The 72,089-nt window shown below is 38.6% G+C and overlaps 1 protein-coding gene and 1 non-coding gene across 2 annotated transcripts; both read right to left on the bottom strand.

Annotated features, from left to right (window-relative positions):
- Positions 1 to 11,954: 11,954 nt before the first annotated feature.
- Positions 11,955 to 61,775, bottom strand: LOC131239792 (AT-hook motif nuclear-localized protein 14-like). Its single transcript, XM_058237658.1, has 6 exons — positions 61,193 to 61,775; positions 47,796 to 47,848; positions 19,463 to 19,594; positions 17,344 to 17,505; positions 17,014 to 17,260; positions 11,955 to 12,437 (listed from the first exon to the last, which is right to left on the bottom strand). Exons 1-6 carry the CDS (start codon positions 61,635 to 61,637, stop codon positions 12,370 to 12,372), a joined length of 1,107 nt encoding a protein of 368 aa, XP_058093641.1. The 5' UTR covers positions 61,638 to 61,775; the 3' UTR covers positions 11,955 to 12,369.
- LOC131241826 (small nucleolar RNA R71) lies at positions 33,953 to 34,059 on the bottom strand. The gene has a single exon (XR_009169394.1). It is a non-coding gene; the product is annotated as a small nucleolar RNA R71 (small nucleolar RNA).
- Positions 61,776 to 72,089: the final 10,314 nt, after the last annotated feature.

Genomic DNA, 72,089 nt, shown 5'->3' with positions numbered 1-72,089 from the left:
CATGAATGTAATACGTTACGAGTAGCGGCCCTCTTGGTCGACATGTAATTCTGTGGGTTCGTTGCCATGGTGCACAATCGATGTAAGTAAATTGTCATGCGTATTACATCACTTCTCGGGATTAGTCATCACAAATAGTCGCTCCATGAATACATCGTGTTACGTAAATCCCCCAATCGTGTTATTATGTCGCCTTGAGATGCTCGCATAAATCCACATTAACATGGGACACGCCGGCGAATATCCAAAGTGTGAGAATGTGGGTCGAGCTGGATATTATGAACTATTTTCCACATTGTGACAGCAATCACTATGTATGATGAGCCGTACACACTTTGTTAGGCATACATTCATGTAGATTGCTTGCGCATACTGATACATCTCATAGTAGTGGAGTACGTGACGTATCAGAACCCTTACATTACTTTTATAAATCTCTTGAATTATTGTTAATCCTAAAGGATAACTATCACTGTGAGTAAGACATTGACCCTCTCCAACCATACAAATGATGTAGGTGATGTATAGATTGAAGACCTAGAAGACCATCTCCCTATGGAAGACAATATTAAAAGAATACGAAGATAGTTTTCTGATTTAGTTTTATACTTTCGCTTCAAACTCAATAAATGTAATAATCTTTCATTGAGAAGGCATTTGATTATTTATTGAATTTTGTTACTCTGATGAAATAATCAATACGGTTGATTTTACTCTCGTGAATGATAACCATCGTGAATGTATCTGGATGTGATCTAAAAAAAAATAGGATGCAAATTTTAAAGTATCTAGTTTATACATTATTAACACCCGATTTTCTCGGACACGAGTATAAACTCTGGCTGTGAAAATTCGAGATGTTACAACCCTCCACAAATGACTCATCTAAACATTCAACATCATGTCGGTGTTGCGCTACAAAGGTTCTTCGTGAGAGTTAGGGATTGCCTTATGCAAGGCACAATACCTCAACACAAACCTCCAAGTCATCCAACGGTAATTCCCAAATGGCCAATTCCAAATCCCAACAATAGCCTCGAGAGCCCTGCCCATTGGCTGCCCAAATCCTTAAGGTTGGTGTGGACTATACTGTACATAGTGGACAAATGAGAAGAGTCACTTCGTCAAATGGGCATACTCCTAGGAATCGCGAGCCTAGTCACGACCTGCCAATTTCTCAACAACTATGTTAAGGTTGCAACGAAAACCTTGAACTTGAGCAAACGCGATGTCTGCAAATGGTTGCACAGAGGACTCTATGCCACGAACGAAGGAAACAAACCATCTGTCCTAGGGTTCCGTAACTTTCTGATTAGTTAACCAGGATATAGGGACGTCTCTTATAGAGATAGAGGGTTATGACCAGAAGCCAACAAGATCAACAGAAAGTAGTCCACAAGACAAATCGACCAATAAGAAAAAATTTCCTCCCACAACAAACAATGATTCAACAAGACATGCACAAATCAACAAGCCCGCTAGTCATCAAACAAGTAAATCTCAGTGTATCCCATCGTAGATACATCATCATCAAATCTGAAGTCGAGAGCAAAACAGATGGCTTAGAAGTGTAAGCCTTTGGCCATATGCTTGACATAACTCACAGAACCAAGAAGAATGGCTATAAGTAAGCAGTCGAACTCTAGGGAATATAACCTTTGCAATGAGAATGATAACCATTCATGGCCAACTATCATGGATCAGGCCACTATTATCAAGGCATACAAGCATAAAAGGAGGATAACAAAAATAAAGTACGAGATTCATGGAAACCATCATATTTAAAGATATAAAATGACTGATATATGAAGTATTTCGACTCAATAATAGAAAAACCAAAGTCTTAGTCAGGATTTCACTCGGCAATACCTATAATGGTCTACAGGTGTATCAGCCTATTTTTAAACAATAGATAAATTTTTTGGCCAAAGGCTAGAATAAGTTTTAGGCATGCATCCATGCCCGTTAGTGTTAGTGCTCATTTTTGCACCCTGTTTGCCAATCATGTGAGTCGTTGTGTCATGTAGTCGGTTGAGCCTTTGGAAAGCGAAGATCGAAGAAAAAAGCGAAGATGGAGCATCAAGAAAGCATAACAAGTAAATGAGATGCCTTGGTGACTCGAACCCTTGACCCAAAACAACTCATAGACCTCTAAATGATCTGGACCTATTAGTAAAACCCTTTTTGATCATCCCTTAAGCCATATGAGTCTATACCTTGTCATCTTTGGTTTGATTTTAGAGGTTTTTATTGCCAAAATAACTACCAGAATTCAGCAACCTTTGGTCCCATTGAAGATGGCTTTGGTCTGACCGAAACTGGCTAAAACAGGAAAATACAATGGCCTCATGTTCGGTTGGACTCGATCCGACTGAAGTCAACCTTGGTCTGACCAAAAGTGGCCAGAACTGTCCAGCAGATTTTCGGTCATAATTCAGTCTGATCGAATTGTAATTCAATGCGACCGAAGATATTTCAGTGCGACCAAAGATTTCTCAATGCGATTGAAATGAAGCCGTTTCTGCCCCTTTTTTTACCGTTGGATCTCAAACCATTTATAAAGGGCACTCGGTTCTTGGTCCTAGTGTTAGGTTTTTAGTGCAATAAATAGTAGGTTAATTCAATATCCATATCCTTCATCCCTAGCCTCTATTCTTTTGAGTTCTAAACAATCTCCTTTGAGATTAAACTCTAATGAGGATTCCAACCTTAACATTGAGATGTGCTTGAACTCTTTCATTTCCTAGAGATTGAACTTAAGCAATCTTGGTATATCATTGTCGAAGTCTTCTAGGAGACCCATCTAGTTGAATCCCCTAGGATAAACAACTTCCCATTAGTTGTAGGAGATTCAACCCACTCCTATCACCCTGGTTGCCTCGGAGGAGCATCATATGCAAGGTGGTTGATCATGGAGCTGAAGCCTTGGCAAAGTAGTGGCAACATGATCGGGGAGCTGATTGATGCACAAGAGAGCGAAGATCAAGCAACCCAAGATGAAGCTACAAAAGGGACTCAATCCGATAAGTAAGTGTCATGTGTAAGAGTCCAAGTTTGTATTCATTCCTTGCGTAGGTTGGAGTGCAAGAGTTTATGTCCAAACTCACCTAGGTTCTTTCGTAGGACCTTGACTCTTCAATAGAGCCTAAATTCCATGGTTCTTGTGTGGGACCAAGGTTGTTAGTTAGCCTAAGGAGAAACCAACCAAAGCCCTTTTGTATGCCTCTGGCGCGAGAATACGTGTCAGGTTCGGGAGTAGGACCCTTACTCTTGTGTAGGGCATAAATTGTCGGGTTCGAGAGTAAGACCCTTACTTTTGTGTAGGGCATAAATCTTAGGTTCAGGAGAAGGACCTAGGCCTTTATGTAGGACCTTGGTCTCAACCAATTCACTACAGGTGGAAGACTAGTAATGGCGCAGACATCTAAAATTGTGGGGCTTATGGGCCAATAGCGAAAGTGAAAGACATTGGAAGACTGACTCTAAAAACAAATGGTTGAAGCCAACATAGTAGGGTATATGATAAAATGAAAGCGGAAAAGATGGATACAGTAAAAAAAATCCCTATGTCTCTCCAGCAACCCCTAAATTCGGCCTTTGCTTGGTTCATTCAATGACCCACTCGGGGGATGGATGTGACCAGAGTTTATATTTCAAAGATGAGGGATTCCATAAAGACTGGTTAAGGTGGTTAGCATCAAGAATGAGTCTCTCTTCTGGGTATATAGGAAAGCATGGAGAAAAGGGAGAAGGGTCACTAGCAAAAGATGAATAGAATGTCGAACTAAGAATGTACCCCTGGTTAAAAGAATTGGAAGATGAAAAGGATGAAGAAGGGGATTCTGGGGGAGAAAGAACGTCAAGGAGAATGTAATCTCCGAAACATATGACAATAGGGCCCACCATCTTAGGACCAAATATCTTCATCACATCAGACTTGGAACCATTAGTGTTGGAAGACGAGGAAGCCATGAGAGCAGAAGAAGAAGAATAAGAAATGGAGAAATAAACGATATAAGGAGAAGACGGGGGCTTGAGAGGGATATGCAAAAAGGAGTAGTAGACGAGATGAACATATTTGAAACCGTTTTTAGAAATATGAGCATCAAATGTCACAACCACATCAAAAGCTTGATATAACGATAGATGATTTTTTATGCTAGAGGCTGCACAAGACAATCGAGAGAGAACCCCATGCTACTACATGTCATTCGTCGAGTAACTACTAGAACCGAAATATCACAACATCCCTTCATATTCTACAAATGTTAAGCGACATGGGGGCATTGTTTACACCTGGCATGTCACAGTCCACATTGCCTAGTGAGAAGCTACCACGTATTGGCACTCATATACAATAATGGAGGAAATTGTACTCGCACCAGAGAGAAGCCGCAAAGACTCATAGCCGTACACACATCTGCCACAAAAAAGGCAAATATCATTCGAAGGGCACATGACTGATACACACACAAGACGTATAGCCTTAACATATGCAAGAAGTTTCCAAATACTTACCAATGCAAATTTCTTCGTGATCCAATTTACGCACAACACGACCATACCAAATAAAAAACAAATCCATAAAAAGGAAAATTTTCTTACGACGATCAATATTTTGTCGGAGGTAACTAAGGATTAAAGCAACTAATGAAAAGTTCATCCGAAAATAGAAGCAAATTATATAAGATGGCATCATACAACAAAGAATCCAAATTCTACTAGGACACGACCGATGCAAAATTAGAGATTCACATGGAAACATACACACATCCACCACCTCTTAAAAGCCTATAAAAGCAGCATTCGACGAAAAGCTCTAGGCCATCACCACATACAATAAATATCTCTATCGCACAATGCTACTTATCCTCAATTTAGCTTCTTAGCTTAGATATTCCACTTTTGTCCAACAACGCTACAGCAAGTTTGGAATCTTAAGTTTAGATTCGCTATTTTCGAGCGTCATTGTTGTAATATGCACTAGGAGTGGGATAAATATCCATGACCACCATTGTCGGATCCCCGATCACTAATTCCTTACTTGGTAGATCACCAGTCATATCCTGCTGACGTCACGGCACGGCCATTTGGTATTTTTCATGGCCATTTTGCTAGCACAACCAGTTGTAGGTATTTATTTCTTTTTGTTGATTGCATTGTTCCTATTTTCAAAATCAATAATATCGGTGATCTAGTCTTAATTTTAATCTTGCCCATTTGTTATTGATTTTCTGAGAAACCTAAAAAGTTATCACTGCTGAAAGGAAAGTTCTTAACTCAAAGCAAAAACATCCCATTCCGAAGAACTAACCATCTCATTCTAAAATTGCCAATCAATGTAACAATTGATGGTTGAATAGTCAATCTAACCTTTATTGGTCGTATTAAAAAACAGCTAGTTTGACGCTTGGGATCATAAGCATTCAATCGATTCGAATCGAATATAACTATTGCATGCCCAACACTATATTAGCACTATACTATTCGCATACGTTTGATCGAGTTCAAGCCATTTGCGTGTTGAAATTTGTGGTTTTTGGAAAAATAAATCAAAATTTCAAAATTTCGGGAATTTGCCGCCAAAACTATTTTTGGGAATTTCAAATGGAAAGTGCGGTGTGTGCTTTTGTCCCACATTGGAAATGATAGGAGAAGTTTTGAGGTTTATATGTAGATGTGTGTGTACTATTCTTACTCAGAGCTTTGGAGATTGAGACGCTCGGGTTGCGTGTTCGCATGCAAGCGCGAGTGCTCGGTTTCGGGCATGGGAATAGGCGAGGGCGAGGGCGAGGGTGTGGGTAGTGTGGTTGTAGTGGCGCTAGTTGACGCACTTTGCATATACTCAAAAGTGTATTATGATTATATTGTAATCATATGCTTATATGTAGATGATATGTTAATAATCAGTAACAAAATGGAATGTGTAACTGTAATAAAGAAGTTTCTCTTTTCAGTTTTTAAAATGAAGGATCTTGGACAAGTGGATACTATATTAGGTATCAAAGTTAAAAAACATAGTGAGAGTTATGCATTGTACCAGTATCATTATATTGAGAAAATACTAAACAAGTTTAACCACTTGAAAATCAAAGAGGCAAAAATCTCATTTGATCCAAGTATCAAATTGAAAGAAAACGGTGGAACAGCGGTTGCACAACTGGAGTATGCTAGTGTTATAGGTAGTCTTATGTATGCGATGCAATACACAAGACCAGATATAGCATACACTATGAGTAAATTAAATAAGTTTACTAGTAATTCAAGTGTTAAACATTGGAAAGCTATAAGTAGAGTTCTAAGTTATCTAAAAGAAACTAAAGATCTAGGGCTATTTTACTCAGAATTTTCAGCAGTATTGGAAGGATATACTGATGCAAGTTGGATATCGAGTGCAGGGGACAACAAGTCCACTATAGGGTGGATATTCACCTTAGGAGGTATAGCTGTATATTGGGGATCCAAGAAATAAACTCGCATAACGCACTCAATAATGGAATCTGAATCCATAGCTTTGGCTACAACAACAAAGAGGCTGAATGGTTAAGGGATCTTCTATTAGAAATTTCATTCTATGCGAAGCCTATGACGGCTGTTTCATTTCATTGTGATAGTGAAGCCACTCTAGTGAGACCCTACATTGGTACCTATAATGGGAAGTCCAGACACATAAGTTTGAGACATGATTATATAAGACAATTGATTCAGGATTGAATCATTGCGATCTTATTTGTGAAGTCAAGTAATAACTTAGTTGATCTCTTTACTAAACCTCTGACGAGATAGGTAGTAAGGACAACATATAGAGGGATGGAGTTAAAACTTTTTAATTAAAGTTCCACCAGTGATAGAAATCCAACCCAAACTTAGAAAATATCTAAATATTGGGTTCAATGGATAACAACAAATCACTGATAAGTGGAAAGTTTCAGCATAAATCTAAATAACCTCATTTAGGATTAAAAGTGTTGGCCGTTATAAAAGAGGGTTGAGTTTTAGAACTCGTAATGAAATCCAGTCAAATAGGACAAGTGTTTTAAGTAACAGAAACACTGGAAGGATTTCACCTATGTGAACGCAGAAGTGGTGTCGCCTCTCATGAAAGTTAGAGTTATTTCGGGACCGTTCATGAAACAGGATAAACATATGACCATTAAAAGTGTTAAGCGAATAATATGAAGGAACAAATAACGCAGGAGCTATTATGTGTGTAGTGTTTTCGATTATGTCATTAAGGAATAACTGGTTCAATGATGCGGCAACTAAAAATTTTGAAATAACTTAAAAATACTTGCATTAAAGAAAGATTCAAATCGCAAGATATCTTTCTTTATGCATAATAACTATTCTTCTATCTCTAGCAGATATTTTTCGATTGTTTTAAAAACCAGTGGGGGATTATTGAAATTTGTGATTTTTGAAAAAATAATTCAAATTTTCGGGAATTTGCTGCCAAAACGATTTTCAGAAATTTCAAATGGAAAAGTGTAGTGTGTGCTTTTATCCCACATCGAAAATGATAGAAGTTTTGGGGTTTATATGTGGACGTGTGTATAGTATTCTTACTTGGAGCTTTAGAAATTGAGACGTTCGGGTAACATGTTCTAGTGCGTAGCACTGGAACATACAAACGGTCACGGGCGTAGCAGCGTGGCTGTAGTGGCGCTAGTTGACGCATTTTGCACTAACGGTTAGATCTTTAATCTGAAATGGTCAGCCGTTTCTGAAAACGACTAGCTACCTTGAAAGCCACAACGACCTGAAAACGGACGGGCCATGATGAGCCAACGATCAGATCTTCCAATCCGACAACCAGAAACGATTGGAATTAATGATCAATGGTCAGAAACATTTTTCAAACGTTCCGAACCATTGATGGCCACCTCCCAATGGTCCACTCCCTGAGGCCTATATAAATTGGACCATTCCGGTCCAAATTCAATCATCTCGAACACAAATCTCTTCCTTCCATTAAATTCTCCAGATAGCATCTCATTTAAAATACTGTTACAACACATCCACCATTTGATTTTGCCAGACGATCTGTTGCGTTGAATTGTTCCTAAGTGGACCCATCCTGATTGTTGCACACCGGATCTAGACAGGCTTGTCTTATCTTGGAAGCAATTCACCTGTAACCTATCAACAATTGATAAGGGGGCGAATCATCCTTTAAGGATAGCGTATCATTATAAGTGATTCAACCTAGTGAAACGAAACAATTGAAATATTTTATTTCATTTTTTTTATTTTTTCAGTATATCGAACACATTTTTTCTAACATTGTGTGGCCAGGCGTCTGAATTGAACAGCAACGGCCATAAAAGCTTTGGATCATGCTAATATTTGCAACTTAGTTTAACCTTACGAACAGTTCGGATAGCATATAAACATCATGCTGGATCCAGTTCACCAGCGGCTTTCCATTGTTGCTGTTTCCTTTCATGCGGCCCACCTGCCTTTTGAATCTGCCTACATTTTGGGCTCCTGATCTATTGTCAGCTTGCAAAACTTGTGTGCAGAGTGGATTTCTCATTGACGTCGCAATGGCCCCAGGCCCCCACCTACCTTCCCCACACTGTCCCGTCCCCCTTGCACTCATTTGTAGGGTGGTCCGTGGACTACTGTATACATTTCTGGTTCCTTACCCAACAAAACTAAAACAACTATACCGTCAGAGAGCCAACATACAAAGCCAACGTACCGGTTCTGATTTTTCTTTTTCTTTTTTTGCATATTTTCGTTAGAGCAGTCCACTTCCATAGATTTGATGGTTATGATTATCTAATGAAAGTGTTTCGTAAGAATAGCTAGCCATCTAAGATGGTGTCCAACTCATAGATTTTTAAAAGTAATGGCTCTGACTTCTTTTCATCTGCTCAATTTAGTCCATTTATTTCTTACATCCTATTGGTTGGATGGTTAGGATTTCTCTCTTATACTAGATTCTTGTGTCTGGCTTAAATTATCACTTCGATGGTAGACAAAACAGGGGCCTATGGAATCTCTAACATATGATCTCATGCCGATCAGTACATCCATTCGATTGTACAGCTCGATACATTCGCGAATGATTCGTTAGGCAAAAACCGATTTGAAAACTTTTCATGAGTCGATGGGTTAAGGGCGATTATTTCTTGTGACCAGGCCAGCAAGGAGATTCTGTAGAGGGAGCTGCCGTCGGATGTTCGTGAGAAATCTACCCTGTTCATCTATTTTGCCTGCTCATGTCATGACATGAACCTAAAAATTTGAGAAAGATTCAAAACTAAAGTGGCCCACAAAAAAGGAAATGCGTATTGAACACCTACTATTGAAACATTCAGAGGATGGCACAAGTTTTGGATCAGGCTAATATTTATGTTTTTTAGTTCGTACATGTGGGAATGACCTTATGAACGGTTTGGATGGCATATTAAATATGACAATGGCCGTGCAAGTCAGGCTAGCACAGTCCTTATTTCTTTGGTCACCAAATTTCAAGTCAGTTGACATGATTGTTAGTCAGAGAAGTCAAACCTGAGTGTTGGAGGGTTCTAAATGCAAATAAATTTTTGTTAAACCCTTAGTGGTACATTGATGCAACTCTAATGTTGACAGCAAGATGGCATGTCTAATGGCTATGAGAACCATCTCGTGATAGACTTCCCGCTCCCTAGCATGTAAAACAGCAGCTGCATATTCTACCATAGTGTGCCAGTATTTGACATCAATCATCCCCGTCTCACAAACTGGTGGTTACACTTTTCTGTTTCACACATTTAGGGAGTGTCTAGATGGTAAGTTACTTGAGATAAGCTACTTATGACATAAGCAGCTTATCACACGGTTTCTACTTATTAAGTAGATAAGTATGTTTGGTAAACAACATACTTATCTTATCAGCCAAAAGGTAGAAAAGCTTGTTTGGCCCTTCAAATCTGTTTGATTGTCCTCACATCCACCGTCCATCATTTGGGGCCAACCTTTGATGTGGACATTCATCATTACGGCCAACCTTTTATGTGCACTGTTCATTATGTAAGACCCATCTTTGATGTTGGTCATTCATCATGAGGGGCACACCATCAATGTTATTGTCCATCATGTAAGGCCCACCTTCAATATCCACCACCCATCATGTGGAGCCCACCTTTGATGCGGACCGTCCATCATGCTAGGCCAACCTCTAATGTGGGTCATCCAACATGTAGAGCCTACCTTGGATATGGGCCACTCATCATTAGTACCGACCTTTGATGTGGATCCTCTAGGCTCACCATTATTAATTGCCCATCATGTGCAGCCCAACTTTGATGTGGATTATCCATCATGTGTGCCCCACCTTCAATGAGGATTGCCTATCATGTGGGGCTTGCCTTGGATGTGGATCATTCATCATTAGGAGCCAGCCTTTGATGTGGGCCACCCCAGTATGGAGCCATCCATCATGTGGGGCCTGACTTCAATGTCCACTACCCCATCATGTGGACCCCACCTTTGAAGTGGGTCATCCAGCATATCAACCCCCATTGGATGTTGGCATTTTATCATTATGGGCGGACCTTTGATGTGGACCATCCATATGTGGGCCCACATTAATATGGGATCATCCATCATGTGGAGGCCACCTTTTATGTAGACCATCCACAGTGTGAGCCCCACCTCTAATGTAGACAGTCCACCATGTAGAGCCTCCTTAAACATGGACCGTGTGAGGGAGAAGTAAAAAAATTCACAAGTTGAAAAGCCTTTCAAAAATCAACTTATTAAGATAAGTAGCTTTTCGCTAATAAATTAGCTTCATAATGATGCTTACCAAACTAATTTAAGTGAAAAAAGTAACTTTGTTACTCAACATAAGTTAAAAAGTAACTTATTTGGTAGTATCCAAACAGGCCCTTAGTTTCGTAAGTGTAATACTAACAATTGATAGCAATTCTCAACTCAGTTCTTTTTACCCTTGGTTTGGCATCAGGATATGTAGAGAGAAATCAGCAACAAGTGGTACATCGCCCACAAATCAAGCTAGCAGTCTGGCAATAGATGGTTCACGAGACAAGGCAAAAATCTATAATAATAATAACAACAACAACAGCCAACAACGAGGTCTCCTAGAATACATCCCAATCCCGGCATACTGCAATAATATATGTAAGCAATCAAGCCTTCAAATCTTCCAATAACTGTGACCTCTTTATACCATGTCTCATTTTGTATAGTGGATTGGCAACAAATAAAAGCTCTCAGTTGTATTATTTCAAAACTTTGATAACCTGCCTCTTTTGCTTTGAATATGGACGATCACCATAACCTGTGTAGAATCAAAGGATCGAAATATCCAATCTGAGAGTTTTTTTTTCCAGAATCCCTATCCAAGGTCACATAAACAGTTTGGGTTATTGAAAGAAAAAAATAAAATAAAATCCAGCATATATAGTCAGTCACAACGTATCTTATTGCAATGTCAGGATGCATTCTAAGAAACTTCTTTGTCAACAGACAAACTCAGAACTAGGAATGTCAATTCAAAGCAATTTAATGGCAGCCCACCAAATCAACAGTCATGACTCATGACCAGCATTAGATTCATAAATTCGCAAGGAAATTTATGTACAGAATGTAGATGCAATCTTTACCAAGCAATCACAGAGCACCGTGGTGATTGTTTGCCAGGTAGCAACTCATCAGGCACATGTACCCTTCAACCCATATGGTCTAAATTGGGCACACACAAAAGCACTACTACTTCGATTGGCCAATTTTCTTTTAACAGCCCATTTGGTGACCGCTAATTGTAGATTCATGTTTACCTGACTGGTCTATTTTTCTTTTCAATGGGCCCATTATTTGAAGTAATCATCCACCACAAGTACAGCAATGAGTTGATACCTTCTAATACACAACATTACAATCTGCTCCATTTGTACAGTGGAGCAGTATTTCACCTTTATATTTGCTTCACAACTGCCCTCTGACCAATAATAAAAGCATTGTACTTTCTTTCATTTTTGTACTATTTGATGTGTTAAAGAATAGTGATGTATGCGAAACAGCGACAGGAGAGTTTTTGGCATGAAAATGGCAGCAGAAATAACAAAACATGCGATCTTATATATGGGTAGTGATGATTAGTGAATAGGTGCACCATCAGCCCCACCGACAATCGATCTGCTTACAGACTCAAGGGAATGTGGCTTTTTACATGGGATTTTCAACAGTAAAATTTCATGAGCCACTACCCAACCTGGGTCGAGCAAGCAAGCCATGTTAAACAGGAAAAAAAAAAGGTGCAAACCTGTACAGAATGTTATGTTGTGCGCTCACATGGGAGAGTCATGCATCCAGTGCTCTCAAAAAAGTAGACACTACATCAGCACTTCATAAATCTCAATCTCGAATGTCGTCATCATCCCCCTCTTCAGGGGATTGGCATGCTCCACCCCCATCTCTTCTTCCTGCAAAATGAAGCTTTGCTAAATTCAAATGATGATGATGATGAACAAATAAAGAGAAAGAAAGGGAAGCTTCACTAGATTCTAACGGAAGTCAGAAAAGAAAGCTTCAGTGGAGTCTATGGAAGTGTCACATACTCGCCCCCTTGTTTGAACATGTACACGGAGATGAGAATGAAATTGTCAATGTATCAGCAAAGACATTTCGAGAGATGTTGTGTTTCATGTACTTGTGCTTTGTGATGCAGGACATGAAATTTAAAGATGATATGCAAGATTTTAGGCTTAGATCATACTAATTTAGAAACAATAACCTAAAAATTCCACATCCCACACAAAAGTCCAAACATTCAATTAAGGGAAATCTATGCGGGTCCAGGCCTACACATGATAGGGCTGGATCAATAAAATTTATGAACCAAACGATGCTCAAAGATAAGAAATAATCATCCACACATGCATAGTAATCAGCCCCTAATCCAAGGGATTTACCAATTTCAATTCAGGGAATCCTAGGGTGAGAATAGGGATAGAATTTGGAGATTTAGGACCCTCTAGGGTTAGGGTTTATGAACAACAAATATGAGAGAGTAAGAGAGAGGGAACCCTGAACCAGAAGACAACTATCACGCGCGGACCACGAGTGGGACCTAACACACGTGCGCTGGTAATCGGCCGCACGTGTGTGGGGCCCACATACCCAAAAATCGTCTCCTTGGGGTTGGTCGGCTAGGCTTGGGCTTCAAAACCATCAAATTTCACGTCGATCCGAGCTACGGCCTGGGCGTGGTGCTCCGTCGAAGTTTCAGCCCTCCTGCAGGGCCAGATTCTACAAATCTGTTGAAGAGAGGGAATTTCATGCAATAAGGGACAGATTTGTAGTGCAGATGATTATGGGAGATGAGAAGGGTGGATGGTATAAGACGGGTAATAGAGATGGTGATGGATGAAGGTGAATCGGGATAGATGTGACTTCGCACCACGGTAATTAACCCTTCAAAGAAGGGAGGGCTTCGCACCCAATTAAGCTTCACAACACAGAGTAGGAAAACGCATAATTTTTATTAATCTTCAATGAATCAAAAGAACTACGAGGGGTGCCTATTTATAGGAAAACCCTATACCCCAAAACTCGCACTATCTGCGCAACCTATTACTTGGCAATAAAGTAAACTAAAATAAAAACCAAACAAAGAAATCTAAAGCGTTCATGATGTTCTAAATAATAACAATAAGCAAAACCTAAAATATGAAATCAATCCGATTAATGGGATACGATCATGAGATCCCATGGTGGGCTTTTCTTGATTGTCGGGCCCACTCTTTTGAATCAAAACTGTCTCCTAACTAAGATGCCCTCCCTGGACGTCGTCATCGATCCAGATCGACGGTGGGATCCTCCTTCTGGCGTAGCTGCATAGGGGACGGCATGCATGCGCGTGATGTCCCCATCAATTCTCCCTGACTGTGAAGATTTCGCCACTGGCGAAATAAAACTCTCGAACCGCTCCAGGATGTCAGCATCAAGTCTCTGAAGCTCCTCCTCAATGAGCCACGTGTTGTCTGAAGCTGGGCGTGACTTCCATTTAACCAGGTACTTCTAAAACCTGTCATCCGACATTGAAGCCATCTGATGGTCCATGATATCCTCTATTTCTTCTCTGGGTGTGTGAATATTAGGTATGAGAGGCAGAGACTGGGAAGAAAGGTCAGGAAGAATAAGTATGGGAGGTAGAAGCTGAGAAAATGAGTTGGAACGGGTAGGTATGCGAGGTAGAGGCTGGGTAAATGGGTCGGGACGAGTAGGTATAGGACATAGAGGCTGAGAAAATGGATTTGGAAGGGTAGGTATGGGAGGTAGAGGCTGGGAAGAAAGGTCAGGAAGAGTAGGTATAGGAAGTAGAGGCTGGGAAAATGGGTAGGGAAGGAGCCATGGTTCAAGGGATAAATATGGGGAATCATGATGGGTGGGCGAAGGGCCGGACAAAGTATCAATGGTCCCTTGAAAAGTAACTATATCCTCCACATCGAATATGAAACTAATTCCCATGAAAGGTGGAAGATCTACCTCATAAACATTGAGACCGTTTCATTTTATAATTTTGAAGGGTTCACTACTATGCGCATGTAACTTACGAATGGCCCCCGGAGGGTACTGCTCGGGCCTGATGCGGACCATCACAGAGTCCCCAATATTAAATTCTTTGAAATGTTTATGCTGGTTTGCAGAAAATTTGTAATGTTCATTACTAGTAGTGATCTTCTGTCTGATTTCTTGTTCCATGTTTAGTGTAGGGTGCAAACCAAAATTCAGCAATATAGTTGTCAAAATATAAGAAGAAACAACCTAGTTTCTATAAACGAAAAAGGAAAGTTTCTAAAAACAAATTATGAAAGTTTCTAAAAAAAAATAAATTAGGAAAGTTTCTAAAAAAGCAACTTAGTTTCTAAAAACGAAAAAAAGGAATTTTTCTAAAAACAAATTAGGAAAGTTTCTACATTAAAAAAAAAAAAAAACAATCTAGTTCCTAAAAAAAGAAAAAGGAGAGTTGTTTAAAAATAGAAAGTTAGTTTTTAAAAAGAAAAGGAAAGTAAACTAGTTTCTAAAAAGATAAAGGAAAGAAAATTAGTTTCTAAAAACAAATTAAGAAAGTTTCTAAAACTTTAGTTTCTAAAAACAGAAAAGGAAAGTTTCTAAACCCAGAAATAGAAAGCTAAGTTAATTTCTAAAATAATTCCAATAAGGGGATAACATAAAATTTCAGCAGCTTATGTCAGAGTTTATGGACCTCTAAACAATCATATATGATGAGAATTGATGCGTAATGAAAATAAACAACTAAACCCTAAACATGTAATGCATTCCTCTATAAAAATCCTAAGCTTTGATACCAAATTTGATGCAGGACATGAAATTTAAAGATGATATGCAAGATTTCAGGCTTAGATCATACTAATTCAGAAACAATAACCTAAAAAATTCCACATCCCACACAAAAGTCTAAACATTCAATTAAGGGGAATCTATGCGAGTCCGGGCCTACACATGATAGGGTTGGATCAATAAAATTTATGAACCAAATGATGCTCAAAGATAAGAAATAATCATCCACACATGCATAATAATCAGCCCCTAATCCAAGGGATTTACCAATTTCAATTCAGGGAATCCTAGGGTGAGAATAGGGATAGAATTTGGGGATTTAGGACCATCTAGGGTTAGGGTTTATGAAAAACAAATATGAGAGAGTAAAGGAGAGGGAACCCTGAACCAGAAGACAGCTGTCATGTGCGGACCACAAGTGAGACTTGACGCACGTGCACGTGCACTGGTAATCAACCGCACGTGTGTGGGGCCCACGTACCCAAAAATCGTCTCCTTGGGGATTTAGGACCATCTAGGGTTAGGGTTTATGAAAAACAAATATGAGAGAGTAAAGGAGAGGGAACCCTGAACCAGAAGACAGCTGTCATGTGCGGACCACAAGTGAGACTTGACGCACGTGCACGTGCACTGGTAATCAACCGCACGTGTGTGGGGCCCACGTACCCAAAAATCGTCTCCTTGGGGTTGGTAGGCCAGGCTTGGGATTCAAAACCCCCAAATTTCATGTCGATCTGAGCTACAGCCTAGGCGTAGTGTTCCATTGAAGTTTTAGCCCTCCTACAAGGACAGATTCTGCAAATCTGTTGAAGAGAGGGAATTTGATGTAATAAGGGACAGATTTGTAGCGCAAATAATTATGGGAGATGAGAAGGGTGGATGGTATAAGACGGGTAATAGAGATGGCGATGGATGGAGGTGAATCGGGATAGATGTGGTTTTGCACCACGGTAGTCAACCCTTCGAAGAAGGGAAGGCTTCGCACCCAATTAGGCTTCACAATTCATAGAGTAGGAAAACGCAAAAATTTTATTAATCTTCAATGAATCAAAAGAACTACAAGGGTGCCTATTTATAGGAAAACACTATACCCCAAAACTCGCACTATGTGCGCAATCTATTACTTAGCGATGAAGTAAACTAAAATAAAAACCAAACAAAGAAATCTAAAGCGTTCATGATGTTCAAAATAATAACAATAAGCAAAACCTAAAATATGAAATCAATCCAATTAGTAGGCTACGATCATGAGATCTCATGGTAGGCTTTTCTTGATTGTCGGGCCCACTCTTTTGAATCAAAACTTTGTCTCCTAACTAGGAGGCCCTCCCCGGACGTCGTCATCGATTCAGATTGACGGTGGAGTCCTCCTTCTGGCGTACATGCATAGGGGGCGGCGTGCGTGCGCGTGATGTCCCCATCACTTTGCTTAATAAAACTGTTTTTATTCACAACAGAAAAGAGGGGGGGGGGGGGGTAACAGTTGCTTTCCAAAGCAAATTCCAGTTGGCAATCAAGTGCTTGTGCCCGATAGAACAAAAATGGCATCGACAGAAACAGTAGTCAGTCTACTTTGGAAGAGGCAGCAATGCATGAAATGATTAGCAAGGAAAAGAAAACGGTTTGCACATCTTGCAACTTGAAATGAACGTAATTCAAAAAAAGAAAAGAGAGAGAGAAGAGAGAGAAACACACCTGTCAATTCAATATCAATGTTGCTTCTATGCATAGGATGCATTGCTCGAGACTGAAACATGAAGCCGCTTCCCCCAATATTTCGATGCTCATCATTTACTCTGATTGAGCTTCTTCCTGATGAATCTGAGAAGGGTCTGAAGCTGATAGGTGATACAGTTGCCCCAAGTACAGGAACAGGAGCCTCTGCTCTTATGACAGGACTAGAATCCTTATTGCCATCAATCACAAATGAACTAGCAATTACCTGAGGCAATCACATGAAATAAGACTTCTCATGCAAAAGGACCAATAGCAAGTCCAAAAATATATTCCAAATAGCAAAAATACCTGCACAGGACCTGCAGCTTTTAGAGGCCCTCCTACCCCACCCCCAACAATGCGCCCATCTGCACCTGACAGGCATACACTCAGCCCGCCAGTTCTCGAAGATGCTCCTCCAATTTCAGTATGCAGGTAAGATCCAGACAGTGAAAGAATCTCAAATCGTCCCTGGAATGAGAAGTGTAAAAAGTTCTGAAATCATTAATGGTGATATAAACAAATAATATAATGATGGTAAACAGTGGGAACTTTACATGACAAAAGCCACCATTAGTTAAGATGAATCATGCCTTCTGATCTCAAGGATCTAACCAGTGCACTGAAGTCATCTTCACAGAGAGAGAGAGAGAGCACAAACTTTTACATGACAAAAGCCACCATCGGTTAAGATTAATCACTTCTTCTAATCACAAGGATACAACATGGGAAATGTAGTCATCTCTACACGTGCGCCCACACAAACACACGCACGCATGCATGTGCGCACACACAGAGGTCTCAAGTCCTACCAATTGGGCTATGTTATGGTTCACCCAGTGGATAACTTCCAATTTTTTCCATGTGCATGCGACGTCCAACCTGTCCAATAGGTTGGCCACATCATAAGGATCACCTTGAGCAAAAAACCAGCTGCATCCACTTATCGAGTAGACCGCAGTTACACTTTTCTATTCATCAATAGCTAGACATTGTTTTCTATGGTGTGGCCCACCTGCTGAGTGGGTATGGCTGGGGCCCCTACTCGTGACTCAGTGGTAGACTCACAAGGGTTTCAACACACAGGTCATGGGTTCGAGAACCCACTGTGGTGTGTGTGGGTGTGAGAGTGCGTGTGCGTGTGTAAAACAAATGAGTGGATATGGCCAGATTTTCCACTAGGTGATCCTCATGGTGGGACCAACCTATTCGAAGGGTTAGATGTTGCATGGACTTGACAGGTTGGAGGTTATCCGCTAGGTGGACAGTAACTTGCAGTCCAACCAGTTGGACTTGAGACCTCATATCTGACTTCAATATGTGAGGAAGAATAAAGTACCCAATAAATTACATACTAGGTTAAAATTTAAATCTGAAAATGCATGAATAGAAGTTAGATGATTAAAGCTAGAGAAAAAAACAGAAAGAGCAAGACTAGGTGACCGAGGAAAAACATAAATCCCACAACCAGCACTCGACATAAAGCATACATTACCCCACAGCCAATCCAAACACACTTCTTGCAACATATTTACAAAATGCATCCCTAAAAGCCTTCAAGGTCAAGCATGAAGATTGAAAGTCAAGGTCCTGTAATATAGAGAAAGTGACACCATATGATCCAAAGCTTGCTACAGAACTGAGATAAGTAGAATCCCGTCATGTGCAATATCAAAATGACTGTTCTGTGAAAAAAATAAAATCTGCTGAAACTATATTATTTTGTACGTTGTGAATGGGTTTGCTATGCTAGTCATTTTATTTTTTATTTTTCGACTTAATGACCTTCTAGAATGAGAGATAGCCATGTCATTCATTTTCCCAAATTACCAATTTCTCCAAGAACTCCAAAAGACTCCAACATGTAGTTTCTTTGGTTACTGACAAATGACAAGTATGAGCCTCTTGACTAACACAACAGCTCCAGTTAGGAACAAGCGTTCAAAATTGTGATTCATAGAGAATGGAGAGGAGGCATGATGTAAATGTACCTATCAAGGTCCAATGGTTGGACCATAGAACCCTTAATTCATGAATCATGCCTCATGTACAGGACGCCTCCGAAGAGGTATGTATGCCAAGAGGCACCAGAGACTGCACAGACATGCTCACGTCTGACCACCTACCTGCATAGGCACATGGCAGTTGAACACAAGCAGGAACACACACAACATAATATGTGGCAAACCATCTGTGGCACAGCAAACATCCTTAACAGAGTATAAAACATCAGCAGCATATCAAGAGGGACAAGGGACAACCAGCAACTGTAAAGAAAAACAAGATCAGCACTGGCAAAGGAAAAGAAGTAGGAGGAATCTTTTAAGCTTGCTGAGGATTTATTTCTCTATTTAAACCTCTTGCTCAGCTTCAAAACTTCTCAGCAAACAAAAGCATGAGTACAAGAATGATTTTGGAAGGTATGTACCTCATATGACACATTGCCCCCCAACATTGCCGGCTGGCGGAGAGATGCATTAGATATTGAACCAGATGCTGATAGAATACAAACTGCACGTTTGCGTTGTTGCATGAACGACATAATCTTCTGCGCCACATCCTATTGAATGAATGCCAAAATATTAGGAAGTAATATGAGACAAAAAGGTACATGCATCACAAAACTAGAATCTTTCATGCCACCAGAGTAAGAAACGTGAAAGGGTATAGAATAAAAAAAAAAATAGGACATGAAACAGAATGACGTGATGGACTTCAATGATACAACAAACAGTACAAGAAAATGAGATATATCTAAAACTCACGATGGCAAAATGTGAACAGAAAATTGAAGTCAATTGCATGAAAAGATTCTATCTTATTCAAGAATGACTTTCAAAGTTAGTTCCTTGTGGAACATATTTGGGCTTTTGAACATGCTAATAGTAATGGCTGTAATGGCCGTTACGTAACGGTAACAGTCATAACTGTTACGCGTTACGGGGTCGAAACGGCCATTACATTAAAAAAACAGGCCATAAGGCCTTGTAATGGTCACGTAACGGTCTGTAACGGCCCTATAACGGATCGTAATGGCCCTGTAACGGTCCCCTAACAGTCCTGTAACAGTTTTTTCATAAAATAAAAAAGGGCTGTAACGGCCGTTGCGGCCTGTATCATAACGGTAATGGTGGTGGCCATTACGGCCACCGTTACCGTTTTGGAACACCTACTGTAAAACTGTCCCTGTAACAGGGACTAGCAGAAAACATTTTTAAGACAGTCATAATGTGTTTCAATCAGAGTTGAAACATGTTTCAACTTCTTTTGAAAAAAGGTCTGTATCTAGGAAAGAAATGGTTCTATATGCTAGAATGGTTTATTTCAATGCTGAAAATCATTTTGACCTAAAACTAATTCTTCATCATCATATGATAGAATGGGTATCTTTGAATGCCAATACTAAGTTTTGACTAAAAAATTGCCGTCACTGTTGCTGCCTAAAAAATTGTTGCAACTGTTGCTGCCACATTGGTGTCATCGTCATCGTCATCACCAGCCTCATCATCATCTAGCGCCATCGTCATCGTAGTACTAGTAGCTTATCCCAGCTACCTGGCGTCAGCACTACAAATCGTGTATCGCCCATCTAGGGCCCAATCTTCAGTAAGTGAAAAGCCCACCATATATATTCTCATTCTTTTAGGTCTTCCTCTTATCCTCCTTTCAGGCCCTTCAACCCTAGAAAGAGGTTTGCTTCCTTACGATGGCTGTCTCCAATTTTCTTAGCGCATGGCAAAACCATCTCAATTGACTCTCAATCATTTTCTCCAATTAGGACCTACCCCCAGGTTGCTTCAAATGACTTCAGTCTTAATTCTATCCTTCTAGTCTTCCCACATCCATCTCACAACATCCTCATCTCTGCAACTTTCACCCCCCATCCATGTTGCCTGTTAATTCCCCAATGTTCTGCCCCACGTAGGATAGCCAGCTTAGTTATCTGTCTTATAAAGTTTTACCCTAAGTTTCATTTGTATGTTGTGATTCGTGTTCATAGTAACGGTATCCTTACACATATTGTTGACAGGGGATATGGATACATGTACCGATATCGTTGATGCCATGTAATGTATTGTTGACTGAGGGAAACATTGATAAAACAGGGGGGGGGGGGGGGAGGTGAAATTTTTTAGCAAAACTTCAAGAGATGCTAAAATACACATTTTTTACATTAGGAATCCAAAATTTGCAAAAACAAACCATACGTAATAAATTTCCATTTAATAGGGGCTCTTACCGTAAAAAATCGGTGCAATAGTAACCAAAATGAGTTCTTTTCATACCAATAATATCATTAAGAACACAATAATCACCTAAAGCTGTTTTTAGATCAAAGAAAAAACCATACATCCATGCATCCATACATACATACATCTACATCCACGCATACATACATACATTAATACATCCATCCATCCATGCATGCATGCATACACTGATACATCCATGCATGCATGCATAAACACATCCATCCATACATGTCTATCCATCCATACATACATACATTAATAAATCAATCAATCCACCCATGCTACATAAACTAATACTTCCATCCATCCATGCATACATACACTGACACATCTATCCATCCATGCATACATGCATATACACATACATGATTCATCCATCCATCCATCCAACCATCCACACACACACACACACACACACACTAATAGATCCATCCATCCATGCATATCGAGTGGTAGCAGAGAGGCATTATATGACCATTTACACACTTGAGGTTTGCTGCTTTCTCGTATTGAGTGGTATCGACAATAATATCATTGATACAAGAGAGAGGTTATACAGGAAATCAGGTGATACTATAGAGATACACACCGGTATCGATATATCACCAATATCTAGAAAGAAAAAAAAAAAATCCATTTCACATGGATTTCAGTATCGCCCAGCCGCCCACACTAACAATATCGCGATAATATCAGTATTATCGCCGATATCTACAACACTGGTTGTGATCACACAACACTCCAGAGTGCATCTCCACTCCTTGCACCCTTGTTAATTCTATTGAAGGCATCCTCCTCGATCTCTTCATTATTTTGATTAACAGACCCATTATAACAGAAGACAACTTTGAGGGATCTCATGGCCTTCAATTTCAACTAAAAGCCTCACATCTATGAACATTTCTACCAAAGATGCATTCAAGAAATTGCCTTTGTTCCACTCATTTTCAACCTATAGATTCCCAAGCCTTACTCCAAACCTTGCATTGGTCCCTTTCTAATATCATTCAACAAGTCAGCAGCAAAAATCTACCAAGGGACCTCATCTTGGAACTAGTAGTTGACTCATCAGTAAAGAATACAAAAGGAAATGGCTTAATACAACCCTTGATGAAGGGCCACCACTACAACACATCCATATCAGTAGAGCATTGTCTTTATGGATGTCAATATATCTTTTCAAGACCACTCATCTTTCACCCATCACATCCAAGTCCTTATCTACACCTACCCCTACCCCGTTCCTCACGTTATCCTTTCCCATAAATAACAATTTATAGCTCTTAAATCCTATAAAAAAAATTATGGCCCTTGCCAATCTATGTAGCTCTCTCCTTTATCTCTTAAGAGCATGTTATATAATACATAGTCTTCATTGCACCCATCGACTCCATACTCTTACGTTAAAAATCACCCACATTCCAAGAGGCAAACAAATCCCTCACATTCTAGGTGGTAAGGTAAACTTTCCTCATCCAAACTTGCTCTTCACCCACATGCCTGATTTGGTGTGGGAACCTCTGCCGATTTTCCATCATAATTAGGCAACATCACTTCCCATCGCTTCAAGAGAATGCCCTAGTGCACCATTGCACACTTTCCACCATAGCTGAGCATTGACGTAACAAGTCACTTCTGAGAAATGCCCTAACGCACTCTTACAACATTTTCCACCCTTTACAAATTATGGCATGTCACATCTAGGGAACATCATAGCCATGGTACTCCCTAATAGTAATGGTGGCCGTAATGGCTACCACTATTACCATTACGATACAGGCCATAACAATTGTTATGGCTTCTTTTTTTCTTTTCTTTTTTTTCTTTTTTTTTTTTGTTTAATAATTATATCGGCACCGTAATGGCCACTATGGCTGTTAGAACCCTGTAATGCGTAACAATGGCCACCATTACCTTTACATAATAGCCGTTACATAACCATTTTTGCATACCATGATCGTAGCACACCCTTGCTCCCTTTCCACCACAATCGGGTTTACAAAATGTGGTGCAACACTTCCAACAAATGTTTGAGTTTGACCAAGAACTACAACATTAGTCTTTCTTAGGGTAACTTCACAGAAGTTTGATGATCAATTCTTAATGAGCCCAGTTGGGTTGGGTAGGTTTGAGGACCCAACTTGTTTATGAAATGGGTCAGAAGTTTGGACATAGATCCAACCCATTAAAATTCAGGTCAGGTCTAGGAAGAAAACCAACCCATTTATTTAATGGATCAAGCTTGGATATAAAAGGATCCAAACCCATTTATCTCATGGGTTGACTTTATGTTAGGTATATAAATTAGAAGTGAGTTTTCATGTGTACCAAGTTTAAATCAAATGTGATTCAAGAGCACATGATTCTAACTCCTATCTTATCTTAGACAAACTTAAGAAGAACTTGAAAAGAAATCCAAGTATAATTTATCTTCTTCTTTTTTCGTGAAGATTGCAGAAATATTATTAAAACACCAAAGAGCGAAAACAAAAACAAAGAAGAAACAGAAAAACAAAGGAACAAAACAAAGCAAAAGAAATAAAACAAAGTTAAAACTAAAACCCAAAACCAAAACAGAAAGACCTAGCTTAGCTATACAACTCGAAACAGGGACAAAATCCCAAAACAGACCAATGCTAGCAGGGTAAGGGTTGAGAGTCCTAGGCCGGGAGGCAAGATGTTCGGTCCATAACACCTCAAGATATCAGAGCCAGCACTATGGAAGGGGGACGAGGGATTCTGGAAGGTTCGGCCATTACACTTTCCCAATCTCCCAGAAGACAGCCATGTGAGCAGGCCCTAGGAGGCTTTAGAGATAGCAATGTACATGCCACAGGGGACAATGTACAGCAAGCCTAAAACTTATATATTCACGTTGGTCCACAACTAATTTTTTGAATGGCTTGAGTTTTGGTGTGTCACACATGGTGATCATGCCTCCCTAATGTCACCCATTGTTTCCTTTGGTGTGAACTAGGAGTGCTGCTTGGGCTGGTCGGGGAGGGTTGTAACCCAACATTGAGAGGAGTCAGCCCAAGGCCCAACCCAAGGTACTAAAACTCAAGCCTAACACATTTCTTGTTCAGTCAGGTTAACACCAACTACTAAAGTAACTAAACTAACATGTAAAATCAAACATCTAACCATCAAATAACATCATTAAAGTAACACCTGTAACTACCAAAAAAAAAAAAAAAAAACATTAGCATAATAACGCCTACCATCACTACTCATAAACAAGTAAAATTAAACAAATAGATAAAAGACTCAGTAATGTTTAGAGAGATTATTCAAAAGATGTTACTTGATCACATACCCTATTTTCCATGCATGGAAAATTCTGAACATGAACCCTATATAACATTGAGTCCACGACATGGACAGTTCCAATCATGAACCCTATTTTCCACACTAGCCATGATTATGCATTTATATAATATATATTAATCATAACTCATGTATATGTACTACACAAGGTCAGGTTCAAGATGGATCAGGTTGCCAGGGCCTCAACCCAAGCCCAACCTAACCTAAAGTTCGGGTTGGGCCAATGAAGTTTGGGTTGACCTAAACCCAAGTTGCATCTCTAGTGTGACCCACCTAAGTTATGGATCAGACCTGATGTTGGGATCTAGGCCAAACATGGGGCACCTAATCTAATGGACAGGTTGGATGGCACTCACACATCATTGTGGACTCCACACAACTCAGAACGTATGGTAATTACCATACATTTGAACGTACCTGATTTAAAGGCTCGGCTGACTACTCGAATTCCCTATATTAATTAACTACTTGCCAGGTCAAGGTCGGGTCCATTTAGTTTTTGCCCAAATCGTATACATTAAAAACCAAGACCAAGTCAGGTTCTGAGACTTGAGAGGACCCAAGCCCAACCATTTAGTAATTTGGATCGAACTTTTGGACCTAGACCCACTTATTGTTCGTTCAGGTCCAATGACCCTTTGGGTCGACCCGAACCATCTGCATTCCTACCAACAGCCCACCTAATATCAACCCTTAATTACCGGGACGGCTCTCCTTGCACACATCCTTGTCCTGCTCAAGAGTGTGAGTTAATTACCCTTTTCATTACTAATATTATTGACAAGTAAGAACTTGGTTTCGACTTTGTTTGGGAAGAATTTCAACTTTCCGATACATTTTATTTATAACAGGCATGGTTTCATTTATGATAGAGACGGATCATTTTTCATATTTGTATATTTCTTCCACCAAACGAATCTTAGCATCTTGCAACACACATAAAATAATCAAAAGCTCAATCTAGTCTTCAGGCACTTAGAACAACCCGCAATGCTTGCACCAAATGGTGGTTTAGGCACAATAGACCCACTCCCGATGTTACCCCTCCCAGGTTATGTTTGCCTTCATCAAACAACATTGGTTTGGTTTCAACAAATCACATTGAACTTATTATATTCTCTGATTTAGCACGGATTTCAAAAAGGCTTTGTTTTTCTTCCCCACCATTGCAATCAAATCCCGTGGGTCATGCACTTCCTTCCAAGCCCTTAAATAATAATTTCCTAAAGTTCGAGGGCACAAAAGTTAGTATTGCACATCTTATGGATGCCTTCAAAGGGAAACTGGATTTGAACACTGTGGTGCGGCCTGTTAAGGTAATGGAAGATCTTTTTTTATATCTGAATACATGAAATTCAGCCCGTGATGTCACTTTATAGAACCTGTTATAGTATGCAAAATGCTATAAAGATCTGTATTTATTAAGATTCTAAAAGACGTAAAGGGATTTTAGATTTACGTCTTTTAGAGAACCAATGGACTACATATTTACACTACATTATTAACAAGAATGCCACAATGGCACAACTTATTCCTAACACTCCCTCCCAAGGTGAGCATCTTTGGTGATGATACGGTCAACTTGCTCTTAAGTCACTGTGAAATGGTTTTTTGGTAGAGCTTTGGTGAAAATCTTAACAAGTGGATGGTACACTGTACAAAGCAACTAAAAGAATCTTCACATTTTCTATAGAAGCTCTCTTGTAGACGACGATAATCAATTTCAACATGTCTAATACGTTCATGAAGGACAGAAATGGATGTATTATAATTTATAAGTAGCCAAATTGTATCGTTATCGACTTATCATGTAATGTATCACATCCTTGGGATACGGATACATATCGATTATCGCATGGGATATATCAGTTGTATTGCGTAATGTATCCTTGTTGTTGGGAAACATGGGGTAACATTGGGAAATTGGTTGAATTTTTCAATGAAACTTCGTGGTTTATTAAAAAAAGATATCAATACACACTTAGAAAAAAAAATATCACAAAAAACAAGTGCACATAATAGGTTTCCTTTGTTTAGGGTCCTAATGAATGCACTATCTAACTGAATTGATGCAAATATATTCAAAGTCAATTCATACAATTTACAAATGTAAGAAAACATGTATGGAAATACATACATTCAAAAGCAAAAGAAGAAGTATAAAACTAAAAATATACATGTGCATGATGTGTGGTTGTGGCTTAGACCTGCATAGAACTGCGCATACGTTAGGAATGGAAGTTTGAAAAAAAAAACTCTGAAATGGGACCAATTAACCGTTGATCAAGTGGAATTTTGAAAAAATATTGTTTATATTTTTAATTAAGATTTTTTTTTCGAAAAATCCCCAAATTACCAAGTATCACTAGATCAGGTTACATACATGTTGAATTTCACACTAGGATACTAAGTTTGCAACCGATTGAGGAAAATTTAGAATTTTTTTGAATTTATCCCAATTTTCCACAAATTGGCCAATCTTCCCCAAAATCCCAAAATTATTGCATGCGATGATGATTTCATCAAACACTCCTAAATACTGTGAAATGAGAGCTAATTGACTGCTGATCAAAGTGGAATTTTGAATATATATATGTGTGTGTGTGTGTGTGTGTGTGTGTGTGTATTCAGATTTTTTAATTAATTTTTTTCCAAAAAATCTCCAAATTACCAAGATTCGCTAAATCAAGTTACATACATGCTCGATTTCGTGTTTGGACAGTAAATTTGAATGGATTTGGGAGAAATTGAAGAAATTTCGATTTTCTCCAATTTTCTGCAAATCGACCCATCTCTCCCAAATCCATTATTTTTCATGCATAACATGAAGAATCATGAATTGCAGATCATTTGACATTAACTTCACATTATTTTACGGGACAAAAATAAAAAAATAATAATTAAAAAAAAAAAGAAGAATCGCAACTTGAAAATGCTCCCCAGATTGAAAATGGCCCCAAATTGGCTTGGATCTTGATTGCGATTCGAAATTTGTGTTTTTTTTAAAGGGATTCAAGAGTAAGGGTTAGAATCCACAATAGATCTAATTAAAAGTGGAGAGGAATCGAGAAAAAAATATTTAGAATGGCTTTTTTTTTTTTTTTTTTTTCGAATTTTCTGAAGAAAGCCTTGAAATACCCACATTTCTGTGCAATATTAGTCAATATCCACCGATATCGTCAATATCAAGAATTTTATAAAAGGGATTGGTCACGATATTTTGCGATATCATGTGATATCTTCTACGATACGAAGAATTTCTGATGCTCTCTTAGGGTTTCATATCACCTAGTTGGGAATTGGTATACACTATATCGGGGGATATATAGGCCGATATCGTCAATACTGAAAACATTGCATGTAGCAATGATATTATTGCAAAATGGACACTGGATAAGAAAGGGTCTCGGTGTTACAGTTCGGAAACGCAGGACTTAAACTTCATAAAACCATCTAATTTTAATTAGTCTTGGATCCCCAGGTAGAGTATATTAAAACCCAAAAGACAACAAGATCAAAAATACCTTTGATTTTTGGTCAGTTGATTGTAAAATAAGATGTCCATGTCGATACGTAAGAGGTCTCTCTAGGTGACACCCAAAGAGGCGACGTACCTCCCCCCCCCGTGTGTGTGTGTGTGTGTGTGTGTGTTTGTTTGTTTGTTTGTTTTCTTCCTCTGGGAATAGATCTAAATATATAAGGAGTTAGGCTTCATAGGATGCACCAACTAATGTACATACACCTCAAACCTATAGACTTTCATATGCCCTATTACATCAAAGGTCTATAATATTGCCTATTCATGCACCTAAATTAACACAGTCCCTCTACTATCCATGGCCAACTACCCTTGATCAAATACCCATGCAAATCAATTGGTGGACAACAAGATCTTAACCATGAGATTACCATCACGTGCAACTAAATCCTTTTAACAGTTAAAACAAAAGATCAACAGTTGAAAACATTTAAAACCATTTTTTGTATCGGACCCAACTTGATGCATGGTCCAATAACCAAGATCACCAAGATCTAAGCCATAGAAGTGTCCTAAGCAACCAGTGGATCCTTGATCATATGGACCTCAACCATATCCTAATGCATGCACCCAACCAAAACCACATGAGGCACTGCATAGACGTCGTGAGGGTCAAAGCACATTACACTAGGAACTTGAACTCCTCATGTGTCCTCAAGCCTAAGGATTAGTCGAAGCTAGTACATACACAATTTGATATAGTCCAACCATGACGGGACTCCCGGTCTAGAGATTTGAACAATCCCCCAATGCAAGTAGCCAGCAATCTAATAACAAGATCTCATATCCATGGAATACTTACACTCCCATGCGGAGTAGGGCAAAGGTAACAACTCGTCGTTGAGCTCAATGGTAGAGACCTTCCATCCCGACTTGTCATTGGTCCCCTCCATACGATGACTACCTAGTAACCCTAGCTGCCCAAGCCTCCTTAAGGGCCCGTTTGATTTTTGAAGTAAATGGTAATTACCCGGTAAATAAGTAATAATTACTTACCAGGGAATTACCCCATCGTTTCTTGCGCCTATGTTGACGGCTTAGCTTTTTAGCATTAAAATCGAGGATGGCTGCCAAATGAATATAGGGCCCACTGTGATGTACGTGATGTATCAACACCGTTCATCCTATACGTCAACCTCATTTAGGCCATGAACCCAAAAATGAGGTAGATCCAAAGCTCCAGTGGACCACACCACAGGAAATAGTGGAAATTGAACGCTTGCCGTATAAAAATTTGTGGCCCTTAGAAGTTTTGGCTGAAGCTGATATTTGTGTTTACACCTTATCAATGTTTTTATGACCTCATGAACAGGTTAGATGACAAATAAACATTAATGTGGGCCCAATAAACAAAATAACTTTTAATGGTAGACGTTTAAGGCCATTGTTTCCTGTGATATGGGCCACTTGAGCATTGCATTTGTCTCGATTTTGGACTTAGGCCCTAAAATCTTCTGATAAAACATATGGACGGTGTGGATATGTCATGCACATCACAGTGGGGTCCACTTATGTAAGTCAGCTTTTTTGGACCAATTTTCGAGACGAAAATGCATTTGAAATTTCAAACAGAGGAAAAGGTAATAATGACCTTTTTCAAAGGTATTTCCCTCTTCCCTCGAAATCAAACAGGCCCTAAATGGTCATAGTAATTCTAGGTATGAGATCCATGGCCCGCAACTCTCCCTTGGCCCGTGGTAATTGTATCCACTCTACCTAAGAAAATTAGAAGAACCCCTCTCTTTTAACCTATCTGAGTACATGTACCATTCAAAGCAAACTCATGCATTAATAACGGAAATAATAACATGTCCACACAGGACCTATGGTCATCATGATCAACGGTCAAGATCAACATTGGCTTTTCCGGGCATAACACTAACATTGAGGTCACTAAGTAAAAGGAACACCCATGTACTGTTAGCTACAATGGGGCCAGAATGATACTTAATTTCTGCACTAGAAATAAGAATAACAAGTTGCTTCTTGGTGCACCAAGTGAGAATTTGATCAAGAAAGGTACAAGATTCGGTAGTCAATTGACTATTGTCAATTGTCAAGATTTCCACCCAGTTAGCTATAAGCATCAACTATAAATGCAGAATAAGGGTGAATGTAACTTCCATGATTAACAACACCCTCCAGACAGTGAGCAATCCTCAGGGAAGAGAAAAAAAAAAGAACTACAGTAGGAGCATTCATGAATCTGCACACTTACTGTCCACATACAAGATGTTGATGAACCAAAACAGTAGAGCTCCAAAAAATTTGCAAAAATCAGATGGATCAGAGTATGGATCCCCACTATAGAGGCCAAGTTTGGTTCCAATGCAAACAAGCATTCTAATAGACATCTATCATATTAGAATATGGAAGGTCCAAAGCATATTTGGTCTAGGCTAGAAATTCCATGATTGTCCTCAGCAACTTCTATTCCCAAAAAATAATGCAATGACAACAATTCCTTCATAGCAAACTCAGAATCAAGAGTGGAGATGGAAGGATGTTATCAGAGTAATTGTCCCCATCAAGTACAACGCTATCAATGTACAACAGAAGAACAAATAACCAGACTAGAGGAATAGGTAAGCATAAAAAAATTAGCCTGACTACATGAAATACCACATTGCAAGAGAAATGTACTAAAAACGATGAACTAAGCATGGGCCAATTTTAAACCATACATAGCTTTACACAAGAAACAAACAAAGTCAAGACATCTGTCAAGAAATAAGCACACTTCCAACCTACAATCTGTCTACTTCTTCAGGTCGTGACTGGACCATTAAACCTGTCCAAATCTGTCGAAATTTCCCCCCAAAATTTGGCCCCAACCAAAACAGCCAACCCATCACCCAGTTTGATGCCCAAGCATGGGGAGACATACTTTAGCCCTAAAATGGCTGGAGAAGGACAACGGACCAAGGAGCTGAAGATGTTGCAATAGCTATAAGAAAAGATGGATGCTTGGCTGGTTCAGGTGACTGCTAAAAAGACACAAGGTTAAATATTTGGAACCAGGTGGAGGGACACGGAAGGATCAATACAATGATAATCAATGGAAATAGCTGTGTGAATATTCATCTCCAAGAAGACAATAATGGCAATTTTGAAGTTGGGATCTTTCTACAAGTATGAAGAAGATTCAACTTGACGAAACTTTACTCTCCATTGCAGAAAATATTTGGAAGTGTGAGGTGCAACATTATTCGAGTAGAAAATTGACATATGCTTCTTGGAAGACAATGGATTAGAATGGTGAGGAGTCGAACACTTAACACTCTCATGAAGGATCGGTGTTGAGACTCAAATATTGCATAATTTCCCCCATTTACATCATGGTTTTATGAACATGAATCAACTTAATGTTCTATTTTACTCATGTATGTGTTGCAAGGTGAATTTAAGAGCTTAGATTGAAAAAGGGTGCTAAAAAGCATGGATTTGATGCTCAAGAATCACCAAGGCAAGGGATTGATCTTAGGAGACCAAGATTGAAGAATTCTCATGGCAAAGATCCAAGAAAACCAAGTAAGGAATAAAAAGAATCGAAGATTTGAAGTGAAGAATCCTGAAATCGTCCTGAAAAAGTGTATTCTTAAGTCTATTTTGGAAAACTGCGCAATGGAAAATCTATTTTAAACAAACTATGCAGTGAGAAGTCTATTTTGAGAAACTGCGTAAATTTGAGGCGGTTTCTAGAGTTCTTCAACTTTGTACGAAAATTGGAGTTCCCTACTTATAAATAGGGCTTCCTAGGGCATTCCTAAGCATTATTAAAAGCATTCAAGAGATATTTAGGGTTTTTAGAGGGTTTTTAATTTTATTTAAGTTTTATAAATTGTTTTTTTCTTTTAAATCTTTTCTATTTGCATTTATTCTTTCTTGTTGCTTTCTTTCTCTATTCTAGTTATGTTTTTCTAAATTCCCTCTAGCCCATGTTAGAAGGGAAGCACATGGGTTTAATAATTCTTTAAGTTAGGATGATTGATTGTTTTAGGGATGAAAAGAATGATATATGCATGTTATCTATTATTTAGGTTTTGTTTTTTATCCTCTTGTGAGATCCATATGTTTCCATCATATGAGATCCACATTGATGGATAGACTTACCCTAGATCAATCAGATTTCTTAGATAGGAGAGGTTCTCAACCTATTATATTTCTTTGATTTTCATTATCTCATTGATATTGAATTCTTAAAATCACTGGCGCTTGAGAATATATATATCAATTGTAAAAATCCATAATTTTCTAATATTTTATATCACTTATTAAAACATTTAAATTGTTTTATTTTCCGATTAGGCTGACCATAGCGCTCAGATCCTAGTTGTGTTATCCAAGTCATCATGATTTTAGAACATTAACCTATGTGTGAAACTTTGAAGCTTGGGTGTTATTTTATTCAATTGAATTACATCCATTTAAAAATCCCAAAATCAAATCATCAGTTTAGTTTTTATTACTTAGTTTGTTTTGCATTTGATTTTTTCCTTCTCACAATTCATCTCCCTGTGGGATCGACCTTGTATTCACGGGATACTACTTACAAATACTACTTACGAACCTCAGCACTTGGAGGCAAGCAATCAAGTTTTTGGCGCCGCTGCCGGGGAAAGACTGAGATAAATCAGATCTATGCAAGATAGTTAAGGTAAGTTCTTTTCTAAACCCTCAAAATTTTCTGTAGATTTTTTTTTTCTTTGAAAGTAAATTCGGTTGGGTCTTTCAAGCACTAACTATGACATAAGGTTGCCCTGCTTGGGATTTTATCACCCAAGTGCTATGGTTGTCCTACAGTTGCTGTTTGATCACAAAGATCATCCGCTGAATCTATTTTCCAGATTAGCATAGTTTAACTTCTGCATTAGTTTTACTTTTGTCTATTTATTTATTTTTATTTTTATTGTGGATTGAACCCCCATGGTCAGACCTGTCGCCTGGGTTGTTGATTTATTTTTGTTTTGTAGACTGAACCCTTATGGTCGGACCTGCTGCCTGGATTGTTGATTTATTTTTGTTTTGTGAACTAAACCCTCATGGTGGGCCCAGCCACCTGAGTTGTTGACTTATTTTGTTTTGTGGACTGAACCCTTATGGTCGGCCCTGCCGCTTGGGTTGTTGGTTTATTTTTATTTTTAAAAAAATTTTAAGTATCATACTTGCTATTTGAATTAGTGGTATTTGTTGTGTGGTGTGAATGGTTTATGTCCCGTTGGAATAGGGATCAAAACAATCGACTCTCTTCCGAAGGTAGACTAATTTCAGGCCTTGATCATTCACTTAGAAGAGGCACTCAACATCACTTGGATTCCATGGCAGACACAGTTGATAATCTAAATCCAAATCTGTCAAATCTAACTATAAATCAAAACAGAGAAAATCAACCTAATCCTCCTCTTGAGGATGAAAATGAAATTCATAGGAATGTGTTAAACCAACCACGGACTTTACGTGAACATCTACACCTTGAGAGATCAACTTTACCATCTTGCATAGTGTTCCTTGCTCACACAGGGAACATTGATTTTAAACCAGGTGTGATTCAATTGATTCCTAAATTTCATGACTTGGATTCTGAAAGCCCCTACTTGCACCTCAAGGACTTTGAGGAAGTAATTGCAACATTACAAGTAAACAATGGCAATAGGGATGTACTTAAGCTAGGTTATTCTCATTTTCTCTAAAGGATCGGGCCAAAGCATGGCTCAACTCTCTAAGACCTAATACCATCACTACATGGCAAGCCTTAAGTAGAGAGTTTTTGAAAAAGTTCTTTCCCGAGCACAAAACAAATACACTAAAACAAGAAATCATGTCATTCTCCCAAAAGGGGAACGAACTGTTTTTTCAAGCTTGGGAGCGCTTCAAAGACCTTCTAATTACTTGTCCACATCATGGTTATAAACCATGGCACGTGATTGATGCGTTCCGAAAGGGGCTCACCATGGATACCCGTCAGTTCATAGAGATGATGTGTGGTGGAACCTTTCTTGACAAGGATCATAATGAGGCTTGGGATTTTCTAGATATGTTAGCAGAGAATACGTAGACATGAGATGTCTCTGCTAAACCAGACCAAACTAGACCCATTCCAAGAGAGAAAGCGGGGATGTATGTCCTAAGAGAGGAAGACGATTTTTATGCAAAATTCGCTGCATTAGCTAGAAAGGTCGAAGCCTTGGAAATTAGAAAGATTGGTATGGTTAAAGCAAACACTTCCTTAGGTAATTTTTGTAGCATTTGTGGTGGTACAGACCATGACACAAAGGATTGTCTAATAATCTCAGTTGTACAAAAGATCACGCATGAGCATGAGCAAGCAAATGCTATAAATAACAACCAATGGGAAACACGTATAATCCAAATTGGCGTAACCATCCTAATCTTAGTTGGAGGAATGGACCACAAATTAATACACCCAATGCACCTCAAATGCCTCCACAAAACAACTTCTTTGGGGCACCTAACAATGCACCATATGTGCCCCTGCCAAAGCGATCATCTGTGGAGGATGCATTGACCGCATTCATGAACTCTCAAGCTCAAATGAATCAATCTCTAATCCAATCAAAATCAGGAATTAAAGACGGTCGTGGCTAGGATTGAAACTCAACTAAATGCTAGGGAAAAAGGCACCCTTCCTTCTCAACCTGTGTCAAACCCTAGAAACACACATTTCATTGGAGACTCAAATCCAAGTGAGCTACATCATGAACAAGCTAAGGCCATCATCATTACTTTGAGAAGTGGAAAAGAGGTCAATAACAAGATAATGCAACCGGTAGAACTACCGGAGGATGAGCCACTGTCTCAAGAGAATGATGAACCGGCTATGGTTCAAGAGTCGTAACAACAAAAGGATAAAGAGACTAAGTCATATGAGCCTCCAGTTCCATTCCCATCTAGACTTCAAAATCCTACTGTCCCCATGAAATATCAATAGGTGTTGGATGTGCTCCAAAAGGTTACTGTTAATATTCCTCTGCTTGATGTCATTAGACAAATTCCATCATATGCTAAATATCTCAAGGACTTGTGCACTATAAAGAGGAAATTAAATGTGCACAAAAAGGCCTTCCTTATTGAGAAAGTGAGCGCTATCATTCAACAAAGGGCCGTACCCAAATACAAAGACCGAGAAGTCCCACTATTCCTTGTATTATTGGAAATTTCCAAATTGAGCATACTTTGCTAGATTTGGGTGCAAGTGTTAACTTAGTACCTTATTCGGTTTACAAACAAATGGGGTTAGGCGAGCTTAAACCAACTACGATTACACTCCAACTCGCTGACCGCTCTATTAAGGTACCAAGGGAAATTTTAGAGGACGTGCTAGTCCAAGTGGAGAAATTCTACTTCCCCGTGGATTTTATTGTACTAGACACTGAACCATGCGTAAACGGTAGCGCTCAAGTTCCCATCATTTTAGGCCGCCCATTCCTAGCAACTTCAAATGCAATCATAAATTGCAGGAATGGAATGATGAACTTGTCTTTTGGCAACATGACTCTAGAGCTAAATATTTTCAATCTATGTAAGCAGCTCATTGATAATAATAAAATCCATGAGCTGAATTTCATGAACTGCTTGATAGAAGAAGAGGAATTGGAACCTACTCTGACTGAGGAATTGATTCAAGTCATTGGAGACTAGAAAATTTCTGATTTAGAAAAAGTGTTTGCTGAAATTTCTGATGATAATGAGAACACTACTACCCAGGACATTGGTATGTACCAATGGAGACCGCGCACTCAAATCCTATCTATTGAGGACTCGCGACCTCTGCCATCACCAACCAATGTTCCAAAGCTTGATTTAAAACCACTAACAAATGAGCTTAAGTATGTATACTTAGGTGAAAATAAAACTTATTCTGTGGTGATCTATTCATTTTTAGACAAGGATCAAGAGATTAAATTGTTGAATGTTCTAAGAGACCACAAAGGAGCCTTGGGGTAGACCATTTCTGATATCAAGGGTATAAGCCCTTCCATATGCACCCATCGAATCCACCTCGATGAGGACGCCCAACCAATTAGACAACCTCAAAGGCGTTTCAATCCAAACATAATGGAAGTTGTAAAAAATGAGGTGATCAAATTATTGGATGTGGGAATCATCTATCCAATATCCGATAGTGTTTGGGTGAGTCCAACTCAAGTAGTCCCAAAGAAATCCAGAATAACTATCATGCAGAATTCTAATAATGAACTCATACCAACACGCATCACCATAGGTTAGCATGTTTGCATTGACTATAGAAAATTGAACCAGGTCACAAAGAAGAACCATTTCCCTCTACCATTCATTGATCAAGTTTTAGAGAGGGTAGCAGGTCACTCCTATAGTTTTCTTGATGGATATTCCGGATATAATCAAATAGAGATAGCCCTGGAAGACCAAGAGAAAACCACGTTCACTTGTCCATTTGGCACGTTTGCTTTCAAACGGATGCCATTTGGATTGTGTAACGCCCCAACAACTTTCCAACGGTGTATGTTAAGTATTTTTTCAAATATGGTTAGGAAATTTCTTGAGGTTTTCATGGATGACTTCTCTGTATTTGGGAGTAGTTTTGAGGAATGCCTCAACAATTTATCTCGTCTTATCTAGGTGTGAAGAGAAGCACCTTATCTTAAATTGGGAGAAATGTCATTTCATGGTTCAAAAAGGAATTGTTTTGGGCCATGTTATCTCCAAAAATGGAACGGAGGTAGATCGCTCAAAACTGGACATTATAGCTAATCTACATATCCCCGAACTGTTAGAGATATTAGATCACTTCTAGGGCACGCTGGTTTCTATAGAAGATTCATCAAGGACTTTAGTGTCATTATTAGACCATTGACTAATCTTTTTCAAAAGGATGTTCCATTTAAGGGGGCAGATAAGTGTGTAAGTGCCTTTAATAAAATTAAATCATCCATTACCACTGCACCTATCATGCGTCCACCAGATTGGACACTTCCTTTTGAACTAATGTGCGATGCAAGTGATTATGCCATAGGGGTTGTTTTGGGCCAAAGGAAAAATAAACAGCCCTATGTTATTTACTATGCCAGTAGAACTCTAAACTCGGCCCAAGTGAACTACTCAACAACTGAAAAAGAGTTGCAGTAGTTTTTGCGTTAGAAAAGTTTAGGTCCTACTTGCTAGGATCCAAAGTGGTCATTTTCACGGACCACTCAGCTTTGAAATATTTGCTACCTAAGAAGGATGCAAAGCCAAGACTTTTAACATGGATCCTCCTACTCCAAGAATTTAACTTAGAGATAAAAGATAAGAAAGGAGTAGAAAACGTAGTGGCCGATCACCTTTCCAGATTAGTATTAGATGATTCCATTGAGAAGATGCATATCCAGGACACATTCCCTGATGAAAAATTATTTGCGAACTCCAAATTGCCTTGGTATGCGGATATAGTGAATTATCTTGAAACGGGAAAAATGTCATATCATTGGAAATAACAAGATAGGAAGCGTTTTGAAACCAAGGTTAGAAACTTCTTCTGAGATGACCCGTATTTATATAAATATGGGACTAATCAGATTTTTAGACGTTGTGTCCCAGAGGATGAAGTTCAGAGTGTTATTTCCTTTTGTCACATAGAAGTATGTGGTGGCCATTTTTCTGCTAAGAAAACCACTACAAAAATCCTGCAGTGTGGTTTTTACTGGCCCACCATGTTTAAAGACGCTCATGCTTTCTATGTTGCTTGTGATAGATGTCAAAGGTTGGGAAGAGTGTCCCAACGCAACATGATGCCTTTATCCCCAATTTTACCATTGGAGATATTTGATTATCGGGGTATTAATTTTATGGGCCCATTTCTATCTTCTTTTGGATTTCTTTATATATTGGTTGGTGTGGACTATGTTTCAAAGTGGATTGAGGCAGTTCCAAGTAGGACCAATGACAACAATGTGGTCATACGATTCCTCAAGGAATATTTTTTCTATATTTGGAACTACAAAGGCCATCATCAGTAATGGCGGGTCTCACTTTTGCAATAGGACATTTGATGCTTTAATGAAGAAATATGGCATCAAGCATAAAGTGAGCACCTTATACCACCCACAAACGAGTGGGCAAGCTGAGATTTATAATCAGAAAATCAAACATATTTTAGAGAAAACTATAAGGTCAGATAAGAAGAATTGGTCCCTCAGACTATCTGACGCTTTATGGGCTTATAGGACTGCATATAAGACCCCAATTGGAACGTCTCCATACAGATTGGTGTATGGGAAGGCTTGCCACTTGCCTGTCGAATTGGAACATAGGGCCTACTGGGCAATAAAGAAATTAAACTTTGATATGGACCAAGCAAGTGAACAAAGGAAATTAGAGTTAAATGAATTAGAGGAGCTGAGGAGAGACTCCTATGAAAATTCTTAAATATACAAAGAAAGAACTAAAGTTTTTCATGACAAAAAAAATTTAAGGAAAAATTTTAAACCTCAACATAAGGTCCTATTGTACAATTCTCGTCTCCAGTTCTTTCCAGGAAAGTTAAGATCAAGATGGACAGGCCCCTTCATTGTGAAGAATGTTTATACTCATGGGGCTGTTGAAATTGAGAATCCACGTAATGGCAATGTGTACAAGGTTAATGGTCAGAGATTGAAGCCTTATGTGGAAAACTTTCATTTGGGAGAGGAGTCCGTCCCTCTTCATGAGCCAGAATATTCAGATTGATACTCCTAGTCTGATGGAGCATTTATGTAAGATTTGTATCATATTCAATTTTTTTTAGTGTCATTTAGCAGGTGAGTTCTTCATGGTAGGTATTATCCACCCTTTCTTTTATTTTTATTGTTCTTTGCATTACATTATCATTACATTGGGGATAATGTAGATTTTAGGTTGGGGGTGTGGATAGTCATCCATGTGAGGTTTTTTTTTTTTTTAAGGTTTCAGTTTATTTTTTTATTATTATTATTTTTAAGTTTCAGTTAGATTTAAGTTTATTTTTTTATGTTTACGGAGAATTTTTTTTTCAACATTTTCAAAATAATATGTTTATATACAAGAATATGAACATGATATTATGCGAATTCCAAAGGCAAACTTAGTACTTAATCTAGGTCAGTAGTAGTCAGAATTCTGATAACTGAAAATTATAGACTTGAGCTCAATTATCTAATCACTAATTTAAAGTGAGTTGTAATTTGATGTACTGAATTCATAATACACCCTAGCTAAGTAAGTGAAGAACATGATATGTGAACTAGAATAACAACTTTTGATTCAAATAAGGTTGAATGAACTAGTACCATTGATATATGCTTAAAAAAGAGAATATTGAAGAAAAAAAAGTGATGGAAAAAGAAAATTTATTATAAAGCATAAATGCAATGACCATAACAATCGTGTCAGTAATCCGGAGTAAGGATACCTAAGTATCCATTACTATTACCATTGCAAGTTCGATACCCTAGGTTATGAAGAAAACCCGGTGGAAATCTTCATCTAAGGGTGGTCTATAATAATGAGGATATGGTAAAAGAAGAAATGTCAAGAAGAAAATGAGATAACTAGAGATTTTATATTCTTGGAATGATTGAAAGAAGTTAGGATAGAGAACATGCATATTTCTCAAAGTTAGACTAGTGTCGCAGAGCACCTAAGTATATTGGATCATAACTATTTTAAATTTTGATTAGGTCTCTGAACTCAAGGATGTAATGGATTAGGAAATTGAGATTTTAACTAACTTCAGACTTAGGATAAGTATTGTTTTGTTTTGAAATTCATATGATGAATGGAGGCATAATTGTATAAATTTCTGAGTGTTGAACTATTTTTCATGTTTTCAATGTTTGTGGGTAACATTTCTGCAAAACCCCCACGATACTATAACTCGTCCACTAGGAGAAACCTAGGAGTTTAAAGGCTTGTTGCATATGCTAAATGCAATCGAGATTACCTGTAAAAGTAGTGTAGTTAGAATTTTTTTTTCGTTTTAATTTTGTTTCTAGAATTAATTTTTATTCTTATTTTTATTTTTCTTCGCTTATTTTGCTCGGGACTAGCAAAATGCTGATTGGGGGGTGTGTTGAGACTCAAATATTGCATAATTTCTCCCATTTACATCACGGTTTTATGAACATGAATCAGCTTAATGTTCTATTTTACTCATGTATGTGTTGCAAGGTAAATTTCAGACTTATATTGAAAAAGGGTGCTAAAAAGCATGGATTTGATGCTCAAGAATCATCAAGGCAAGGGATAAATCTTAGAAGACCAAGATTGAAGAATTCACATGCCAAAGATCCAAGAAAACCAAGTGAGGAATGAAAAGAATCGAAGATTTAAAGTGAAGAATTCTGAAATCGTCCTAAAAAGTGTATTGTGAAGTTCTGAAGTCTATTTTGGAAAACTGCACAGCAGAAAATCTATTTTAAACAAACTGTGCAGCGAGAAGTCTATTTTGAGAAATTGCGTAAATTTGAGGTGGTTTCTAGAGTTTTTCAACTTTGTACGAAAATTGGAGTTCCCTACTTATAAATAGGGCTTCCTAGGGCATTCCTAAGCATTATTAAAAGCATTCAAGAGAAATATTTAGGGTTTTTAGAGGGTTTTCAATTTTATTTAAGTTTTATAAATTGTTTTTTTCTTTTAGATCTTTTCTATTTGCATTTATTCTTTCTTGTTGCTTTCTTTCTTTATTCTAGTTATGTTTTTCTAAGTTCCCTCTAGCCCAAGCTAGAAGGGAAGCACATGAGTTTAATAATTTTTTAAGTTATGATGATTGATTGTTTTAATGATGAGAATAATAGTATATGCATGTTATCTATTATTTAGGTTTTGTTTTTTATCCTCTTGTGAGATCCATATGTTTCCATCATATAAGATCCACATTGATGGATAGGCTTACCCTAGATCAATCAGATTTCCTAGATAGGAGAGGTTCTCAACCTATTATATTTCTTTGATTTTCATTATCTCATTGATATTGAATTCTTAAAATCACTGGCGCTTGAGAATATATATCAATGGTACAAATCCATGATTTTCTAATATTTTATCACTTATTAAAATATTTAAACTGTTTTATTTTCCGATTAGGCTGACCATAGTACTCAAATCCTAGTTGTGTTATCGAAGTCATCTTTATTTTGGAACATTAACCTATGTGTGGAACTTTGACGCTTGGGTGTTATTTTATTCAGTTGAATTACATTCATTCAAAAATCCCAAAATCAAATCATTAGTTTAGTTTTTATTACTCAGTTTGTTTTGCATTTGATTTTTTCCTTCTCACAATTCATCTCCTTATGGGATCGACCCTGTATTCACGGGATACTACTTCCGAACCTCTGCACTTGGAGGCGAGCAATCAATCGGAAAAACATCACCATGAAAAATCCCATGCCTTAGAAGATAAGGATGTCAATAAAGCCTTTAGAAGAAGTAGCAACATTGTTCGACATATCGGAAAATTTATCGATATTGCCGCCCTAGCGATACAGAAACCCCTAGAAAACCCAAAATTTCTACGTAGCGGCAATAATATCGTGTATACCGCCAATATATCAACACCACGATATCATTGCCCACGATTGTAGTATAAATACTCTCATTTGTCAGCGATGCGAGACGACAGGGATACGCTATGGAAAAGGTGCGCAAAATAGAGGGAAATGAAGAAAAAATTCATGTTTATTTTTTTTAATTTTTTTTATTATCATTTTGAGAAATTGTGTCTTGGGTGGATTTTGACCAATCTTTTCATTTTTTTCAATTCCAAGATTGGATTTAGGGGAGATTCGACACCTGAGAGTAAAAGTGGGCTGAAACTTCAAATGTGAAAATTTTCAAAAATATCATTTTTTTTTTCTTAAGATTTTAGCATTGAATTTCAAGTCAAATCCATGTCTATGCATGAAAATTTCAACATCTAGGTGTGGAAATCAGGGGACATTTGAGGAAATCCTATTTTCCTCTATTTTCTCCACTAAATTTGGTAACTGAGGAGTGTAATATGTTGATGAGAGTTGGTCAATCTATCGATTCAACCAAACTTTTCAATATTGAAAATTTTTAATTATTTAAAATACGAAAATGAAATTAAAAAATCTTTTTTATTTGAAAAAATATGTTGTTTCATGAAATACTTATTAGTTTTTTTTTCTTTTTATGTATGGATGTTCATAAGTAACAAAAAAATTTGCTTACTTTTAAAATTGTCATTTCGTAATTATTTTTTACTTTATAAATCATTGTTCAAAATATTGATGATATTATCGGATAATATTGTTGACATTATTGGTATTGCGGCGATACAAAAACTGCCAGAAAATACAGTTTTCCCATATATCGGAGATATTATCATGCATATCATTGTTGTATCGATATCTTCAAATTATAATCAAAACAGCAAAATTACGGAAAAATAAAATAAACAAACAAATAGAAAAGCCTATTTTTAAGGGTTTTTTAAAAAAAAAAACATGTTGTGAGGTGGATTTCGACCACAACTTCTTTCTGGCTCGAAGCTTGAATTTTGGGGGATTCAATGCAACAGGCATGAAAGTGGGTCGGAATTTTGAAGGTGAGAAATTTTCCTAAAATACCAATTTTTTTTCTTAAGATTTTAACATAGATTTTTTTATTTTTTTTTTATTATTATTATTATTTTTTTTTTTGGGGGGGGGGGGGTGGGTTGGAATTGGAAATTTTCCATTTTCCTCCATTTTCTCCCCTAAAATTAGTAACCGTGTCTGAGTATTGAAATTTCCGCATATTGATGAAAGTTGGCTGATCTATTGATTCACACAAACTATTCAATTTTTGTGAAAAAATAATATTTATTTATTTAGCACAATTTGCTTGTTACTGTAGCACGATGCTATAGTAGGGTCACTGTAGCGGTATTGTAGACACACTACAGCACGTGGTAAGGAATCAAAAGAAGAGGAGATGAGATGAGAAAAGGAGAAAAGCCCTCATTAAGTTAGACATCCCCCTCCCTTTTTATAACTAAACAAATCCAAAATGACAATAATATCCTTTAAGTAACAAAAGTAAAAATACCAACATATCCTAATCAACATTAAAATATATATAACACAAGAATAAGAGCTAGGTGGGCCTTGATGGGCCGTATCCACTTCCATTAACACTTCCCATCAAGTGGAGCATGGATGTTGTTGGTGCCAAGCTTGGAGAATATGCATGTTAATTGAGTATGACCAAGATCCATAGTGACACATCAGCAAGTTGATCCTGAAACCGGATATACAGCGTAAAGATTTCACCACTAGAGACCTCACACATGAAGTGATTGTCAACTTCTATATGTTTAGTTCTCTCATGATAGATTGGATTATTTGCAATATGGGATGTCGCATGATTATCACAAAGGTAGATACACTGCAAACCCCATCTCCTGTAACAATTTCTTGATAGTATGAGCCATTGTTATATATTCTACTTCAACGCTTGATCGGGCCACAACACTGCTTTTTACTCTTCCACATAACTAGATTTCCCACTACAAACATGCAGTACCCAATAATATATCACTTATCTACTAAAGAAGTTGCCCAGCCTGCATCAGAGTATCCTATGATCTGAAGATGACTGTTCCATTTGTACAAAATTCCTTGACATGGTACTTTTTTAACATACTGCAAAATTCAAATAATTGCATCCATGTAAGGTACCCTTGGAGATTTTGCGTGGAAATATGTTGTTGAGGATCCACAAGGAAAAAGGTTGTAGAAATCATGTGTTTTGTAAATTTTGTGGTCAAAGATGTAAGGGAGGCATGACTCGCCTAAGAATCACTTGGTTGGAACTCATAACGGGATAAAGTCATGCTTAAAGGTGACAGTAAAAGCAAAGGACTGTCAAAAAGGTCTAACAGAGTATTATAATGAAAAAGATTTTTTTTAAAAGGTATTTCATGATATAGGGAGGGGGGAGTCGACATATTAATTATGGTTCTAGTAGTGGTAGCATGGGTAATGATGCGTTTGTGATTGACAATGGATCTTTTGGAACTAATAACCAATTGGCAGTGAGTGCAAGAGGTCCCATAGACCAATTTGTTAGCAGTGAACAATGACAGGCCACATTGAATTCATAGTGGAAGATGGAAGAGAGAAAAGAAGTGGGTAGGACGATCGGGAGATTTTTTTTTTTAGAAATGCTTTGTCATTCAACCTTTATAATAGCCTATACTTTTCGGCTATATATGTGAGGCTATTGGAAAGTTTGGGCAGGGATTGAAGCCACCATCCATGCATGAGACGAGAACATGAATACTAAAGGAGGAGGTTGGTAATATTGATACTTTGATGAAAGCATACAAGGATTTATGGAAAAATTATGGGTGCTCAATAAGGTCTGATGGTTGAACAAGATGGAAAGAATGGAGCATCATCAACTTCTTGATAAATAATCCGGCCAAAACGATGTTTTATAAATCTATTGATGCTTTGGATTCAATAAAAGATGGAAATTTGTTGTTTAAATATCTTGATGATATTGTGGAAGAAATTAGAGAAGAAAATGTGGTTTAAGTTATCACAGATAACCATTCAAGCTATGCGAACGCCGGTAAAAAATTGATAGATAAAAGAAGAAAGATCTATTGGACTCCATGTGCTATACACTACATAGCTTTAATGTTGGAGGATATTGGAAAAATGAAAATGCATTCTGAAACGCTCGAAAAGCCAAGAACAGTGACCAAGTTTATATATGGGCATGGAATTGTCCTCAGCATGATGTGAAGCTTCACGAATAATAATGAGCTTTTACAGTCAGCAATGACATGCTTTACAATAGCGTACCTCACCCTTTGAAGTATTTACAAGCAAATAAATAAATAAAGTAGTCTTCAAGCCATGTTTGCATCGGATCAATGGTCTTCATGTTCTTGGGCTAAAAAACCAAAAAGGAATAAGGGTATGGGCCATCATAATGTTTGATCCATAGTTTTGATCGTATGTTGCATTACGCGTTAAGAGCACAATGCATTTGGTAAGTGTTCTAAAGAAATAGATTTAGAGGAGAAGTCAGCAATGAGTTTCATTTACGAGTTGATGGACTCAGTAAGGGAGAAGATTACATTAAATTGTAATAATGTAGAGAAGAGAAATGTTCCAATTTGGAAGAAGATAAATAAGAGATGGACTCCTCAACTTCAGTGTCCTCTTACATGCAGCAGGGTACTATTTGAATCCTCATATAAGGTACTTGGATAAGTTCTCAACACACCCTGAGATTAAGTGGTGGGGGGGGTGCTCGTTGGAGTGCATGGATAGGATGACCTGCGACATGAATGAGCGCACCAATGTTGATATTCAGTTGGATGAATATGACTTTAAAAGAGGGGATTTTGGCTCTCTACTAGCAATTAATACTATGATGAAGCGTTCAACGGGTGATTTATATTTTCATGATGAAGGTTAAAGGATGCAATTAATACTATGATGAAGCAAATTCCATGATGTTAGGTCATATCGAGTGATGATGACAATGAGATATTATCCCTATTTAATGGTGGCGGTAGGGATGATGACAATGGTGACGACAATGACAAGGCTGATGGCAGTAGCAGACTAGCAGTGACAATGGCAGTGACAGGGATGGAAGTCAAACAAGTGAAGGTGGTGACGACAATAGCGAGGGTGAAGGTGGAAGCGCTAGGGGTAGAAGCAACAGTGGTGGGGCTTACACTACAGGTGCAGAGTCAGCAATCGATTAGCCAGTTCACTGAGGAGACATACTTTGACTATGTCACTCAGGATCGAGGCTATGGATTTCATCCATTATCCTCCAGTGAGCAAGAGAGCCAGGCCAGCACTTCGAGCGTCGTAAGAGTAAGAAGAAGGTTATACGTGGCCAAGGGTCTCTTACATGGAGCACATCGTACATAGATATTAGCTCAGAGCAAGGGAGCTCCACTTCTATCCCACCTTATGCACATGGAGGGTACTAAGGGTATGGTTATGGGTATGACAATCAGTCACAAGCATCCAGTTATAAGTATGGGCAACGATAGGAGAACACTTACAATTATGGTTCAAAGGAGGACATTCGGGCTACTCATATGATTAGAGATAGGTCCATCGAGGAGTTAGAGTCGGTCTGTTTCCTACAGACTCTACTTAGCCACGGTCAGTTACTATTATGCAATACCCATGTACGAGTACTAAAGATACTTGAGAAAGTACCAGCATTGGTACAATAGTCCATGACTAGGGAACAGTATTGTAGCCAACCAAGCAGGGGTGGAAATGATGACCTTGTGCCATCTCATAACTTCATGTGGGTTTGAGGAATAGTTGGATATGTATGTTTTTCATTTCCCTTAGTTCTTTTATCTCTTTTTTTTATTATTATTACCTACTAGTTTTTCTTATGTCTTACTTATTTTTTTTATTACCTACATTTGTATGACATGAATTCATTTTGGTTATCATTGCGCTAGTTTTTTACAACAACAAATGGTTTAGGACTCTATTAAATGGAAACTTATTATGTATAGTGTTTTTTTTTTTTTTTTGGCAATATTTTAATTACTAAATATGTAAATATGTGTCCTTTAGCATCTCCTGAAGCTCCACTAAAAATTGCCACATTTTCCTCCATTTTCCCCAAGTGTTTCCCTTAGCCAGCAATATTTTTACAAGTATCGGCAATGTCAATATATGTTTCCACATCCCCAACCATCGATACACGTAACAATATTGATACACTGAAAACTAGTATGGATGGATGTATGATGTATGTTTGTGTGGATGAGTGCATTGATGGAAGGATGTATGCGTGTATGCATGAATGGATGGATGGATGTAATGTATGTGTGCATGTATGGATGGATGGAGCATGGATCATGTATGTATGTATGTATGTACGTACGTACATATGAATGTAATGTACGTGCATATGCATGTGTGGTATTTGAATGATATAAACTTCTTATTATCATTCCACTGGCTTTTTACGACAGCACATGGTTTAGGCCCCTATTAAATGGAAACTTATTATGAATGATTATTTTTTTGGCAATATTTTGATTGCTAAATATGTAAACATATGGCTTTTAACATCTCCTGAAATTTCACGGAAAAATTCCACCTTTGCTCCCTGTTTCCCTTAGTCAACGATATTTTCTCATGTATCGGCAATAACATTGGCAATATTAACACATGATTCCATATTCCCAATCATCGATATATGTAACAATCGACACCCCAAACACTCAGTAGAAGAGACATTGATGGACAATCCATAAGGTTGTTAGAAGAAGTACTAGAGACATCAATGGACAATCCAAAAGACACGACTTCGGATGAACCTAAGGTTTAGATCCATTCAATTGTTCAGCTTGCATGGCCCGAGTGCATCTCTGGTATGGCCCTGGATAAATCATAACAGTTTTTTAACTAATAAATCAGTCAATAATACCATCATTAACCATGCTGAAAAATGATCATACATCAGAATTGCAAGATCCTAATTATATTTTAAAAGAAACATTAGATACCAAACTTTAAGCAAATTCTAGGATTAGATATTACTTGCATATGTATTCCACTTGAATTTAGACAATGGAGATGTATGCTGCTTAAAGAGAAACGAAACTATGATTTCAAAGACAACTCGAGGGTGCGCACTTCTCCAGCCGCAACTGTAATGACGTGTGGTGTAAATCCATGCCCCGCACTCCCTGCATTAAACAACTACAGAATTTAACCTCCCTATATATTTTGAACTCAAAAAAAAAAAAAAAAAAAAAGAGAGAGAGAGAGGGAGAGAGAAGAAGATAATAGAGTATCAAACTTTCAATTATAGTAAATAAAACACACTAACAAGAAGCAATAGTTACATTAATATAGTAAATAGTGGTTATGTATAATACATATATGTTCATACAATACAATGACACAACAAACTCAAAATATGCATGGTTGGTAGACTCATAAAATTCAAGCCTGAAAGTGTCATCTTTTCTTTAATTAGCTAATACCATGAGCTGATTACATATAAAAACTTGAACCACCATACAGAAAATCACAAAACAGAAATATATACGCACACCTTCATCAATAGAAAAATCTGACAGCTACTTACCTCTATGTTTCAAGATGTTGCATTAATGGAAATAGTCTTCGTAAGTCATTAACTGTTGTTAACATTTTACTAAAATTCATCTTATCAGCTTGAATAATGTATTTGTGATAATACTCAACATGTAGTTATCAGTAACAACATTTCATTAAGGCCAGGGGGCAATCCTTGCAGCCCGAGGTTCAAAATTCTTGAGGACCTAGACCGAGACGTGGAGTAAATCCCTCAAGTCAAACAGGGATTCTGTGGTGACTCAGCCTTTTAAGGAACATGACATTCATTTTAGAGAGTTGGCTTGGTGGCTCCATTGAAAAGGATACATCAGCACCTAATGGTCTTGTTTTGACAAAATGAGTAAATATATAATTTGAACTTGGATAGGACTGTCAGGCCGAGTATACTGAAGGTTTTGATGAAACCAAGTCTACTGACCACCTCATCTCATATTTCAGTCAACTCAAGCTGTATTTCAGTAAACATCTACATGTAGATATCGCAAAGTTAATTAAAATGGATGTATAAATCTATTATAAAGTACATTGAATAAACAACTTGTGCAATAACTTGAATTTTTCATATCATAATTAATTACAAACAACTGATATTCTTTCTTGGAAATGCACAGCAAGAAACTGTTATGACTTGAATTTCCATGTAGAGACGTCTATTTGCCAGTATGAAGCCAGTGTTAAGTGTCCTAGAAGAGCAGACTTCGATTCTTTTATGGTAGTAGAAAAATCATGTGAATCTGCATACCAAAAGGTGTGTGTGTGTGTGTGTGTGTGTGTGTGTGTGTGTGTTAGTTATTGTGAACTAACTGTTCAGCTTGAAGCATATGGAGCCCATTTGTGACTTGTCATATCAAGGGGTATGTCTTTTCCACATAATTGGTTCTTTGATGTCAGAAAAATAAAAATAAAAATCTCTAGTGTCTCATTTCCTAATCCTATAACCCTTCTTCCCTTAGAATCTTGTACACATCTGAAGCATTGAAGCTAGCATCAGGACCAGAGGTGAGCCTCTGCAGATCTTCAATAATTTGCAGAAAGCTAAACTTGAAAAGGGGTTGACATGGAACAGAAACAGAAAACTTAACACATAGAAGAAGAAGATGGTAGGTTGAAGTATGGGGGGGTGGAAGTGAATAAAAAAAAGGTGATAGATGTAGCAAAGGGGCATAGCACACCCTATGAAAACCAGGCACAACTGAAATTTCATTCATAAAAGTGTCTTTATATGTATAGATACTTTTTCAGAATCAAAAGAAACCTAGTCTAATTTAAACTAGTCGCATGGTAGCAGGTCTTTAAACCAGTAGACCAAGAAGGATTGGGTATAAGGGATATTAGAACGATGAATAAGGCACTTTTGGGAAAGTAACGGTGGAGATTGGGGAATGATGAACCATCTCTAATTACAGATGTCCTGGCGGCCAAATATGGGGAGATGAGGAGCAGTTGGGACGTCATGCAAGCTTCCTTGAAGAAAGAGTCATTGATATGGAGTGCTGTTTCCTCAATCCAATTGCTGTGCCAAAGCAATTATCATTTACAGTTGGGGTCAGAGATTCGATAATATGGTATGACGTAAAGGCCGTTACGGGGCCGTAAAGACCGTTACATAAAGGTAACGATAGCAACCATTACACGTTACGGGATCATAAAGGCCATAATGGCCATTATGGGAAAAAAAATGACCTGAAAGGGCCGTTACAACCCCGTAACGGCCTCGTAACGGTCCATTACAGGGCCGATACAAGTTTTTTAGATTTTTTCTCAATAAGAGAGAGAGAGAGAGAGAGACCGTAACGGCCATTACGGCCCCCTTAATGGCCGTTACGCCCCATATCGTAAAGGTAACGGTGGTGGCCGTTACGGCCACCATTACCGTTACAGAATACCTTGTTCGATAAGCTTCTGGGATGATATATGGTGTGTAGAGACTCCATTGTGAGATAGATATCAAGATCTCTATGTGTTGGCATCTTTTTTCTTTTCTTTTCCTTTTTTTTTCTTTCTTTTTTTTTTTTTTTTGAAAGGTTACACGTTGGCATCTGATAAGGACACAAAAATTGAAGTTTATTACCGAAGAAAACGTCAGAAAAGTATTAACAAAGTCAGTTTCGGGCCACTTCTTCAAACAGATTTGGAGGATGAGGAAATTCAGTCCTGTCCAGGATGTTGATTAGTCTGCAGAAGACATACATCCCAGCTGCAGCTAAGGATGGAATTTAGGCTAAGGATGTGGACGGGTATTTTTTGGTGAGACTTTTGCCAGGGTCCTTGCAGGGTAAACGCATCCACCTCATGTCGAACTCAAGTCTATTTGGAAAGCCCATGTCCATCTTAAAGTTAGGGCTTACACATGGACAGCGTGCTTGGAGAAAACCCTCAAGGCTGATATCCTTAATTAGAGGAATGGCAATGGCAAACAGATGCATTATAATGTAAGATGGAAGGAGAGTAGGTGAAAATCACCTTTTGATTGCTTGCTCTGTTTCATGGGAATTTTAGCAGCAGGTGTGCTGAAATTTTGGTCTAAGGTGGGTGTTGCCAAGGACGGTGGAGAGTGTTTTAAGGGAATGGTCAGCGTGGGGATGGGATCGTGCAAGGAAAGAATCATAGAAAATGGCTGGACTTGCGACCTTCTGGAGCATATGGCCGGAGAGGAACAATAATCAAAGATTGAGGTCACAAATAAAATTACAAGGAATATAGTGGACTGGAGTAGGGCTGATCCAGAGCTAAAGAAAATTCCCCAAGCATTATTTGATATTAACTGGGTTGAAAATCTAGACAAGGCCAGATGCCTTCAGACAGGTGGTCTCCTCCCCCTGAAGGTCTCACTTTAAAGGTAATTCAATGGATGCTCATTTGGTAATCCAGAGAGCATTGTGGTGGGTGGTCATATTTGGAATGATGATGGAGTCATCATTGTGGAATTCAATGACCCAATTGTATTCAAGTCTCCAATTTCACTAAATTTGTTGCAGCCTTCCAAGTGACAAAGATGCTGATTGCTAACAATCTACTGCTGACTGAGATAGAAGGGGATTCCAGGAATGCCAATGGACGAGGAGATGATTGTTGAGATCGGCAATCTTTACAAAGGTAGCCAACATTATTTGAGCATATTGGAAGAGAAGCAAAAGAGATTACTGATGTTCATGCTAAGGTGGGTGCTAAAGGCCAAGACTTGAGGGTGATTGATCACAAACCTATATAATGTTTCTCCTAGCAATTCCATCTTGTCAATTGAGGGCCCAGATACTGCAACATTGCTGTCGCAGTTGTATTTTAGTTGTTTTCTTTTTTTCTTAAATAAAATCTTATTCTGAATCTTCAAAACAAAAACAAAAACAAAAACAAAACAAAAAAATTCCAATGCAAACCATACATTAACTCTAATCCCTACCATTTATTTTAATAAAATATTAATCATGGCTAAGATATTCCTAAATCTGGTTATGTGTCAACGTCATCTTGTCAGCTGATATCTCGATGACGTTATGTCAGCAAGAGGATACAATCATGGAATACACAAAAACAAAAAAAAAAAAAAAAAAAAAACGTCATATCAACGATAATATCATAAATACATATCGATATATGATATATCGCAATATCTGTGATATTTTCGGCAATATTTGCAAAATTTCCCAAGATATCTGTGACATTTCCCTCTTGTATGTTTGGATTGGTGGAAATGAAACGTAATTTTCCAAATTATTCCACCAATCCAAATAAGCCCCCAAAGAACTTAATGAAATTGGGGTTTCGTTCTTCTTCTTCTTCTTCTTCTTTTTTTTTTTTTTTTTTGAGAGATGGCAAATCACTTTATGAGAAAGCTCATGAAAAGCAAGCAAAAAATACAATGCCAAGAACACAACAAAAAAGCAGCCTATACGACCAAAGCATGCTTTGCCCAATCCACTAAAAGGCAAATTGGGTTTTCTTTATTAATCTTCTCTATTTCACATCTCATCTCCTTTGTAATTTTAATCATGGAAGTGACTTTAATCACTTCCAACTCAATTGTTATGTCTTCTACCTTGGAAGATTTTGTTCTCTTGATGGACCATCCGACATGCCACATTCTATCCCTTTTATTTGTGGGCAGTTTGATCCATAGGATCCTACCACCAATACCTTGTACTCTACCCTTGTTACACCCAATATTTTAAATATCGTTATCACGTAAAGTATCGCACCCTTGGGATACAGAGAAATATCGGTTATCGCATGGGATATATCGGTTGTATCGCGTAATGTGTTGTTGGGAAACATGTGAACATTGGGAAACTGGTCAAATTTTTCAATGAAACTTCAGGATTTGTTGAAAAAGACATCAATACACATTTAGAAATCAAAACATCACAAAAATATATATATATACATAATAGGGGTTTCCTTTGTATGGGGTCCTAAAATATGTACTTTACAACTGAACCGATGCAAGTATATTCAAAGTTTATTCATATAATTTATAAACGTAAGAAGACGTATATGGAAACACAAGCAATACATTCAAAAGTAAAAGAAGAATCACTGGATCAGGTTACATGTTTAATTTTGTGTTTGGATACAACGATTGCAACTGATTTGTGAGAAATTTTGATTTTTGTCAATTTTCCGCAACTTGACCCATCTCTCCAATATCTCGAAATCGAAGTTCCAAATCCATGATTTTTCATGGAAAACATGAAAAATCATAGATTTGTAACCATTTGACATTGGTTTAACATGATTTACAACAAAAACATGGATTGAAAATTGAAAATGCTCACTGGATCGAATAGGTGGGATATATCGGCACTAACTATGCGTTTCATATCGCACAAGTGGGATACAAGATATATTGTGGGATATATCGGCTGATATCGTCGATATTCAAAACACTAGTTACACCAAGACTCATAAGAAGATGCCACTAGAACTTATCACAACAACACTCCTCTATGTGTTACCTTAGTTGTATTGTTTGGCTCTATTGCTTGTATTCTATGACATTTGAATGGTATGAACTCAATTTGGATGTAATTGCATCAATTATGACCAAAAGCAATCATGAGAGGAGGCGATCATCGGCACGATAGTGAGACTTCGAAGGACAACATCAACGTCGAGGAGACGATCACACTCAACATTGAGAGTTTATTCGAGATTTACAGTGTGTGAAAGATCTTTATAGCGAGAGGTAGACGAGAAGGTGTACCAAGAAGCAACATCAACGAAGGCGGGGGTAGGGAAGGAGAGAGGGGAGTGGATCTCAACAAGATAGGTGAGTAAGAGAAACGGGGAGAGGGAACAATAGTTAGGGGTGTGAAGCAAGGAAAGGGAGTGGATGGGGAAAGGAATGAGGAGTCAGACACATGATTAGGGGGAGGGAAGATCGGGTATAGGATACAAGGGAAGGAAAGGGGGAAGATGCATCAATAGAAGAGAAAGGGAAAAGGCTAGTAGAAGAGGATTTGCAAGAGTTAGGGGACGATGAACCGACGGACAAGACTAAGAGGGGAGAGTAAGTGACATGACGACAAGTAGAAAGGGAGAAGTGACGACGCAGAAGCAGAGAGATGGCGACTCTTCTAGGCCTTTGGCAGATTTCCCCACTCTACGTGGAGAACTACCCGAAGGGTTGGATGGAGACCAATTTCACGAGGGTGTTTGGGAGGGTAATGCAGGCGCATTTTCACACCGGGCTCGAGTGGGGTGGCCTGTGGGATGTGGAAGCACACTCAAGGTGGGCGGCCCGCGAAACCCATGTGATTTGGGGCCCGTGTGAGGCGGGTGGCTCGTGTGAGGCGGAACCCATGGATTTGGGGCCCACGAGAAAGGTTTGGCCGAGGACCTACCCCATAGATGTGGGGCCTGGGCTATGAGATAAAGGGATTAATTCATCATACTCTATCAATTCGAGCTTTTAGAGAAAGTGGTTAATTGTCATGCATCAAATTGGTACCAGAGCGGGAGGTCTCGTGTTCAAGACTCCTCACCAGGGGTGATTAATGCAGGGGCATTTTCACATCGGGCTCCAGTGGGGTGGCATGTGGGATGCAGGGGCACACTTGGGGTGGGTGGCCCACGGAACCCATGCGATTTGGGGCTCGTGTGAGGCGGGTGACTCGTGTGAGGCGGAACCCATGGATTTGGGGCTCACGAGGAGGGTTCGACTGAGAACCTAACCCATGGATGTGGGGCCTGGGCTATGAGATAAATGGATTAATTCGTCATGCTCTATCAGTTTGAGCTTTTAGAGCAAGTGGTTATTATCCTACATCAAAGGGTCGGGTCGGTGAAGGAGATTGTGGTCCCTCGGTAGAGGGGTTCATCGAAGATTCGAGTTTTTGCCTTCGTTAGATGGAGAATTAGGAGGTCTCGCAGGTGATAATAGCAACAAATAAAAGAAGCTTCGATGGTCAGAAACTCTCGGTCCAAAGGGCTCAATATGGCTCCCTAGGTAGAGGGGTTCATCGAAGATTCGAGTTTTTGCCTTCGTTAGATGGAGAATCAGGAGGTCTCGCAGGTGATAATAGCAACAAATAGAAGAAGCTTCGATGGTCGGAAACTCTCGGTCAAAAGGGCTCAATATGGCCCAGAGGTAATTAATCAAGTTGCGGCCAAAAAGGAGGAAAGGAGAACCAAGACGATAAAAGGGAAAAGAGAGAGAGAGAGAGAGCAAAATGGAAGGGGATGACCAGGCAAGTAACAAGCTTGGGGGGTTATCTTATTCAGATGCGGTGGCTAAGTGGGTTGTAGAGGCAAAGCTTTCAGTAGAGCACGAGCCATCAAGAAAAGAGAAGAAATCGAAGGAAGGGCTAAGGTGGACCTAGAAGGAGACACCAATGGGGAGCCCGATGGTGAGGGTTCATCCATCTATGGTGTCCCATGCCTGGGATTCTCTGCAGTGAAGTTCAATGGCCCAGGTAAGAAATGGCGTCTTGGTTGTCCGAGTGCTTGAGGTAGGAGAGAAGAATTCTATCATCAAATCCCTTTCAACGACGAAGATGTGGATTTCCATTGGCCCAAGGATTTAATTGGAGAGGAATCTTATAGTTGGAACCTGCTTCAAGGATGATCCAGTGGAGCAGCTATGGAGATGGGTAAACAAATTGCCACTCAGTTGGGAGGAGATATGGCTTCAAATCTGGGATCTACTTGTTGAACCGCGGTTCATGGAGGTAATAGTAGTGATTGGGTCATGCATAGGAGAGGCGCAGATGGTCCATTGAACTACTGAAAGATGGGAAGAAATTGAAAAGGCTCGAATCTGCATGAAAATGAAAAATTGTCTCGATTCTGGATTGGATCTCCATCACAATGGGGGAAGTATGGGTTTCAATGAGTGGTGGAGGAATCAGAAGTGAGGAAGAGCGGTCGCAAGGAAAAACTCCAGCCACTGACTGTAGAAGCAGTAGAGCAAGGCTGGTGAAGTTGAAGGAGTACAGACTCCATACTCCAATGGCACATCGATGTCAAATGAGTAAGGGATACTAAGGGAGGTGTTGGAGATAGAACAGATCCAGATTGTTGTAGGATCCGACACGAAAGTGATTATCAACCACAACTCGCCAAGAGGTAAGGATCAATGTTGTCGAATCGCATATGCGATCATGTGAAATTGCATATCCCTATGCGCATATGCAATCGTGCAATCGCATATGCAGCCGCTTTTTTTTTTTTGAAAATTATATATATAAGGGAAAAATTCAAAAAAAAATTGTAAAAAAAATAAGAAACTAAGAACAACTTTTCTGAGTTAATAGATAACTAATTTTACATATTTAAAATACATATGAGAGAGATAAAATCAATTAAACAATGAATTAAACATCAAGTCATTGACATTTAACAATATAGTTAACAAGAAGTAACAACAAAATCAACAAGCTATTTATTTATTATTGCAAAAAATCAACAAGCTATCTTCCTTGAAACTTGAAAGTGCTTGAATCTTGATCTTCCAACTTCCAAGGGAGGGGGAATGTAGGAGATAGAGAGAGAGAGATTAAGATCACTTGGAAGTAGGAAATATAAGAGAGAGAGAGAGAGAGAGAGAGAGAGAGATTAAGACCACTTGTAATTAAGAAATGTAAGAGAAAAAGAGAGTAAAAGAGTTTTGGAGTGAGAATATTGCAAATGGAGGAGATTTGGAAGTCTTTTTATAGGCAAAATGTTGTTTTTTTGTATAAAAATAAAAATAAAAAATTCAATGTGCCATGGCCAATATGCAATCGCATAAGTTGTATGCGATCGCATATGCAATTTGCATATGGATACGCGCATATGCGCATATGCGGTCGCACATGACACTGGTTAGGATCAAGAAAAATAATGGATCATGGATGCGATGAAATGCGTGGGGAGGAAGGTCTATCCTTCGGCACAAGTGAGGAAGACTATGGCACTATTTCAATTCGTAGAGGATCGAAGCAAACAAAGGAGCCAAACGGTGAATCAGAGGAAAATCCACAGATCTCCAAAAGGCTACAAGGAGCTAGTAAGCCTCATCTCTAAGGTAAACTACGATTTTGGTGGTATCTCACGAGGGATGAGGAATGGAAGAAGGGGAAGATCAGTGCCCACCTTACCATTTCCTCATACACATCCTTAGGGGTCGTTTGGCAAGGGTTTGAGGGGATTTCAAATCCCCTAGTATGTTTGGCACCATAAAGTAACTGGGGGTTTCAAATCCCCTCAAAGAGGGGGTTTGAAATCCAATGTGAAAGATTGGATTACATCTAAAATCCTTCCAAGAATTGCATGTGTAACATGTGTGTCACTAGACTATTAATATATTGGGCACATGGCCCACTAATGATATCCCAAAACAATTAGATTATCAATTGCATCACTATAATTACTTTTATATGATGATTTGGCCGTCCAAACATTGTCCATGTAAATCAACAGTTAAAATCCATTAGTTAGTCACTCAGATATGATCTTGTGCTTGTGGCCCATCTGATACTTGGAATTTCATCATTTTCGAGCAAAGTATATGTTTCAACGGGCTTGTTACAACCATTGTGTCAAACATTACATACGTACACTAATTAGAGATATTAAAATTGATTCAGTAATTAAATTCAAACCCCTGTAAATATACTATGCATAGCTACTTTTGGATTACAAGGGATTCTGAATTCAGGGTGCCAAACACAAAATCCAAGGGATTTCAAATCCAGGGGATTCCAAATCCGATGGGTTCCAAATCCAAGCTCCCAAACAGGCCCTTATTCATGTCAATATATCCTCTTGGAACTCATGTCTTTTCCAACACCTACAGATTAACTCTCTAGGGATCCCTAAAGCGAGCTTTGTCTAAGTCGATAAAAACCATGTGGAGATCCTTCCTTCTCTCCCTATAGTTCTCCATCAATTGTCTTAGTGGGAATTTCTCATAAATAATTTAAAGTCAACTTCTTCGAAAAATTCCCAAAAATTGCCAGTATTAGCTATGAAACTCCAAATATATATTGGTCATTCCACATTGGATGGTGTGTGTGTGTGTGGGTGCGTGTGTTTTCCTATGGCAAAATTACTCAAAAACTGTTTTTTGAGCCCATCCTCCTAAAACACATAATTCACAATTTCAATCCATACAGTGTATGCCTTTTCCCTATTCAGTTTGTAAATGACTCGAGGCTTTCCAGAATCCAGCCCTATATCTAGAAATGATGCAATCATGGTTATTAAAGCCCCATCCAAAATCTGTCCACCTATCACAAAATTACTTTGAAATCAGTACCCATAGAACCTTCCAAAACCTAGATGCAAAAACTGACACAAGATGACATAAGACCAAAATGACTCGAAAGCAAGAACCAACAACGAAAGATCTCCAACTCTGACAACAAAACTTTAGCCACAATTTATAAGACGACATGAGAGCATCTCGAAATTTTGAAGAATCAATTTTACAATATGCACTTGCAGTTGCACCCAATCCGGGGGGAAAAAAAAAAGAAAAAGGTATTCTCTGCTAATTGCAGATAAAATATGGACAAATCCGTCCTCCCATCTAAAAGACAGCTCAGCATACCACTGCCCATGCTTCTTGAATAAGCCTATTCAAGCCTTCAGCCACAATCAAGACGAGGAATCGAGATATGGAAACTCCATTTCTAATGTCACTCGAGCTTTTGAAAAGCCTCAAATGGTGCCATCCAACACAATTGAGAAATGGGCAAACAAGATACAACCTTTGATCCAACCAATCCACCACTCAACAAAACCAAGGTGTTTCATTACGTTTATGGTAACCGTAACAAGCGTAACGGCCACCACCGTTATCATTACAACATAGGCTGTAGCGGCCATTACGGCCCCCATAACAGCCGTTTTGGCCCCATAATGCATAATGGTTACCACTGTTACCATCACTGGTTGCGTAACCGTTTTCGCATACCATGACCAAAGCCCTTTCTTTTCATCAAATAGAACAAAAAGGATCATTTGACATGGTCGAAAGCCTTCTCCATATCCAAGACAAGTTGAAACTCCACTTGGAAGCGAGTTGACCCTAAGCCAGGTAAAGGAGAAGGGTTGATATCAAGTGGGCAGCCCTACAACTTCCAAGCAATCATGATCAAAATCCATAAAGCCAACCCTAAATCATTTGGACAACACTACAATGATGAATGGATGGAGTTTCCATAAGGCTGCCATTGACTCCTCGCAATAAGCTTGATTTAATCAATATCCTTGCCTAATATGAGTTGTGGTGAACGCTGGCTGTGGTCATGCTTCAAGAGTGTGACCTTAGTTGCGATAACCTTCTAAGCAAAGTTAGTAAATGAACACGCTAGGAATAATGCACAGCTTTCGCAACCCAAGCATTTGCACTACGATTTGAAATAGATACTTCCCTGCTCACGTACCCAAAGCCATCTCGGATCATGCTTTCTAAGCATGACAACAATCCATACATGATTTAGACAGTATTTACCTAACTGGGTGGTTTTATAAATCAAATATATATTCATCCAAACAACTTCTTTATAGCCAACGGTGGACATCCATCAAAAGCAGTTGTGATGACTTAAATTCCCAAATTATGTGGTGTATTTGCCCAGTTTAAGAATAATGCTGCATATCTTCCAACTCCTTAAGTGTGATCCCCGTATCAACCTTACCTTACAAGTGTTGCTGTAAAAGCTTATTAGGAATGAGTTTCAGGATCCTGAATATGCTGCTGCTCCCACCCGCACTCTATGCAACCAAGAGTGTGAACACAACCCTTTACACGATGGATAGAACACCTTCACCTTCTTGGGGTTATTTCACGCACATGCATATTCACTTTTTTTAGATGCATTGCAAGAAACTAACGTGATATGAATTCCTATATTGGAGCATACTCCGCGGTGTAAAATGATGTATGATGTCCCTTTTTATGGTGGAGGAATCATGTGAATCTACTTAAAACTAAGTGTGCATATTGTCATGGGTGAGCCATTGTCCTTGAAGTGCATGGAGCAAATATGTTGATCCATCATACCATGGGTTTGTTTTGTCGGTATAAGTGGTTAATTGATGCAATACAAATTCTTTAATGTAGCTAAATAGGTAACCATTAATCAAAAGCTAAGGCTGCTCAAAATGTTGTTCAGAAGATTTTCGAGTTAAAAAACCATGTCTAACACCCAAGTCCTAATTCCCTTAATCAAAACAAAATCATGTTTACTTTAATGAAACATTAATCACTCATCATGATCATCATCAAATTATTTCCTCTGAATGCATTTCCATCATCATCGAAGTCATCTCCCTCCTCGACATATTGTTCTTCTTCCTCTATTTCCCCAAAATCAATCTCCTCTTCATCAAATTGCTTGCAAGAAGTCCAATGATGATCTTAACACACTACTATAATATAAAAAAATTTAAATAATAATAATAATAATAATCAGGAAGGAAAATATCCCAAAAGTTTATGGAAAATGTAAGAAATTTGAGAGAAGATTTCAAACTTTGATTTTATAAGTGCAGAGAAAAATTGTTGAAAGATGGCTTAGAAGCGTGGTTTGAAAAGATCGTTCGATACAGCTCGGTGTTGTCCAAGCCATATCAGTTTCCATTTGAAAAGAAGATTTAAAAGGTAGAAAATAAAGATTTTTGGATTCTGTGGGACGCACCACTGTCACATAAGCATTACCATCTCTTCCTGCATGCGGAACTACAACAAAATCGTGAAATTGTGACTTCCTTGCTTTTGCATAAAGTTCCAACTTCTTGGTTTGCAAGCAGTTTATCCACACACACACAAAGGCAAGGCGATGCTCATGTGGAAGTCCTGGCCTCCTGGGCACATGATATAATGATTATTTGTGAATATTGAGTTTCAAATCTCTCCACCCCAAATGTAGCCTAAGCATTTTCTCATAAGAAAGAAAGCCCCCAATGCCCATTTTAATTGCCCTTGTGGGATCCATCGCTGTGTTTATAGTCTTCTCAATCACTGACAAAGTTCACTGCTCCCTAGTGTTTTAAAAATGATAAATGATAATAATAAAAAAGGAAATAATGGTTTCCACAAAAATGTCAACCACACTCAAAACCAAGTAAGCAACCAACGACATACCTCTAAGGCAGTCCAAGGCAAAATCCAAGCAGCCAGAGATGTATACAAGCTGCAGTCAAGCAGCAAAGTGCAACAATACTCCTAATGTTGTCAAAAAGAAAACCAGCGACATAAGGATTGCGTACTACAGCACAGGCATTTAAAGAAATCAGCAATGTATTACATAGCAAAGAGTCTATGACATGAGCCGCTGCCTGCAAGTGAGACCGTAATGCACAAAGAAGATAATTGCAACACGAAACAATGGACGTGTAGAAATACGAAAAGAAGCTTATTCTTCTAATCTTCTTATTCCATGCATGCAAGGACGAAAAGACAATACAAGTAGAGCGATGGTGGTGTTTTACGGTCATCTCACCAAGAGCATCCAACTGAGCCTTCTTGTTGGAGGATGAGGACAACGACGAAGACGGCTCCTTCTTATGGGGAGTGGGAGTGGAAGGGGAAATTGCAGAGGAAGACGATATGGGAAGAGAAGAAGGAGCGGCAGTGGTGGTGGCAGGGGCCTTCTTCATGGCCGTCGATGCGGGCGAGGACATCTCGGTAGCTGGCCCACCTGGGCCGTATTTCCGTGGGCGGCCCCTCTTCCTCTTGACGGAGTCGGTGAGGGCGGGAGAGGGTGCCGCAGAGGCGCGTGGAGTGACGGAGTGAGGGAAGACGAGAGGGGTGGGTTCGGAAGCGGAGTAATGGGAATTGGGATGGGAGAAGATACTGCCATTTGTGGCGGAATTGCTAGTGCTGCTTTGGTGATGGTGGTGGTGGTGTTGGTAGTAAGAGGTGAGGCCACCGTCGTTGCCCTCCATGAGCTGGAGCTGGAGCTACCGCTAATACTTCTGCTTCAAATGGAGCATGGAAGTGCTGAGATGTGTGGGTTAGGTTTTTTAGTCTTTTCTTTTTTTCTTTTTTTCTTTTTTATTCTCCTTCCCTCCCAGAAGAATTATTTTTTATTAGTGTTTTTCATTTTGAGAGATGCTCCAGTGATCTCACAGCACTATTAAGTTATAGTGCTCCTAGCTGTATCGGAACACATAAACAGTCCCATCGATTGATCTAGACTGTCCATCAGTTCAGATACACATTTTATGGACGATATTGCAAATATTACACTGATCTGATTATCTTGATGATCTGGTCAATGGCATTAGAAACGAACAGTCAAGATCATTTGCATAACATAGGTCTAAACAATAATCTGATCCATCCATTTAATACTTCTCATCATGTTTTGCTTGTGATTATAATGAATTGCTTCTGATAGGCAATTCTAACCATCTCATCCGTTGGTTAGAAAAAGGACAGCTAAAAATAATCAGGCCAAATCTAGAATGGAATTAACCAATCTTTTATCTTTTTCCTGGTGGCCCTTGAAATTTGTTTTACACTACATGGATAGTTTAGATCGATTTATTGAACGATCCACGTTATCCGATGCAGCCAGGAGCAATGTAATATATATTGCTTTGACAGTATTGGAGCATTCCTCTTTTATTTATATGTAGAGGTTCGGTCATTTATTCCCCGCACCACCAGCAGGACAAACGGTGGTAGCCGGACGCTGTGGGCCCTACGAAATCTTTGCATCAGATCTACTCAGTCCATTAGACGAGACATTTTATTTTAGTCCAAACTGAAAATAATTATCTTAAAAGGAAAGCTAGGTGGGCCACGCCACAAGGAACGGTTGGAGGGAACCCACAGCTGATAAAGCCTTACCCACTGTTTTTGGGCCCATCGTGTTGTTTGTTGCCATCTAATCCATTCATCAGACTTGAAAAGGTAGGATGAAGGTACATACCCAAACGTTAGGACAATATCACCTGAATTTGAATGTCTTGGGCATGATTTTATATTGTTCCTTAATCTTTGTCCTACTTAAGTTTTGCATCGGCATGATTTTTTTTTTCTACGGTGAGAATGAATGGGATAACACAATGTACAGTGTGGATTAGATGAAAAGTTTACTGTACACCAGAGATGGCCGGTACTACCACAAGTTGTCAGTTGTATTTGTACGGGTATCATGTGAGAGCGCGTATAAAACAAATGAGAGACGCAGGGGAGATGACAAGGTACAGAGGGTGGAACCGAAAAATAGTAGCGCCGTCTCTCAACAGAATATGTGACAAGGTTATATAATAATCTGGACCGTCAAAATAGTTTATTTTTCTTCGGATGTAAAATTAATAAAAATTTAGACGGATCTGATCATCCTAGACATGTGTTATCAAAGAAACAGTACAAAGAGGAAATTATTGATGATCGTAATAATAGTCTTACAGAGTGGATAAAATTGATGGCGGGTTGTAATGTAAGCGGTCTGTGTGAATTTGGGCCATTGAAGATAGATCCCGGTATATAGACGGTCTAGATTAAGTCTGCGTAGTCTAGGGAGATGGGTCTATCTTGTTTCGGTTCAACAAGCTCTATCGTATCTCTCGAGCTACTCGTGCAAGTACAGTAAGGAACATTAATCTCGCTGCACGTGCCACGTTGCACGCGTTTTAAATCCGGATTATTCTCAACCGGGATTATCAAGATGCCCACTCATTGGATATCAGCATGAAACCAGAAATGGAGTGTTGAAAATTACTGAACAAATCGAGCATCCTCGTATGGTCTTCAAGATACTATTCTCAGCATATCAAATAAATAGTGTGAACAGTCTGATGAACGGACCGATCTCATACATGTGTGCCAAGTTGGCACGTGTGGACGCGAATAGCATCTGGATTCAACTCGGGCGTGGAGCGCTAACGGGGTTTATCGAAAATTGGGAGCTGATCCCACGCCTCTCGAGATCGGATTAGGTGAGGCCCAGGCCTTACCCACGACTGTGCGGCCTTACCGTGGGGCCCACCTTGATGTATGTATTATGTATCCATGCCGTCAATCCGTTTTTACAGATAATTTTAAGTTACCTTGTCAAAAATGAAGCAGATCTAATTATCAGGTGTACCATACCATAAAAAACAGTGGCGATTTACCATTAATGGGCCAAAATAGTTTTGGATCAAGATGATATTTGTTTTTTACCTTCAACCAGATTTATGTGATTTTATCAACAGATTGGATGATAAATAAACACTATGGAAACGTTAAGGTGCGCCCTGAGTAGTTTTAAATGGTAAAATGGTCATTCACCGTTATTTCTTATGCCGTGGTAAACCTGATAATTGGACTGTTTCATTTTTGGAATAATGAACTAAAATAATCTGAAAAAACAGATGGACAGCGTCCATACTTAATACATATATCAAGGTGGGCCACACGGTAAGGGCCACACCGTCTTGGGTAAGGCCGGATTCCCACCTAATCTGCTCTCGACTCCTGAGCCGCGGGAACATCGAGTTCCGCCTACGCGAATTGCCTCCGCTCTGGGCCAAAGGAAGCTCCCGTGGTCGGAAGCTATGTGGGCCATAGATATGTCCGTGAGAAATCCACTCCGTCCATCAGTTGCTCAGTATCACGATAGGTTTCAAATCTAAAAATAAGGCATATCCAAAACTCAGGCTGGCAATACCACACTAAACTTAGGGGGATTGAACGGCCACCATCGGAAACTTTGTGGAGGGGGGTGGATTGCGTCCTACCCCATGATGGGCTACGTGGGGTTCACCGTGATGTAAGTGTTTTATCCACGTCGTTCATCGCTTTTCTCAGATCATTATAAGATTTGATCCTAAAAATGAGGTAGGTCCAGGGGTCCAATGGACCACACCAAAGGATGTTGTAGTCACAATGACACCCACAGTTGAAATCTTCCTAAGGGCCACTGTGATGTTTTTTTACCATCCAACCTATTCATAAGGTCATGTAGACGTGGATGAAGTGAAAACACAAATATCAGCTTGATCCGAAACTTCTCCAGCTCCCAAGAAGTTTTTAATGGTGGGCGTTCAATCCCTACTCCGTGGTTCACTTAAGCTTTGAACTTGCCTCATTTTTTGAATAGTATCCTAAAATGATAAATAGCGTGGATAAAACACTTACATCATGATGGGCCCCATGGAGCCCTGCTCAGACGGATTACCATCTAGGTAGGGTAGGACGCAATCCGCGTCTCGAAGTGGTAGGCGTTGTGTATCATGATATTATTTGTGCTCACATTTTATCTGATTGGTAATAACTCTATGAACGGTTTGGATGGCATGTAATCCTATAGTCGGCCTTAAAAAGGTTTCAACGATGGAAGTTCTCTCTCTATCTTTCGTATGGTGTGGGCTACTTGAGTCGTGTATATGCATTATTTTTTATATTAATCTTATCGTGATATTGAGAAATCGATGGACAGAATGGATTTCTCACGAGCATATCTATGAACCTAGCATATTTTCTGACCATAAACTTCCTCCGGCAGGGACTTGTGTGTATTCTAATTCGTTTGGTAGACACGTGACATACTTGGACGAGTGATGGAATGTCCATTCATGATGCCGGAACTTGGATTGTGTCATACCTTCGCTCGTCTCCGGCTCGAAACGAACTAGGGCTCCAAGCGGCCACCGTCATGTATGGGTTTTATCCACAGTGTTCATTCATTTGTTCATATTATTTTGAAATATAGGGCTAAATTTGAGGCAAGATACAGGTAGATTATACAATGTGAATTAAACTCTTATCAAAACTTCTCTAGGTCCACATAAGCTTTAAGTTGAGTTGATATTTGTGTTTTCCCAAAATCCATGTCCATGTAACTCTATGAATAGGTTGGAGACGGATGAGGGTAGGATGCAATCCGCATTCATGATGCCAACAGTGGACGATCCTATTGCAATTTGATTAGTGGAGCAACAGATAGAATGTAGTTGTTTACACTAATCCGGCTACGTCGTATCTAGCAACTCATGACAGGGAGATCTCAATAATACATAAATGGAAGATCTCTTCCACAGCTTGGAATCTAAAAGGTCATAAGTAGCCTTTAAAAAATATGTTTAGCTAGTTACTCCTATGAGATAGTATCATGTATCTCACTTACGTTACAAATTTTACTACTCATTATAATGGTCTTATGACCAATCATGGGTATCGACTGAAATATGATCGTCGATAGTGACAGATTCTGCTAGTGCACCATAGCGTTGCATGGAAGTCCTTATGGCCAAAACCGCTTAAGGAGCTATGAAGCAACATAACAACAATGCTAAGTTGGTTAAGTTTTATGGCATGCAACATATGTTCAAGCGAATAAGGGAATAATGATCATCAACATGTGGCGTCATGAGAAGAACCAACACCCACATAACAAGTGTGAGACATACACATAACCAATGACCAACCACGACAAACCACTTGGACATGTACCGTTGTAAGCCATAACTGTCTATGTGCCCAAATGATTATTTTCACATCAACAAATGTGAGGAGTAGTTACAAAAATATCTCTTCAATTATCACCTCATTTTTTTTATAAATGGAGGAAGATCAAAGAGCTTTGGGTCTTCTCTATGTAACATCCCGGAAAATTTTCATGCAAAGACCTGAGCACCACCTCAATCAGGATTCTCTTGGGACTCAATCCTTTAGAAGGTAAATATGAATTAACTAGTGCTCAACTCGATTGCCTGTGAAATTAGCACCAATCACTTTAAATTTGATCTGCAAGGCCTAAAACCTGTAGAATTGTTAGCGCTATGTTATCTTGAAATCTAGGATTCAACACTAAATTCAGTTGCTCTCGGGAGTACTTGGAAGCTTTGTATCGGACCTGGACCGCGCGTCGAAAGTTCGATAGCAATAATCTTAGACAATTATGATCACCTTGTTGGGCTTGACAATCACCTCAAAAATCAAGTCCAGATAATGTCCTGAGACGATTTGCTTTAGTCCGGAGTAAAGAGTGTGAGAATGGTGAAATTATTTAGAAATTAAATATGAATTTAAGTAATTTGAGTCATGTCGCTTGCGCGTCGATTTTAAGCATTTTGACCGTCAGAATCTGACTCAAATTTACCCTCGGATCAAGGAAGATGGCCCATACATGTCAAAGTGCCGGTGGACCTGATCGAGTTTCGGTGACCGCTGAACTGATACTGGTCCGCCACGACTGATCTATAAATTCGATCGGTACAAAAACTCAGCCTGACCTAGATCCATGGTCAGGGAGCTTAAGTCCGACCGCACGTGTAAAAGGGACCACCAGAAGTGCTCCGTTGGACCGAAATAGACCCGATTTGGTTATAACCTAAGTATACCTTGGCCCTGGGGCTATTTCCATCAATATTAGGCCTATATAAAGACCTTAAACCCTCACTCTCAAACTCCATATGAATTTTCTAAACCCTAGCTAAGAGAGAGAGAGGAAAAGAGAGAGAAAGTGAGAAAGAAGTTGGTGAATCATCTTGAGATTCTTCCCTGTTACTCTGCGTACCTAATCCATCGCATCTGAATCGTTATTCCGGCGATTCTAAGTTCATTCTTGGGTAAGTCAATCAAACCCTAACTTGTTTTGGAGCTTAGAATAGTCTTAAGTGTTGATGTAGCTAATTTAAATCATGCCTTAGATTATCTAGTCGCCATTGACGAAGACCTATCGTCTGAATCAAATCTGTTGCGCACTTTCTGGTTTAAGATGCGGACTATATTCGTATAGGTTATGGTTTTCAAGGCTTTCAATGTCGTTTAATGGTTTATTATTGTTGTGGGTGCAATTTCACATGCCAAATGCGATGTTTGTATTGCGTTTCTGATATAGATGAACTATATCGAGATTTGTGTATTCCATGTATACGTAGAAAGTATCGTATACGTATGCAATATGAGCATGTGGTTGCCATGATTAATTGTTGCATGTTTGTGCTAGTTGTATGTGTAACAACTCCTTGGCAAGAGGAATTGTCCTAATGTGAGCTATCACCAACATACTTCATGTATGTTGGAATATGTAGCCTAAGTGTTTGTAGAAATGTCTGAATGAATAAGTGTGTCATATATTATATTTTTCATGGGCGTTGAGTAGAGATTCTCAACTATCTTAATGATGTATATGATTTCCTCCATGCAATCTACATTCTTTGTCTGTTTAACTTAGACGTTACTTACATGTAAATTCATGTTAAGTTGATATTCATCAAATGCTCACATGCTGTATGATTAGAATTCTTGATCCATTACTGTTCTGAATTGCTAGTATGAATATTTGTTATACTTGAATGTGTTTGGGACTATGAAATAGTCCAGGGAATTGGTAACAAATCTTGAATTTGTGGCCGAGATTGTTTTCACCACGTAGGACGTGTTTGACAAACCCGAGTCGTATTAGGGTTGTCGGCAGTGGTTGGCCACACGGAGTATTTGCGCACTTCATGTCGTTCAACTCAACATACGCTTGTGCTAGTCGAGCTCGTCAAGTAACTCGATTGTTTCGGTGGATGTGCACCATGTATGAACGCTATTGTTTGAATATAGGGTACCAAACTTACCAGTGCAATTCCGTTAACTATGGTACCTCGATCCACTAAGACTCATGAGCCGTGCATGGTGGTATGGGACACCGTGGTCGAGCTGTCGGCCTACGCTGGGGTGACGAGCCTCCTCGTAGTGACCAGTGAGCAATTCAGACTCGTGAGCCGATTATGGTGGTATGGGACACTATCTTCATGTTGTCGGTCTACATTGATTGGTGACGAGCCCTTTGTAGTGACCTCAAGCATACCTTGATACTGCATTGAGGTGACGAGCCTTAGGGTAGTAACTAAAGTATGATAGGCATGCATTGATTGGTGACAAGCCCTTTGCAGTGACCTAGAACCACAATATCGTATGAGATGGTCTAGGACTGACAACCTTAGAATGGATCACCGTTTGGGAATTGATATGAGGAAGGTACCTTAGCTTCCCAATCCAAGGATTAATAACAACTTGGTAATCATGTTCATGCACCGCATTGCATGTGCCTTGGCGTCGTGGAGCACTGCGGGAGGTTGTCATGCGTACCGTAAGATGAAGACGCTAAGGGAGTGCAGGCGAGGGCATGCATCATTTCTACATACATCCTTGTATTAACAAGAGTAATTAGGACATGTTTGATTATATTGCATTATCATTACTGCTTGATTGAATTGATAATATATTAACTTTTACTGTATAGTTCCACTGAGTTGATCACTCACTCCCACGTTCTGGGACGGTGTTTCAACACCAACCAGACTCTGTCTTAGATGCAGATGATGATGCGACTTATGAGGCAGAGCAGGAGTATGAAGATGATGAGGAGGCGTTCTCCCTTATGCAGTTCTCAGGCGAGTTCATGTGAGCCGTGTCCTGAGCTACGGGGATTCAGGGTTTATTTTGTAATGGGTGATTTTATTTTGATACGTATATTTTGAAACAAAATACTTATAATTATGACCTGGCAGAGCATACATATCTTAGGGACTCATATAGTTATACATATGTGTTTCTTCAGTCTTCCGCTTGCAGATTTCATCTATCCCTGGATTATGTTTGCAGTTTGGCTTAATTTACTCCATGTTTTATGCACTCATACAGACAACATACATCCATCATTGCATATGTTGCATAAGTGATATTTTGAAACTCGGGAGTTGAGTTATGCTCGACCCCCGAATTTCAGGGCGTTACACTCTAACTCAATACAACATAAAGCTACTTATCTTATCTTGATTTATCATAGCTTAGCTTAGTTTAGTTTAATCTAACATGTCTACACTGCTACATTGAACCGACTTTAGCCTGAAAGTATGTAATCTAGTCCATTTATGTTAATATGTTGGACTGACTTAGTTTATGAGTAGTTTAATTTCCTTTGTCTACTAAGGAAGACATTTTCTTTTCTTTTTAGTGTAATTCCTTTCATCTACGCCTAAGTCGTTAGACGAATGAAAACTTTAGGTCCAGAACCTCACCATTACGTTACAATCGTTGGATCATCGAGGATTATCTTTTATAAGTTTTTATTTTCTTTTATTAATGCAATTTCATTCCTTTTACGATCACTTTGTGGTAATCAGTCAATTTCTGCTATCGATGTGAGAAAAAAGTTTTCTCGACTGAAAGGTAAAAATAACATATTGAAGGATAAATCCTCTCATTCACAAATTGCCTAATTTCTTTTACAGGAGGTTGAATAAATGCTTAAATTGTTTGGTTCTCGATCATTGATGACTATTCACAATCTCTCTATCTATCTTAACATTTTGGGTCAAAGGCATTCAATTAGGATTAAGCCGTGTTAGGCTCTAACATTCCCGACATCATAGATACATATTAACGACCAAATTTTAAACCAAATACCTTCTTTTACACATCAAATGAGACCCGTGTGTATTGCTTGATTCGATTATACAACTCGAAGAAATGGTCTATTAGACTTTCCATTCATTTATAAGACAAGAATATGTCACATCTACATGAATAAATTCTTGCGAAGATTGAACCTCAATTTATTGGTCCTCCAAATTCAGTTCATTTAGCAGTTGGATCATCCTTATTGACTAATACTTCTAAGAGTGCTATAAACGCTTTGTACAATGTACAGGCTAGACTGCAATAGCTTTTTAGGTAATGAATGATCTAGACTAAACAATCATAGTTTCAAGCTGAACGAGCAAGGATACAGACAAAAAATTTCAATAGGTTTACGGACCTTTTGTTTCAGAGGTTTCTTGATGGTCAACTTGCAGGCATAGATCCCTATTCTCAACCAAATCCTCTATAGGATTAACTAATACCTCCATAGGCTACGGTCAATTGATTAGATCAATGTCAATTTGTCACATTCGATCATCATCAAAAGAAATACCAGTAATGACCGAGCCTACGGCCAATACAACTAAGAGGCACCAAAATGACAAAGCCATTATGAGACATTTTGTCATGGACATTTAATAGTATGAGAGGTAACCCTCGTGCCTTCGGTTCCTCCTGTAATTAACTCGGTTGCTCAGGAACATCAAGCACTTGATCATATCCCTTAGATGGGCAATGAATATTTAATCAATCTGATTCAGAGAGGTCATAAGACATTAACAAGGTTAATGCATATATTAACCGACTTACAGAAAGCCCATTCGGAATTTACAGATCGATTATGTGAGCTTCCATTTGAGTTTTCCATTTTTCCTCTTCTATCATGTCTAGTTGTCCCTTGAAAACTAGCAGGCTTAATCTCTTAAATTCCTTAAATAGGCTTCTAACTTTATCGAGTTCTGTTAGTATGGGTTTCCTCTCTGTCACAGTTGGTTTGTTCATCTATAATAGTGGCTATATTTCCTATGACACAAATTACATCATTTAGGGTTTAGTTATCCTCCATGGTGCCAAATGTTGATGTGGTCATCATAGTTTTTCTTATAGTATTGCCTTTGGCCATGATTTTTGATTAGATAAACAAGGTGTTTAAGGTTCATAAACTATAGTTTTTTAATTTTTTTGTAATTAATAGGGAATACAAATTCTAATTCTAGTTTGTTCAAGTGTTCAATGTTCAACCCCAGGTTCTCTTTAGAATCTATGACCTGAAGCTCTAAACTAAGTCTGTCACACTATGAGCTTAGCACCCAGGTATACTTGACTTTGAGATTGTACCGAATGTGGGAGTTAGTATTCTATATTCAAAATCCACAAATTTTAAGGATTAAACATCAAGAACATTCAAATAATAATTTAAATAAAGAAAATTTCACCACATTGCCATTTCATAACATAAAAACTTATTCAAATTATACATAATATCATCCACGCTTATAATAATAAGTTTAATCCATAATTAAAATAAAATATACAACTCTTAGAAGACTAAAGCCAAACAAATTCATGTTTCAATTATCATGGGTTTCATCCTTAAAGTCAACAGGCATATTTTGGATGAGCTAATAGCTGAGTGAGTAAACCTCTATATATCATTTTTCAAAAACAAAAAGCAGGAACATTTGGAGAAAATTATAGAAAAATTATGAGTATGAGATAAAATATTAAATTTAATGCGTAAATGAGCAATAAGATGCATGGAAGGGTGACCACATTAATTAGCACAGTTTATTCCATTGAACATTGGGGCTACTTTATAGTGGCTAGCTTAACTCTTTAAAATACCTCACCTGACCTGTGTAGGTGGTCTGTTGCACTCCAATGTGCTCTCCCACCTAGCCTTAATCAATGGTGGATCGATTTGTACGTTAGTTGATCAAACCACTACTCTAATTGGCTTGCGTGTGTGGTTTTTTGCACTCTAATGTCCTCACTCACTCGAACTAAATCATTAGAAGTTCTAAATGATACTAATTGAACTTTAG

The sequence above is a fragment of the Magnolia sinica genome, chromosome 3 (genome assembly GCF_029962835.1).
Source record: "Magnolia sinica isolate HGM2019 chromosome 3, MsV1, whole genome shotgun sequence".
In the NCBI taxonomy this organism is placed as follows: domain Eukaryota; kingdom Viridiplantae; phylum Streptophyta; class Magnoliopsida; order Magnoliales; family Magnoliaceae; genus Magnolia; species Magnolia sinica.
The sequence above is the reverse complement of the archived record's forward strand: the minus strand, read 5'-3'. Positions and strand labels throughout refer to the sequence as shown.

Excerpts from the sequence above, each read along its gene's own strand:
- LOC131239792 (XM_058237658.1), bottom strand. The coding sequence starts at position 61,637 with ATGGAGGGCAACGACGGTGGCCTCACCTCTTACTACCAACACCACCAC. Across the intron at positions 47,849-61,192 it reads GGCTCAGTTGGATGCTCTTG|GGAGTGCGGGGCATGGATTT; the intron begins GTGAGATGACCG and ends TGTTTAATGCAG. Across the intron at positions 17,506-19,462 it reads GGGGCAATGTGTCATATGAG|GGACGATTTGAGATTCTTTC; the intron begins GTACATACCTTC and ends TTCTCATTCCAG.